Below are 55175 nucleotides of genomic sequence, written 5' to 3' on the forward strand. Positions count from 1 at the left end.
TACTTCAGGAGCCCTGGCGATGCAATGGTTAAGCACTAGGCTGTTATCCGAAAAGTTGGCGGTTAGAACCCACCCAGGGACTCTGTGAGAGAAAGACATGATCAGTTTCCATAAAGATGACTGCCTAGAAAACCCTGTGGGGCGGTTCTACTTTGTCACATAGGGTCGCTGTGGGTCCAAATCAACTTGGCACCCAGTAACAGGTTGATTTCAAGTCCAAGGATTATCATTACGTCCAGCAGATGGCGCTCCAGCGCACAGCAATCTGCAGGACTCCTAAAAAACCAAACCCGTTGCCGTGGAGTCAATTCCAACTCATAGCTACCCTGTCCGACAGCGTAGAACTGCCCCATAGGGTTTCCAAGGAGCGGCTGGTGGAGTGGAACTACTGAACTTTTGGTTAGCAGCCGAGCACTTAACCACTGCGCCACCAAGACGCCAGGACTTGTATAAGAGGGTCGAAACTACCATACCCACAATGCAGTGCGGGTATCAAGGTTCTGCCCTCCTCCTATTTAGCTGTCCGAAGCACTGCCTGTACACGACCGTCGAGAAATGTGTGTAGCGGAGCCACTGTGCGGACACCAAAACCAAACCAAACTCGTTACCATCGAGTCAATTCCTACTTATAGGAACTCAAAAAGCAGGGCAGAACTGCCCTACAGCGTTTCCAAGGCTGTAATCTTTAAGGAAGCCGACTGCCACATCTTCCTCCCGCAGGGGGTTCCCTATCTGCAGAAGATCAAGGCTTTTCCCTTCTTCTCACCCTCCTTGTCTTAATAGTTGGCATGGGGAAGGACTGAAACAACGCTGTTTGTCGGTCTGTACAGTGATGAGGACCCTATGAGGACCCTTGACCTCTGGCCCAAGATGGCGGCGCCCAGGGCGTCGGTCCTGCTTCTCCGGTGAGGTGGGCTGGAGACAGGATACCCGCATCATGTCGAAGCTAGGCCGGGCCACTCGGGCCTTCAGGAAGCCCGAAGCCGGCGGCGTGATCCGGATCATTGTGCGGGCGGGCCAGGCTATGTCCGGGCCCCCTCTGGGCCCCGTCCTGGGTCAGGTTCGACCGCGGCAGGACCCGGCATGGGGGGTTCGGGTGGGTAGGGGCAATTCACAGGTGGAGGATGCGCACTCTGGAGCCACGGAGACCTCGGTTCGAAGCTCATCTCTGCTTCACACGGTGTATGTCCTTGTGTTCGAGACATAACCTTTCCGAACCTGAGCTTCTTCAACGCTCCTTTTCGGGGGCTGTTTTGAGGATAGAGTGGGATGAGGTGTGCAAATCCCCTGACACCCAAAGTGGTAGTTGGATCTGGGCAGAAAAAAGAGTAAGGGGTCCAGTGGACTGACGACGGAGGAGGGAAGGGACACAGCCTCGTGGGTGGTAGGAAGCCGTCCCTGTCACCCACTCTTGTCCTGTGTGCTTCCCTTGCAGCAAGGCATTTCCATCAACCAGTTTTGCAAGGAGTTCAACGAGAAGACAAAGGACATCAAAGAAGGCATTCCTCTGCCTACCAAGATTTTTGTGAAGGTGCACAGTTGGTTGCTCTCTCATCCCACCCTATTCCTCCTTGGTCCTGGAGCTGGTCAGCTGAGGTTGCTACCCTGCTCTTGACTTGGGGCAAGTCTCTTCTGTTTCCGGCCCCACTTTCTCCATTTACACAGTGAAGACTAGACCATAGCTTTTCCCAGGCCACTCCCTGCCCTGTGTGTTAAAGTTCTCTGCTCCTCCATCTCACCGGGGCTTCTAGAGCAGAGTTGGGCCTGGAATAGAAGTGACAGGAATGTTTGCTGCGGATTTATGTTTTGTGGCTTTCTGGTCTGGTAGAGGGACACAATAGGAAGGTGAGGGGAGCTCTGTGGCAGAGCGGTTAAGAACTCGGCTGCTAACCAAAAGGTCAGCAGTTCGAATCCACCAGCTGCTCCTTGGAAACTCTGTGGGGGTGTTCTACTTTGTCCTATAGGGTAGCTATGAGTTGGAATCAACTTGAATGGCAACGGTTTTTGTTTTTTTTTTTCTTTTTTGAAACCCTGGTGGCCTAGTGGTTAAGAGCTGTAGCTGCTAACCAAAAGGTCGGCAGTTTGAATCCCCAGGAGCTCCTTGGAAACCCTATGGGGCAGTTCTACCCTGTCCTATAGGGTCGCTATGAGTTGAAATCAACTTGACAACAGTGGTTGGGTCTATAGGAAGGTGAGTTGAGGAAAGGCGGGACCAGAAGTTAGAAGTTTCTTGGGCCAGGGCAAGCAGGAAGAGATAGTCTCATATATCTTCTTTCTTTGAAGCCTGACAGGACATTTGAAATCAAGATAGGACAACCCACTGTTTCCTACTTCCTGAAGGCAGCTGCTGGGATTGAGAAGGGGGCCCGGCACACAGGTGAGGACCAGGGTGGGCACCTGGGATTCTGGGGGTCCCTGGAAGGAAGCAGTGACACTTGAAGGGCTACTTTTACTTTCCTCCCAGGGAAAGAGGTGGCAGGGCTGCTGACCTTGAAGCACGTGTATGAGATTGCCCGCGTCAAAGCTCAGGATGATGCCTTCGCCCTACAGGACGTACCTCTGTCTTCTGTTGTCCGCTCCATCATTGGCTCTGCCCGTTCCCTGGGCATCCAGGTGGTGAAGGAGTGAGTGTCCTGGGGAGGCAGGCTGTGAGGGGACGCCAAAGCTGACAGACCCATGACAGTGAGAGTCACCTTCTAAATCTCATTCATTCACTTGGATGTATTTGTTAAGTACTTGTTGTATGTTAGACATTGTCCTGGGCATTGACTACAGCCAGGAACAAGGCAGCCTTGCTTGGTCCTGCTCCTCAGGAGCTCACAGTTCACAGGAGGTGGCAGATGTGTAAATGGAGTGTTGGACTGCCGGATGGTCGGTGTTGAGTAAAGGGAGTGTGGGTATCATAGGAGCAGAGAAGAGGGCCCTGAGTTTGCCAAATATGCCACTGAGGGCCTTGTGGGAAAGGTATCTAAGCAGAGACTTGGAAAAGGAGGGAATTCAGCCAGGTCAAGGACTGCGGGAAAATGATCCAAGAAGCAGAAAGATCCCTGTGAAGGCTGGAAGGCAAGAGACTGAGGCAAGGGAGCTCAGTGTGATATGGGTGTATAGTGGGAGATGTGGACAAGGGAAGCCAGGCAAACAGACCTGTCAGGAAATCACATTGTCTCAAAGGGGCCTTCTCATGGGCGTCTGGTGGGCTGAGGCATTGTTTGCTTGAAGGAAGATGATAGGTGGCCCAAACAGCAGCAGGGCAGTACTGTCCCATGACACCCAGCACTGAGCAGCAGTAAAGGGTTGACTCTTCTGGCTTCTTGCTGCCTGTATCACACGCCAGGCCAGGGATGGAATTGTCTGTTTCCCAAGAGGAGTGGGGTTAAGCGTGGAGCAGGAATGGACGTGACTTTTCTCAAACCTTGACTTTATTGGGAATACAGAGATGAGTAATCTGACCCCTGTTCTGGGGGAGATACATGCACTGCCCAGTGACCTCATGGTACAAAGCTTTGGGGGCACAAAGGAGGGGCCAGTGAATCTGGACTAGGGTATAACCAAGGCCTTAAAGAATGAGTAGGGCTTGGTAAGGGGAAAGAAGGCAGGGGGTGATGGGTGGATGGCATTCCTAGTCAAGGGAACCAGTGAGCAAGGAAATGAGACTGAGAGGTAAAGGAAGGGAGAAGGGGCTGAGCAGGCTGGACTCTGAGACGGTGATGGACAGGCTGGACTGAGACAGTGGTGGGGTATGTGTGAACCCCACCCTCCCCAGCGACTGGTCATTCACCTACCATCTGTTTTTCTGCACCTGCAGCCTCAGTTCAGAGGAGCTGGCAGCTTTCCAGAAAGAGCGAGCCGTGTTCCTGGCTGCTCAGAAAGAGGCAGATTTGGCAGCCAAGGAAGAAGCTGCCAAGAAGTGACCCCTGTCCCCTGTCTCCGCGGGTTTGGAAGGGGGCCACTGGGCAGGGTGCCGACTGGGAAGGCTGTGCCAAAGGGCAGGAGAGAGGGAGGTCACGCCAAGCCTGACTGCTGTTTCCCTGACTTTATATATTTCTACACATATGGGAGGATCAAGGGATCCAGCCTGAATAAACGATCTTTGTCACCCATACTGGCCTCTGTCTTGGGACCCCAGGGGAAGGGACCGGTACAGATGGTAGTTGACATAGACCTGAGCTGCCCTGGGGAGTAGGGGTCTTCATGCTGCTTCTCCGATGCGTAAGCTGAGACCCAGCAAAGGTTCTGGGGTGGCTGCAGGGGTAAGAGAAGAAGCCGAGCCTTTTCTGATGCCAATCCTGTGTTGTCCCCTCCTCAGCAGTGAGAGAACAGGCGGGGGGCGAGGAGTGCGCCATGGATGCTGGGGCAGCAGATGTTGCTTGTTTTGTTTCTTCCATCAGAAATATTTCTTACTTCTAGATGACCTGCTGTCTGAACAGAAACAGGCCTCTTGGGGATTTAGCTTGCAGTCCCAGGCACGGTTACTAGACAGCACTCCAGGCTCCAAGGCCTGCTTCGGGCCCCTCTACTGAGCTCCTCACCCTGGCTCTGGGTCAGATGTTGGCTGGACATGAACTATTGTGGAGTTCAAGACTGCAGACCCCCAGGGGAAGCAACACTTGAGCAGGGACCCGACCAAGGCAGAAGAAATCCCGGGGAGGCCCCATTATTCAGAGCATTGGGATTCTTGTCCCCTCAGAATCTTCTCAGGGAGAAGAGGAGCGGGGGGAAGTGCAGGATTCACGCTCACTGAGCTTCTGTTACTCCCCGTCAACAGTAAACAGCTCAGAACACCATTAACAGGTTGCTACGTAGGCTTAGTAGGCAGCTTTGAAACTGGGCGGCGTCTCATTACTAAGTAAATCAGTGCTTCTGGTAAGATTTTCAGGGTGCTTATGTATCATTTCATTGGAAACTGAACAAAAAATTTTGATTGGTTGACAATTGTGTCAGAATACAAAACTGTTAAGAGAGATCAGTACATGCTGCAGCGTCAAAGCTTACAGAGGAACCTGACTGAGACAGTCACAAGGCCAGCGAGCTGTGGCTGTAAGACCTCTGGAGTCTTGGAAACGGGACACCTTCATTAATCTTCAGTTGTTTTCTGGAAGAATACGTTTCAAGTGTTTTAGTGAGCCTGGTCACCTAAACAAAAATTATGTGAAACAAGACTAGTTAACCTCTAAAGGTTAGTTTAGTTCAAGGCATAGCTATAGGCATTACAGTTATATATTTATGTGTTTATGATTATATAGCTCATAAGTTTCTAACATTTAATAAGATGACCTTTAGTGTCGTGGGTGAGAGAACACTCAGTCTTCCTAAGACAAAACTTAAATTTTTATTTCACAATCCTAAACCAAAAAAACAAATTGCTGTCGAGTTGATTCTGACTGATGACAACCCCTTGAGTGCAGAGTAGCACTGTACTGCATGGAGATGACAAGGCTATGACTTTTCAAAAGTAGATCGTCAGGACTGTCTTCTGAGGTGCCTCTGGGTGGGTTCAAATCGCCAGCCTTCGGGTTAGTCGTTGTGTGTTTAACCAGCTGCATCACCCAGAGACTCCTGTTATGTCCTAGGCTCTCCATTTTACACTGAGAAGATTTGGGAAGTACAGAAAAACACCTATAAGAAAATTAAAACCACATGTAATCCCACCACTCAGGTGAGGCTCCTGCTGATACTTTGGTGTATCTTTTCTGTACTTTTTGCTTTGTGTGTGTGAATTTATACATATAATACTTTAAAAAAAAAGACAAATTGGAGCAATGCTGCGTATACTGTCTTATTCCACTTTTAACTTGGCAATTGCTTAGAACATTTTTTCCATTATTATCTCTCTAAAACAAATTTTAATAACCACTCAGTGTCCTCTCTTATGGGTGGGCCATAATTTATCTCCCTGGTCCTCAACTGCTGGGTGTTTTGCAAACAACCCTGTGATGCATGTCATTTGAGAAAGTTCTTGAGTGACTGTTGTGAGGGACACTGAGCTCGGTGGCTGGTACTACTGAGGACGCAGTAGAAAACATGATGGACACAGGCCAGCCTTCAGTGCTTAACAGGGGAGATGGATATTTAACAAATAATTACACAAAAAATTAGTTACAGTTGTGACTGCTCTTACAAAAGCGATGTATGTCGGGCTGGGAGGGTACAATGCGGGGTGGAACCAAGCCTGGGAATTCAGTGAGGGCTTCCCAAGGGTGTTGTTTCAGTTTTCTGGAGCTGCCATAAAAAATTACTATACACTGGGCAGGTTATGACAACAGAAATTTATTCACTCACAGTCCAGGAGACCAGAAGTCCAAAATTGAGGTGTTGGCAGCGTTGGTTCCTTCTAGAAGTTCTGAGGGAGAATCTGTTCATGCCTCTCTCCTAGCCCTTGGTGGTTACTGGTAATCCTTGACTTGTAGATACATCACTCCAGTCTCTGCCTCCACGGTCATATGGCCTTCTTCCCTGTGTGTCTCTCTGTGCCATCTCAGTGAACCCTGTACCCAGAGCAGTCTTTGTATGAACAAGAAGCCAACATTGTTAGTTCAAGTCTGATACTTTGGGATGTCACTTCAGCAAAACAGCCTATCTTGATGGTTCAGGGAAGAGCTTGGTGAGTTGGGAAAATGGAATGGAGCCCAGCGTACCCCTCTGATTATTTCCTTCAGGATAAATTCTGAGAGGTGGAATGGCTGAGTTCCTCTCCATTTTTAATGTCAAGAATCATGTCATGTAGGTACAATTGCCCCCATTTTAGAGGTGAAAAAAGTGAGGCCTAAAAGTTAAATGACTTTCCCAGGGTCATACCTAGACCCATACTTCACTGAGGAAACAAAAGCCCCCTCAACTTTGATCGCATGTACAGACCTACCATCTTCCACTTCTTCCTGCTTGTGGCAGTGGACATCTTGTTCCATCAGAGACAAACCACTTCACCTCTGCCGAGGGTCCTGTCTCCTTTTGTTCTTATATCACTCTATCTTAAGCTGGGTTCTCTAGAGAAGCAAAACCAGTAAAGCATATAAATATGTATAGAGAGAGAGATTTACATCAAGGAAACAGCTCATGCAATTGTAGAGGCTGTAATGTCCCAAGCTGGTGGATCAGGATAGAGGTTTCTCCTGATTCACGCAGCCACTTGTTGTTGTTAGGTGCCATTGAGTCAGTTCCGACTCATAGTGACTCTGTGCACAAAAGAAAGAAACACTGCCCGGTCCTGTGCCATCCTTACAATCATGTTGTTATGCTCGAGCTCATTGTTGCAGCCACTGTGTCAGTCCATCTCGTTGAGGGTCTTCCTCTTTTCCGCTGACTCTGTACTTTACCAAGCATGATGTCCTTCTCCAGGGACTGATCCCTCCTGATAACATGTGCAAAGTGTGTAAGACACAGTCTCGCCATCCTTGCCTCTAAGGAGCATTCTGGTTCACTTCTTCCAAGACAGATTTGTTCGTTCTTTTGGCAGGCCATGGTATATTCAATATTCTTCGCCAACACCACAATTCAAAGGCGTCAATTTTTCGGTCTTCCTTATTCATTGTCCAGCTTTCACATGCGTATAATGTGATTCAAAATACCATGGCTTGGGTCAGGCACACCTTAGTCTTCAAGGTGACATCTTTGTTTTTCAACAGTTTAAAGAGGTCCTTTGCAGCAGATTTACTCAAAGCAATGCATCTTTTGATTTCTTGGCTGCAGCTTCCCTGGCTGTTGATTGTGGATCCAAGTAAAATGAGATGCTTGACAACTTCCATCTTTCCTCCATTTATCATGACGTTGCTTATTGGTCCAGTTGTGAGGATTTTTGTTTCCTTTATGTTGAGGTGCAGCCCATACTGAAGGCTGTGGTCTTTGGTCCTTTTCACTTCCAGCAAGCAAGGTTGTGTCAGCTACATAACGCAGGTTGTTAGTGAGTCTTCCTCCAGTCCTGATACCCTGTTCTTCTTCATATAGTCCAGCTTCTCGAATTATTTGCTCAGCATACAGATTGACATGCAGCCGCAGGGGATAGCAAACCCAAGATCGGCAGGTTGGAGAGCAGAACTCTCACTTACAGGCTGTGAAGTTCGACAAATCCCAAGATTGGCAGGCAAGACCACAAGGTTTTTCCTGATTCGTGTAGCTGCAGGGGCCGGTGAACCCAAGATCGGCAGGTCGGAGAGCAGGGCTCTTGCTCAGAGGCTGTGACAAATCCCAAGGTCAGCAGGTAAGCTGCTAGCTCAAGTCCCAAGAACCAGAGGTCAGACAAACAGGAGGCAGCTGCAGGATCCAGAGCAGGCAAAAGCCAGAACTTCAGCTTATATTCGGATGCAGTCCACACAGCCAAGGAAAGTCCCTTTCAACTGATTGGCTATTCACGGCAGATCCCACCATGGGGGTGGTCACATATCAACACTGAGAATCATGGCCCAGCCAAGATGACACGGAATCTTAAGCATCACACACTCCCACCCCCGTCCCCCATCACCAGTTTTTCCCAAATTCACTGAAGTGTTTTTGAACTTCATGTGAATGAAATACAGTATATAGTCTTTGGTTTCTGAGTTATTTTGCTAAATCATAATGTCCATGAGGCTTATCTACCACCTGGCTGTTGTTTTTTTTTCCCTATGTGTCCTATATTTTATGTGTCCTATATGTTCTTTATTCCTTCTTTCCTGCGTTCTCTTAGATTATGCCAGTATTTTTCGTTACCCCATTTCCTTGAATCACTTCTTAGCTACATTTTCTATTTTAGTGGTTACAGGAGATTTCAGTATGGAGCCTTGATTTACTAAAATCTCTCTTAAGTTGTACTTCTATCACTCCCTAAACAATGAAGGAAGCAACAGTTTAATTCCATCACCTGTCTCCTGCCTTGTTCTATGGTTATATAGTTTAATTCTCATGGGCTTTGGAACATACGTAGAAGTTGTGTGGCAAAGTAGTGCAGAAGGTGGGGAGAGGATAAATGGAGCCATTCTTGATTTAGGTAGTTCATGTTCTTTTGTATTTACCCACAAGTTTACCCTTTCTAGTGTTTTTCATTCCTCCCACAGTTCCACGTTTGCATCTGAGATTCTTTCCTTCATCCTGGAGGACTTCGGCCCCCAGAATCAGCAAACATCGCCAAGGAAGCAGATGTCTGGCCATCATTAGCTCACACATGCAGGGCTTTTCCTTCCCTGAGATGGTAGTTTGTCTAGCTCTTGGTGCTTCCACGGCTCTAACATCTTTAAGGAGCCTTGATGGCACAACGGTTGAGCACTCGCTTGCCAACCCAAATGTTGATGGTTCAAATCCACCATCAGCTCTGCAGGAGAAAAGATGACAGCCTAGGAAGCCTGATGGGGCAGTTCTGCTCTGTCATCTCGGGTTGCTATCACTCGACGATGCTCAACAACAGCATGATGTCATGAGCCAATATGAATTTTGCAATTTATTCGTTTTTTCTAGTCATCACAATGGAAACATTGTGTAATAAGTGATCACGATTAAGTAAATGCCACTGCTCATGAGGTGGAGATGGTCCAGAGGCAGGATATGTCAACAATTCCTCCTTCAAATACACACTTTTCATTCTTTGTTTTCATCCCTTCAAGTGTTGTTTTCTTTCATTCAAGAGGCTTAAGTAACTAAAATAGAAAATTGTATTTTGGATTGGGTATTTTCGTTAAAACTTGGCCTCTTGTAGATGAAACATGGAAAGATTCACATCACAGGTAGCCGGTCTTCAGAACAAGTGCAGACAGGCCCCTATGCACATCGTTTTACTGTCTTCAGCCAAAAACAAAAAAGAGACTTGCTATGGCTCAAAGGCTTGGTGGCTGTTCCAGTTTTCCAGTTGAGTTTTTAATTTCAGCTTTCGTATTTTTCATTTCTAGAGATGCTATTGGTTCTTTTTCTAGTCTGCTTTATCACTTTTATAGTTTCATGTTCCCTGCAAATATTCTTGAGTTTGTAATTTAGTTCCTTAAACATGAAAACATAGTTGTTTTAAGACCAGTGGCTGATAAATATGTGAAGTCTGTGCAGGTCTGTTTTTGCTAGTTCTTGCTCATGTTGCCTTGCTTCCTTGTGTGCCTGGTTATCTTTGATTATATGCTGCTCAATTACTTTGACAAATTATTTATGGAAGTTCCTTGAGCTCTAGAAATCCCTGAGTGGTGCAAGTGGTTAACATGCTCAGTTGCTAACCAAAAGGTTAGAGGCTTGACTCCACTCAAACGTACCTTGGAAGAAAGGCCTGGTGATTTACTTCTGAAAAATCATCCACTGAAAATTCTATGGAGTACAGTTCTACTCTGACACACGTGGGGTCACCATGAGTCAGCATCGATTCCACAGCAACTGGTTTTCTTGAGGTCTAAGATGAGATGGATTGACACAGTGGCTGCAACAATGGGCTCAAGCATAACAATGACTGTGAGGATGGCAGAGGACCTGGTAATATTTCATTCTGTTGTACATGGGGTCGCTATGTACCTAACAACAACAAGATGGATGTGCCCGCCTACAGAAAGGCTCGGAATTAGTCCTGCCAAGCATCAGAGGACACTACAAAATCTCTGATCTTCAACTCATCTTAGTAAACGGTAACTCTTCACCCAGTTACTAAAGTCAGAACAAAAGACATCCCGTTTCCTCACCCTCACTTTAAATCCTTTAGCAAATCTTATCAACTCTATGTCCAAAGTATTCCAAACCCAGTCACCTCCTTCCATCCACATGTTGCCACTCCAGTGAAGGCTGTCCTCCGCTCTTGCCTGGGCCACTGCAGAAGACTGACTGGTTTCTTGCTTCCACTCCTGCCTCCTTCAATTCATCCTACACCCAACTGTCAGAGGGATGGTTAAAAATGTGAATCATACCATGTCATTTCTCTGCTTAAATGCCTTCAATGGATTCCCATTGTGCATGAAATCAAATCTAAGTTCCTTATCATGGTCCAGAGGCCCTGTGTAGTCTTCCTCCTCTCCAATCACTCTCACTCTTGCTTGCCTTGATTCAGCCATGCTGATTTCCTTTCTGTTCCTTGGACAGGTCAAATTTTTTCTCCTTCAGCCTAGAATAGTCTTCCCATTAATTACCTTTTAGGTCCTAATGCAGCTCCTTAGAAAGAGCTTTCTAACACCTCACTCTAAATTAGCCCCGCCCCCGCCTCCCCAGTTACACGGGGTGTCACAACGCCCTGGTTCTTTCCTTTACCGCACGTGCTATACTGTCCAGTTAGTTATTAACCACAAGGCATTGGTGGTTTAGTGGTAGAATTCTCACCTTCCGTGCAGCAGACCCAGGTTTGGTCCCCGGCCAATACAGCTCACGTGCAGGCATGTCAGTGGAGGCTTGCGTGTTGCTATGATAATGAACAGGTTTCGGCAGAGCTTTCAGACTAAGATAGACTAGAAAGAAAGGCCTGGTGATCAATTTCTGGAAATCAGACGGTGAAAACCCTGTGGATCACAGCAGTCCTTCCTGCAACCAATCATGGGGGTGATGCAGGACTGGGCAGCGTTTTGTTGTGTTGTGCGTGGGGTCACCATGAATCCTGGGCTGAATCAACAACAAGGTGTTTCTCTCCAAAGCTAGAATGTCAGCTCTCTAAGCCCAGAGGCCTTGTTTGTATGTCTTGCTCTCTGCTGCAACCCCAGCACCCAGCACAGATCCTGGCATATGTAGGTGGTGTTGTAAGTATTTGTCACACGAAAAAATGAGGTGGCAGAGCCAGTACTTGAGCCCAGTCTTTCTGACCCCCAAATTTGAGCCCTTTCTGCTACATTCTGTCCCCAGGGCAGCAAACTGGTGTTTGTGGAAAGGGCATTGGCTGAGAGTCAGGACACCCGACTTCTACAATGAACTATAGGAGAGGATATTGACCAAGTCATTTCCTTTCCCTGGGCCTCAATTTACTCATCTCTTTTGAGCCACCGGGAGGAAGACAGGGAGAGCAACAGAAGCAGATATTTTCTGTCCAGCAGGTGGCGCCATTGGCCCTTTTTTTTTTTTTTTTTTTTTTGCTTTTCTTTTCTTTCCTCCACGCTGTACCAGGCAGCCGGGATCTCTGGTTCTGGAGGTCAGGGTACCTTCTCATCAAAACGCACACACATTTTAAGGTCTGTCTATACGGAATTAAATTGACAACAGCAACCCGGAAGGTCAGACAGGAACCTTAGGGGGCAGTGAGTTTATGTTAATGGAGGAGGGACAATTAGGGAAAGGAGGATAAGAGTGGTTGCACAGCTCGAAGAATGTAATCAGTGTCACTGGATTGTACATGTAGAAACTGTTGGATTGGTGTATGTACTGCTGTGTATGTTCTCAACAAAAACAACAAAAATAAATTATTAAAAACAAACGCACACACCATCAGTCACCACTACCACCCCTAAACACCAGTGAGGTGTTCCTTTCTTCTAATATATTTCTATTTATTTATTTTTACTTTTTTATTAAGCTTTTTGACTTGAAACCATGCGGTATCCCCTCGTTCTGTTCCAACGACAGCCTTCTGATCCGTGTACAGATACCTCATGAGCACAGTTAAGTGTTCTGGAATTCCCGTTCTCCACAATGTTAACCATAATTTGTTAGGATCCACACAGTCGAATGCCTTCGTATAGTCGATAAAACACAGGTAAACATCTTTGCCTGTGATTTTTGCATTAGCATGGTACGTGCGTTGCAATTAATGAATCAACACTGAGAAATTATTATTAACTGAAGTTCACGCTTTATTCAAGGAGCCGTGGTGGCACAACATTTAAGCACTTGGCTGCTAAGTGAAAGGTGGGAGGTTTGAACCCACCTAGAGGCTCCATGGAACAAAGGCCTGGAGATCTGTACACGTAAAGACCACAGCCTAGAAAACCCTAAGGGGCAGTTCTGCTCTGTCACATGGGGTCACTTTGGGTCAGAATCTACTCACTGGCACACAACAATAACAACAATATACTTTATCCAGGTTTCCTTAGGTTTGTTTTTTAAAAAAAACTAGTGTCCTTTTTCTGTCCCAGGAGCTCATCCAGGACACCACATTGTATTTTATCTCTTGTCTCCTTAGTTTCCTCCTGGCTGTAAGGGTTTATCACACTTTCCTGATTTAGATGACCACCAGGGAGATTTTTAGAGGGAACTCCACCTGTGTCTTGTCATCATTACTTTAGATTTTGTGCTGGAAGTTACAACCCTTTTCCCTCTGGGGAACTTAGGAAGAAATGTTTGCAGTAGAAATGGATGACTTTCTACTCAAATCCTTGGCTGATCCTAGGGGATGGTCATCTCAGTCGCATATTTATAGAATGCCTGCTGTGTGCCAGCCCCTGTACTTGGTGCCAGGGATGGAGCAGAGCTAAGACAGACAAGCGTCCTCTTGGGACTTAGAGTCCAGTTCTTTTGTTCAGGCTGGAAAACAGATGCACATGGAAGGCAGAGGGTAAGACTTCACCCTGCTGACCCATCCAAGGTGGAAAAGGGGGACAGGGCCTGGGACCTCTCAAGGGCATGTCTCAGAGCTGGAGGACTTGGCATGAGAGGCAGTTCAGGAGACTTCTCAGTGTTATACTTTCAGACCCTGGAATCCAGCTCCTGTATTTTGCTGGGGAAGATATGGGGCCTGGAGTGGAGGAGAAAACTTCCTCCAAGCCTCCGTGATCACCATTGGCTTCTAATTCAGTGTAATAATTATGTCTATTCTGTGCTTTTCCACTTCAAAGAGACCCCATCAAATCCTAACAGGATCTTTGGGAGATAGTGCCATTACGATCAGTTCCTGAGGCTCTGGTCACACTCAGCAAATAATTATTGAGGCCAACATTTGAATTTCTGATTGCTGTCTCTCTATGGATTCTTGCAGCCTATTAAATTTGTCATTATGGTCTTGAATGACCATCTTAATTTCCTCCACGGCTTTATCCGTGTGTTCTTTGGTTTGTTCTGTGTTTTGCCTGATCTCCTGAAGAGTTCTGTATATTAATCTTTTGTGTTCTACCTCTGGTAGTTCCAGGAAAATATCTTCATTTTGGAAGCTTGTTGGAGCGATCATGGTCTGCTTCTTTATGTGATTTGATATTGACTGTTTTCTCTGAGCCATCTATAAGTTATTGTATTAATTTATTTGATGTTTACTTACTGTGTTCTATCTTCTTGCTTTGTTTTGGTATGCCCACATAGGCTGCTTGAGTGAGCTAGCTTGATTATTTTTGCCTCTGAAGCTCCAATGTCCTGTCACCAGATGGCTACAGCTGTTACCAGGTATATGAGCTTAGGAGTCCATTCACTTGGGGCCAACATTTGAATTCAGGTCTTTCTGTCTTCTAATTTTCATCCTCCCCCATATCCTGCCCATACCCTTTTGGGCCCTCAAGCTTGGAGAAAAAGCACTATTTCTGGAAACTTTTTCTCTCGACCCACTAAGTTATATTCTGCTCAGAATTTTGGGACTTGCTGTAATTCAAAGACCTGGAGGGCGAAAAGGAGGGAGCTCCTTACCCCACACTGTGGGTGAGAGGCCTCTGCCCCAGCCCAAGCCTACCTTCTTGGGTAATCTTGGATGGGATCACTGAGATGCCTGGTTCATGGGATTTGGGGCAGAGGACACAGCCTAGGGCTTGGACAGAGTGTGTTGCCCAACTGTGCCTCCCACTAACTGTGGGGGCAAATCACTTTTCATTTGTATTCCTGTTTCCTCACCAGTGAAATGGGGCTACTCCACCTGCCTGAGAGGCTTTATTGCCGTGAATAAGGGATATAAGAGAGTTTGTCAGCTGAAGGCCCCTTAGCAGGGCTATTGGAGGTGGCTTAATTTCCAGGAAGAGGATCCAGGGCCCTAAAGGAAAGTTCCTTCCCTGCAGGACCAGGCTGAAGAAAAGCACTCATGTCCAGAAGCTTCAAATCCATCTCGAGGACCAATGCTGAGAAGAAGCCCCTTACCCCTCCCCAGACCCTTCTGCTCCCTCCCACGCTGTAAGCGCCGCACGCCTGGATCAGGGAGAGGGCCGCTCCAACATTCTCTAGTGGTGGACACTGAGCACCTAGAAGACATGAGGTGGCATCCAGCTCCCAACACCCCAGCATCTAGCACAGTGAGCCCACACTACATACTCAGATGTTGGGTGAACGAATGGATGGGTGAGTGAATGAAGAAGTCCCAGGGCTGTAGGTGGGTCTAACCCTGACATACTGACTCCAGGCTTCTGTCCGGGCCCCCCACCCTTCCCTGTTCACCACAGTGCATGACACCAGGGGTACCAAAAAGGCAAACTGGACTTTATTATAAAGTTGGCTACAAAGTCACCGCAGTACCACGAGGTGGCCATTTGGGCAGGCCCAGGCGGTCTGGCGGCTGGGTGAGTCCTGCACCAGGTACACGCACTCGTGCCAGCATGCGTGTGACGGCAGGTCTGCCTTCCTCCATCGGAAAGGAACGTAGCGTCTCTTCGCGCCCCCCACCCCAGGCGCGGGGCGCAAAAGTCACAGGAAGGGCCGCCAGGGCAGCCGAGTCCATCGGAATTGAAATCCCGTTACTGGTGTGTAGAGAATTCTACGTGGGTGTCAAGAGCCCCTCGGGGCACAGGCTGGCCCGGGTGGGCCGTGCCTTTCCCCCACCAAGGCCCAGGGGTGGCTTGGCCCCTAGGAGTGGAGAACTGGCCCGGGCCCATGGGGCAGCGCGGGGCGGGGGAAGTGAGACTCCCCCGTTCTCCGCTTGAAATCCCATTCAAGGAAACTCACTACGAGTGAATACGGATTGAAATGGAAACTGGGATCGCTCGAAGTCTCTGGATTTTAAAAAGAAGCTCCCCTCCCGTGCCCTCCCACCTCCCCCCCAAATCCTTCAGGGCCTGGGGAATCAGATACACCCCCCTCTGGCCCCCAGAGTCCCCCCAACAGTCTCGGGGTGGTGGAGAGCGGCTCCACGTCTTGATGACAATATGCCATACTTGACGACGTTAAGTCACAGACTTATTCAAAACGTTGGTTCCCCTCCACTTCCATCTGCAGAGAGAGACAGAGAAGACAGTCAGGGAGGCCTGTTAGTGTAGAGGGTCCATGGGTGAGGATGTGGTGCAGTGTTGGCCCAACAGCTGAATGATCACTGGAGGCTCAGCAGATAGGGGGACAATTTGGACAGATGGAGTGACACTATGGCTGTACTTCTAGAAAGTCTGGGCCATAAGCAGGGAGCCCACCATGGAGCCAGGGGTTAAGTCCCACTTTCTTTCTTTCCCCAACCCCTATAAACCCTTGCTCTGTATCCCCTTTAGGGGGCAAGAATACTGGGCTACAGCTCTAATCCTCTTCTATCAATTTGCTATGTGACCTTAGTCAAGTTTCTTTAACTCTGGGACCTAGATTGCCTTCATCTGCAAAATAGGATGGGGACAACTGATCTAGTTCCCTCATAGGGTTAAGAAGCACAAACCACTACCTATTGAGTCTGTAGCATTCTATTCTACCTTCCCAAGCCCTGTCCCCATGCCTACTTGTCCAGAACCTTCATCTTAAGTTTTTCATTTGCACTTTTCCTCACTGCTACCCTGGGCAGCAAGTGATGTCATCCCATTAATAAAATTGAGGTACAGAAAGGGGAACTGACCCAACTAATGGCAGCTAGCATCTTATTGGTAGAACAGGGAGTAGAGTTCTTGAGTATTTTGGCTGCACTCACCTTCATGGAAGCTGTCTTGAACTTGGCTCTGGAGTTGATGCAACTCATCAGTAAACCCATCATAGGGGAATGCTGAGACACCTGTCTCAAAGGCGGTTTCGTATGTGGCCAGGTCCTCCAGGAAGCTGTGGTCTTCTGGGGACAGGTTGTTGCAAGGTGACAGGGCCCCTCCTGGGCCCGCTGCCTCAGGACCCTCTGAACCCCACTCCCCATTGGGGGCTGAGGTGGAAAGATCCATGAAGATGTCTTCCACAGGCGTCTCTTCCAGGAATATGTCATCAGGGTCAGCCAGGAAGTCCGGCTCCTGGCATCTCCAGGGTTTTAAGTCCAGGCTGAGGACAGGGGGGCCAGCCCCTGGCAGAGAAAGGTTGGAATCCAGGGGCTCCAGCCCTCCAAGTGGCTCCAGCCCGCCAGTGCCTGCCTCAGCTGAGAAGGGCCTGTCCATGCCCTGAGCCAACTGACTGATCTGCTGGATGAGACGGTCGATCTCATTTTGCTCCTTCTCAGAATAGTGGAAGAAACTCTGCTTGACAGGAGAGGCCTCAGGTGTGAGCAGGCCTTCGGGCATCAGGGGGACATCCACAGAAAGGGGACCCCGGAGCTGAGCCAGGGCCAGGAGAGTGCAGTCCCCATTACCAGGGCTGCTAGGACTTGGGGGCAACTTCTCATAGAGAAAACTGCATCCCTCCTGGGCGAAGTAAGTCTTGGTGGAGTTGGGGCTCAGCTGTTCTGGGAAAGTTTGGCTGGGGCTGCTCAGGTGTGCCTGGAATGCCGTGCTGGGAGGAGTCAGCTGCTCCTGGGAAGGGCTGCTGAGAGGCTCTGGGAAGGTGGCAGTGCTGGGCAGCAGCTGGTCTGGGAAGGTGGAGGTGCAGGGAGTCAACTGGTCTTCATAGCTTCTGGCCGAGGCTTCGGTCAACTGGCCCCGTAGCGGGCTAGTTAGTGGGTCTGGAAAGGTTGCACTGCTGGGTGTCAACTGATCTGAGAAGGTTGCAGTGCTCGGAGTCAGCTGTTCTTGGAGAGAGCTGGATGGGGTGGGCAGATGGGTCTGGAAGGGCTCATGGAGGCTGAAGAGGAAGGCACAGCCTCCTGGCTGGCGAGGTGTGTAGGGTGGGGTGCACACAAAATCCTTGCTCAGGTCAGCTTGGAGAGAAGGCTCAGGCCCAGCAGGAAATGTCAGGTAACTGAAGTCCAGCTCTTTGGGGGGCCGGGAAAGCTCTTCGGATGCTGAAGCAACACCTAGTTCAGGAGCGCCAGGGAAAGTGGTGCTTCTGGGAGTCCCCAAGCGAGGGGTGAAGACTGGGTTGGGGTTGGAGCACTGCTCCTGGGATAGGATGCTCTCAGGGAATGGCGGCAGCATGGTGGGGGTGCCCAGGACATAGCTTGTCTGGGTGTCTTCAGAGTTCAGCTGCTGGCGGAGGCTCCAGGCTTCCGAGTCACTGGAGAGGAGAGATGAGGCAGCCGGTAAGGATATGGTGTCCGTTCTCAGAGCAGTCCCTGCTTTGTATCTCCTTCATGCCGACCTCAGCTGCCCCCCAGGCCCCTGCCTTGCAGCTCACCTGATTGGGTAGTTATTGGCAGTAATAGGGCCTTCCAGACATTCTGAATACAACAGGCAGTAAATCCATGCCCAGCCTCCAGCTTTAGCCTGCAGTCTCACCACCATTTCTGCCTGAATATCTCCATTCTCAGCCACTGGGGAGGAAGAAGAGATGCAGAGTTAGGATGCCCATTGGGCAACATCACCTAAGCTCTTCCCTTGTTCACCTCTTCACTGAATTGAGGTCGCCCTGGCATCCTCTTCTCTGACTGCCCTAACCTGCCACACTCAGCTCCCCACCTTGACCTCACCACTCACAGTCCCCCAGTTCCAATTGTATTCTCACCTTGACTCCTCGCCCTAATGCTCACTCTATAGAATCCAAAACTGCTGGCTTCTGGTCTTTTCCCAACGTCAGCTTTGACCCCAGCCCATTCCTAGCCTTCTCTTCCATGCCCGTGCCAAGTCCCTGTCTTGCACCCTTCCCCCGGCCTCTCTGGACACTCACACAGGCGGTAGTGTTGTGCAGAAGCATGGGCCAGGTCCTCAGGGTGCAGCAGTCCATACCATGATTTACAGAGCAGTTCATTTCTCTCAAAGCCCAGGTAGATTAGGACACTGGGAAGATGGAAAGGGTGGGGTCAGCTTTCTGTTTACTCTGATTAATACCCAAACATCTCACTCCCTCCCAGGCTCTCTGCCCCCTTAGACACCAACATCCCTACCCCTGATACTCCAGAATCTGGGGGTCCCATCCTCTCTGGCCTGCCTTCCTCCTAGGGTCTGGGGACTCTGAGCTTACCTCTCAGAGATGTCCAGTAGAGTCAGGTCCTTGGCATGACGACTTTGGAACATGGCCAAGAAGAGTGAGGCAGGGCCAGGGCCAGGGCCGGGCCCAGGGCCAGGGCGGGGTCTAGGTTCCAGAGGGGCACAGAAAGCTGTGAATACAGGATTTCCTGCCCAGTAGGCCCCAGGAGGGTGAGGGTGGAATCGGCCTCGAATGAGCACCAGCTTGTTGCCTGCACTCTGGCGCCTGAGGGATTTGGAGGTGTTGAAGCGACAGCGGAAGAGGCGATCTAGGTGGGTGAAGAGAACAATTGGTAAGAGGATGGGTGGCTGAGAGATAGCAGATGGGGAGGAGCTGGGTATCAGGAGGGAGACTAGACTGAGAAAGGGAGAAGGGGGTCCTCACCAGTGTCCAGGGCAGAGGGCAGGGTGAGTTGCTGGCGCACAGTGAGGTGGTCAGCTGGGTCAATGATGTCGTAGATACTGTCACCCTGAGCAACCAGATCCACCTGGAGGGAGGAAGGGAAGAGATGACCATTAGTGAGGGCAACAAGAGCCAATGCTTGGCCCTCAGGCTCTTGCAGGGATAATCCCTCCCTCCTCAGTAATTTTCAGATCCAGAGAGGTAGGAATCTCATTGCCCCCTATCTGACCCCAGCCTGAACTGAGAGGACCCTAAGCACTCACCATGGAGTGGCCCAGATGCTCGCTCACGCTGTCGGACAGGTACAACAGCTTTCCCTCAGCCGTGAACACAAGCAAGAAGCCAGGCAGTGCTGCCACAATATCTTCAAGCTCTTGAGCTGAGAGAAGCCCTGTGGGGCCCGCCAGAGGAGTGCCTGCAGGGCAAGAAGATAGGTGAGTCAGGAGGTAAGAGCAGGGGGCAAAACAGAGGTGAAGAAGACATGGACTGAGTTCCATAGAATCCAGAGGAATTTCTCATAGACCTGCCTCTGCACACACCTGTTGACCCTCTGCCCGCAGCTCTTGGCCCCGGGAACCTGTTGCTGGGATCGCCCCAGCCAGCGAACCCATTCATTTCTAAACCACTGCTAGCCCCTCGGCAGCCCTGAATTTCAGGACCGCGGATAGCACCCTAAGGCACGTAAACACTCAGCACCTCGGACAGCTTCCCGAACCACGCGGGCGTTCAGCACCACGGACAGTACTTCAGCACCGGTGGAAAAAGCCCTTCCTGCACCGCGCGCCGCGGCTGCGCTTCCCCAGGCTTTAGCAGCTCCATTCCAAGAACTTCCCGGGCTTCCTTTCCCGGGCTCCTGGAGCACCTCTGCGCTCTTGGGAACTGGAGCCATTCAGTGCTGTCTCCTCTCCTCCCAGAAGTCTGGCACCAGGGAGAGCATCCCGGCTCTCTAACCCTCATCCAGAACCAAGGTGAGCTCTATAGAGCTCAGGAGGAAAATAAGAAAGTCCTGAGTTCCAAATTCTTCTCTCCTCAGCTTGGCAACACGCTGCCCTAGACATGCAGCAGTCCCAGAGTGTTCCCTCAGCCCCACTGTCCCTGGTACCCGCCAGCTCGGGTCTCCAGCAGCCCCAGATGCTCACCTCCAGCGAAGAAGACGCCTTTGCGAGTGTAGATGCAGGCAAGACTCATGATGTGCAGGTAGGACAGCCGGACCTTGTCCGCCTCGGCCAGCGGCAGCAGCTCCTTGAGGTTCCGGATCTCAGCGTTGATCTGGTCGCGGCGCGCCTTGGAGGCGCCCTTGGTGGAGCGATACATGACTGCCGGCTGCAGAGCTCCAGCTCAGGCGCCCCGAACACCTGCGTTCCTGTCCCAAAGCGCCGGTGGCTTCCTCCTCCTTGCTTTCCCGTCTCTCGCTCAGGCTCTCTCTCCTCTCCTGGGCTCCGCTCGGCTGAGCTGCCCCCCTTGCCTGCCTCGTTCCGCCTTTTATAGCTCCTGCCGGGCGTGGGGGGTTCGCTTTAGAGCCGGGGGGGGGGCGGGAAAACGGGAGGCTGGGCTAAACAAGCTGCAGCGGGAGCCACTGGCTGGGGAGGGGGGGCGCTCCTCCTCCCTCCCCAGCCTCCGACGTCATCTCGTGACGTAGAACGGGAGCGGGAGGGGGACCAGGAGGAGGGGGAGAAAGGAGGCTGCGGAGGGGGCCGCTGCTGGCTTGAGCTGAGCAGAACAGGAGCTGCTTTGGGAAGGCCTGAAAGGGGGTAGGGGACCCAGGCGTCCAAATGTGTCCAACTGAAGGAAGCAACAGGGCAAGGCCTGAAGTCCCTGGCAGCAGAGTCTGTAAGGGCAGGGAGGGGCTGGTTCTGACGTGGATTTTTCTGAGATAAGGATGGTCCACAAATCGCCTCTGGATATTGACCGAACAAAGGTCATGTCGGCATGAGGGGAAGAAGGCTCTTCCTTAGCCTCTATGGAACAGGTCACAGCTAAGATTTCTCTCTGGGTACTACTCAATCCGGGATTCCCTTGGCCACTTAACAAAGATCAAATCCTCTTTTCCCCTTCTCAAACCCAGGTCTTAGCGATTTAGCGCGGGGAGTTACCTGGGGGCCTACGTCCTAGGATGGGATGGAAAGGGGGTCCTGGGGGAGAGGGACTAGCTGAATTTGGCCTTGGTCCTATTTTCCACAGTCCAGAATAGGAACACCAACGCTAAAGTCTGCACTGATTCTTCGTTTCCCTGTCAATTAATGAACCTCGGCCACTGACCGAGGAAACTGAGGCAGGAACGAGGGCACGGTGAGGATCTGGGTCGGCACAGAGGCATCCCTTCCCCCGCTGCCAGCCCCCGAAGCGAGCGGTTCCCCCCACCGGCTTGCCAGCCTGCGTCTCCGCGCCGGCCAGGGGGCGGGGGCGGGGCCGGGGGAATCCCAGCTCCATATTAGGACAGGAATCCTCCCTGGCTGCCGCGGAGGCGGCGGCGGGCGGAGCCTGGCTGCTTCGGCACCGCTCCGGAGGGCTCCCCCCACCACTGCCTCGGCGGGGAGGATGGGGAAGCAGCAGAGAAGTGGGGGACCGTCCTGGGCCCTCCGCGACCCCTGCACCTACCAAGGACCCCTGAACTCTGCCAGGCTGTCATCCGCGCCCCGTTTCACACCCCCGCCCATCAGCGGCGCTGCAACTCCTCGCTCGCTAGGTCTTTCAGCCTTCAACTCTCCACATCGCACCCCCCCAACTGGTTTCTTTATTTCATTGCCCGCTTTGTGGTCTCAACTCTATTCACACCCGCCCCCAATTCTGCTCTACCGTGACTCCCTTCCTTTCTTTTCTTTAGTTTTGACTCCGTATCTCGCCACCTTTACCCTGCTTCCCTTTCTCCTTCACCACAGACAGTGACTTTCCCGGCATGGGAGGTGCCTTTCTTTCCCCCCGGGACCCCCTAAAGGGAGTAAGAGGTGGTGTGGGGGACACTTTATCAGAAATCTCTTTTGATGGTGGGGGCGGGGGTGAAATCACTTGAAGGGCTGGGGTTGAGGCCATTTAAAAATTGGGGGAGGGGACTGACCTATAAAGTCACATAAGAAGGGTAGAGATGAACTTGGACATCGAGAAAAAAATGAGGCCAAGAAACACCCAACTCTTCATGGAAAAGGTTGGTAGGCAGAGAGGCAGGGTAGGAGGTGAAAGTGCAGCAAGGAGATTGTCTGAGAAGAGGGGTCCACACCTGTGGAGGCCACGTCTTGTGCCATTTTGTCTGAGGCTGAGCCATCCACTTCCACCATCCTGTGTTCAGTGTACAACTGAGGTGGAGGGAAGGGGAGGGGGCCTGTGTGCCACTGTCTGTAACCCTATTAACTTAGATCACAGAGAGATGGTTCCTTCGGGAAGGGCATCTCTGCTACCACTTTCATCTCTATCTGAATCCCTGAAGTACCCACCCACACCTTCCTCAGGCTTCTGTTTGGACAACCCTTGGTCTTAGGACCCGAACCCCTTCCTAAATGAAAATCCAGGGCAGTTTTCCTCATCCACTGCTGCTTTAGGCCCTGGCTGGGAGACATTTCTTAGCATCCCTCTCCACGCTAAGAGGTGTAGCGCTGGGCCTGGTAGGTCTGCAGCAAGCTGAGCAGACCGACGGTGAAAGACTGGGGCACTGGCCTCTGTCCATGGTTCTGAAAGACTCACCAGGGAAATCAGATTAGCCATGGTCTGCCTAGGACGTCAAAGCAAGGCTTGGGTCCACATAAGTCTCTGGTGAGACCCCCTTTGGGTCTTGCCTTCTCCTCTTGGGCTGAATATGGGGAGGGGGTTGTATGAAGACATAGATTCCTTGGCTTAGGAGTAAAGTAAGCGTGGGGGTGAACTGGGCTCAGGGGAAGAGCCCTTGGATTTTTCCAGGAGATTGCGACTGGGGGGAAGGCACTCTGGAAGGGAAGAAAGGGCCTAGAAAGGGAAAAGGGGGGCAGAGAAGGGCTCATCCTAGTTTTCCCACTCTGATTCAAGTTGAGAAGCTCATTATGCCCCAAAGTCTCCTCTCCCTGGGCCAGCTCCCACCCTCCCTTACCTCCCACCTCCGTGAAGCTATTTTTAACTGCACAGAACCAAAAATAGCTTGGCAGCAGCTTCAGGCTGTGGGAGAGGAGCTATTTATATCACCAGTGACGGTTCCGAAATAGCAAGCAGGAGGAGGGGGGCGGCTGGCACGCTAGAGAGCTCCTGGCCGCTGCTAAAAATACTGGCAGTGTGAGTCATCCTGGCCCGGCTGAGTCACCCTGCCCCCCCCCCCCCAGTGGCAGCACCAGCAGCAGAACAGGTTAAGGAACTGGAAGCCTGAGGTGGGGGGGGCATCAGAGTTCATGGGCTATGGGAAAATGGGCAAGGGAATGAATTGGGAGAGGGGCTTTGGGGTGACTGTGCAGATGGAATTGGGTGGGGGAGCAAGAGCCACCCAGGCAAACCCACTGGGTGAGCCTGCAGCATTCTCATCTATGCACCACTGCTAAGAGATGCTTGGGCAATCGAAGGGAGGGAGCCAGACTGTGAGGGTGTTCATGTCTGTCTGTCTACCTGTCCATCTGTCTGTCTACCTGTCCATTTGACTGTGACTGTGTGTGTCTCTGTACCTGAGCTTGTGTCTGTCTGAACACGTGCCTGTGTTTGTGTGCCTGTATCTGTGAATTTTTCTGCATGTGTCCTTGTGGCTGTGTGTTTTTATCTCTGTATCGCTATGTATTTCCCTATGCTTGCATCTATGTCTGTCTTTTTAAAAATGCCTACAACTCCCTATGGAGTGTGCAGTTCTATGTCTGTGTCTGTATGTGTTTATATGTCTGCAACTTTCTGTGTGCCTGTGTGTATGTTCATATCTGAGTCTGGTTCTGTGGCTTTGTCTCTCAGCATCCGACTGTGTGTATGGCTTTGCAAGTATCCCTGTCCTCGATGCACCTTTTGTTACCCTCTCTGATGTTACTTTTTGAGTTCTTGCATCGTCTGTCTCTTGCTCACCTCTCTTCAGCCAGCATCTTCCCTCTTTTGAGCCCTTGGCCCCCCCAAAATTTGGGAAGGTCTCTTTTGTCCCATGCAATTGCTAGATAAAGGGATGGAGGAAGGACACCCCGTCTGACCTCTCCCCAGTCCCTTGAACTACCCTGAATCTTCTCTGGCCTACAGCAGTAAGTGAGTTTCTATCACTCCATATTTGGGGAGCTGAGAGAAGAGAAGGGCTTTCTTTAATTCTAAAAAAATTCCTGGTGTGGGCACAGGCGTGTGCAGCACACACAGACACACACAAAAAACTGAGAAAGAGAATGAGAGAGAGAGAGAAAAAAAAAATCAAGGTCCCTTCTTTACGGAGACGAGTGCTTGCATCTGTTGCCATGGCAACCCGCCCACTCCTTCCCTGAGAAATCACCAAGAAGAGGTGATGGCATAGAAAGGGATTGGCTGATTTCATTCTTTATTATTTTTCCCAAAAAGGGTTTTTTTATAGCAAGAACAAGCTATGAGATCCCTTGCCCCTGTCTTGCATAGCTTTATTGGAGACCTACAGGGACACCACCTCTCAACCTCTGGAGAAGAGGAGGTGGATTTTTTGCAGAGATTTTGGGGAGGATGATCTCCTGGGAGGGAGCTGGGGGGTGAGTAGGGAGTCTGGTTCTCAAGAATAACATGGAGTCTCCTGGTTAGAGCTGCTTATATGGAAATGTGGGGCAAGGATCTTGACAGAGACATGTCAAGATTTTGTGTTGCTCTGGATAAATGTGTATATGAGAAAGAGGGAGAGAAAGAAAGTAGAGAGAAGAGACAGAGACAGAGAGAAGCCTTGATGGTCTTCAGAGAAGATAATTAGATGACAAGATGCCAAAGGATCCAAGCAAGCTCTCAGGGTAGTCAGACCAGCCAGATGGACAAGACAGCTCAAGAAAGATCCATTGATGCAATTGGTGGAGGAAGTCACCCCTGGACTTCAGCTGTAGCTACTTGGCCCAGGTTCCAATGGAGCACTGGCCATAGGTGAGTGTTCTACGGGAGCATTGAAGCTCACCTTTCCTAACTCTAGTCCCAGTCTGAGTCTCAAAGGCCTCCTTCAAAGCCTGGCCACCAGCCACTGCAGTCACATCGCTTTCTCGAGTGAATTGTAGCCTCCTGCCAAATGACTGGACAGTGGAAAGAAAGGAATTCCTCATTTCCTCTGGTGCTCGGCTTGCTTCTGAAATGGGGTCACTTGGGGCTGGAGGTAATAAAGCCAGAGCAAGAATCAATGGGCTGCCACCTGTAGAAGACTTTCTGAGCAAGGACCTGACCTGGTGGGAGTGGGGTGTGGGTGTCGGCAGCTCTACTCAACTGATGGGGCAGAGGGATGAAAAGGCCTCAGATTTGCTCTGACCTATTATATATATTCTCATGACAAATCTGGCTGAGACATTATACCCATTTGATAGATGGTGAAACTGAGACTCAGAGATGGACATTGAATTGTTCAAAGTCACACAGTAAGTCAGTGATAATGCTGGGCCTTAAGCCAGCTCCTGTCTCCCAGCCCAGGCTCGTGCTCTTGCACCATGGGATAGAGCAAACTATGAACTGCCTGGCAAATCTGGCCCATCACTTCTTTTTGTAAATAAAGTTTTATTGGAACACAGTCACATCTATTTATTTACAGATTGTCTTGGTATTTTCGTGCTACAGTGTTGAGTAGCCACAACAGAGATATGGTCTGCAAAGCCTAAAATATTTACCAGCTGACCTTTTACAGAAAAAGTTTGATGACCGTTAGAGTAGAGGATGAGTTCATACTAAGAACATCTCCACTTGTTTCTCTCTTTCTCACCGTAAGGCTCTCTGGGCCCAGGGAAGGCCAAGCTATCCTTTCATCTCCCTTTACTCTTCCAAATGCCATGGGTCAGTAGCATCCCCACACAACTTAAGGAAGGCAAGATTGGGAAACCCAACAGACCAGCCTCCTTGCTGGCTTCTAGCCCCTCTGTAGTTGTGTAGATGTAGCCTTCCCATGCAGAGTGATGCTCCACATCTTGTTACCATGGCAACATGAGCTGGATTTGGCAAAGAAGAGGCAGGGTACCCCATCTCATCCCTAACCAACCCCAATCTTCAGGACTGCATTTCAGGAAGGGGGGAGGGTGTCCCAAGGTTGGTTATTAAAGTATTGCTAGGAAGACAATATTTTCTGGTGGGAGGAAAATGAGGATATTGTGGGGTCTCAGTCCTCATGAAGCCTCCAATCTAACCCACTGGAAGAATCTATACATTCAGAGAGGTTGAGTTACTTGCCTAGGGTCACACAGCTGGAATGAGTTCAAGCCAGAATTAGAGGCTGGTTTCCTGACTTCTACTTCTTTCTAATTTTTACTAGATTATTCTTTTGGATTGATGGCTTGGAACCACATAAAGGTTTTCTAACAGATTCCCAAGAACCTCCCTGGCCCTGTGTCTATGGTTCCCCAGTCTGCACAGTGAAGATCTAATTCTCACACAGAACTGGTTCACGCAATGGCATGCTACTTTCAGCTGCATCCTAGCAGGCTGTTTTCTTCCTCCTCAGGCCTTTTCATTATGTTATCACTCCCCCAACTCTCCTTGCACAGGGCGGCATCCAGAACATTTTATCTATTTATGGTATGAAATCAACAAATCTCATGTGAAGAGGGTACACGCTGGCACCCACGCATCAAGAGGGTTGGGGGGGTGAGTGGGCTGCACAGAGAAGGTGAGGGACATGGGCCCATGGAGGGTGTGGGCAGAGGACAGTGCACCCAGGTTGGGGAGATGGAGCTTCTCCGGGCAGAGGCCTGGAAGCAGGACTGAAAGAAGAAGAGACAAATAACGCGACCAGCAGCGTGTTAGACTACCAGAGCCCAAGAAGGGAAGGAAATCAAGAAACCAACCAGAAGACACTGTTTGAGTGCAGGGCAGGGACCCAACACTCTTCTAAATGCCGAGGAGGCCGGAGTGCAGGGCATGAGCCTCGCCCAGCTTCAGGGTCTCCTCCCCTTGCTGGGGAGGTCCTCCTTGCCCTTTTGGTCTCCAGATGGCCCAGCAGCCCTCCTCAGTGTCCCTCCAGCCTCTAGGCTTCCCCTCCAATGCATTTCTCATGCAGCATCCATCCTGGCTGCTTGTTGACATCTGTCTCCCCAGCAGCATCTGAAAGCCTCAAGGTAGTACCGACGTCTGCTCTCCATACTCCAGTGTCTAGCACAGGGCCTGGCACAGAGCAGGGACTCAGGTGGGTCGCTCATTCATGCAGCAAATGTCTGAGGGCTGAGTTTGTGCCAAACTCTGTGCTGGGCACTGGTGGTGCCTGTGACCTCAAGGAGGTCATCCAGGCTGGGGAGAAAGTTAGAGCTCAATCAAGTCATCCAAAGGGGGATAACTGAGAATGGGGACAACTGTTGTGAAGGAGGAGTCCCAGGGTGGTGCCAACAGTTAATGTGCTCAGCTGCTAACCAAAAGGTTAGAGGTTTGAGTCCACCCAGATGTGCCTCAGAAGAAAGGCCTGGCAATCTACTTTTGAAAAGCCAGCCACTGAAAACCCTGTGGAGTACAGTTCTACTTTTACACACGTATGGGGCCTACAGAAGTCAGAATTGACTTGGCAGCAACTCTTTTTGTAGTGCAGGAGGCACAGGGGTTGTTCAGGGAGAGCAAAAGGAGGGGATGACCTGGTCTGGGAGTCAGGGACGGCCCCCCTGAGGAGGCGTGTGTGAACTGAGCTGCTGCGTTGTCTGGGCTGGGCCAGGCTGGGCTAGGGTAGGGAGGATAGAGAGAGGCTGGACTGGGGTAGGAGTGGGGGAAAGACAGAGAAAGGAGTGTGGCATCACAAACAGGACCCTACACAGTGACAGGGGACCGCAAAAGAGCCTCCTTCAGCCTGAGCTGGGTGAAGGTGGAGTGAGGCAGGCACTGAGCCCCTGTCTCAGCCAGGAGGTTGGGCTCTGAGAGCTGGATCATAGTCAGAACTGAGAAGCAGCCCCGCCTTGAGCAGAAGGGTCTGGTGGGAACAGGGACTGTGAGGACTGACCCAGCTCCTGCTACCTCACCAGCCCTCTCTTACTCATGTGTCCCTTGTGCTCTCTATTCCAGCTACGTTGGCCTCTCCCACCCATGCCCAGCCCCTGCACACCACAGGGCCTTTGCACAGGCCGTTCCCTCTGCCAGGAGTGCATTCTCCTCTCCTCTTTCCCTAGTTCAGATCTCAGCTCACCACCAACTCCTCAGGAAAGCCAGGAAGGCCTTCTTGAAGAGGTCGAGTCCCAAGCCATGGGCTCCCAGGGGCCCTGAGCCTCAATCAGCATCTGCCACAGTAGCAATGTTGCATTTTGTTCTGGTGATTAATTGATGGGCATCTCTCTCCTCCACTAGACTGAAGCCACTGTGGCAGGGACTGTCTGCCCGCTCACGATGGCCCTTCAGCATGTGGTCAGGCACGCCAGACATGCTTGAAGACACTTTCAAAAGCTAGAAGGAATGAAGATATTCCACTGGGGGAAGGGAAGGCTCAATGCAGTCACTTAGGGTCTGCAGGCATTTGAAGAGCCGTCATGAGGAGGAGGATTGGTGTGCCCTGCATAGGAGAAGCCTGAGGCTCAGAGGGGCAAGAAAAGGTGGAAGGGAGTAGGCTCTGGGGGGGACAATGTGGGCAATGCTGAGCCTGGCTCCCTTGCTAACTGACTGTGACACTGGGTAACTTAATTATCTTGTTGTGCCTCAATTTCCACATCTGTTAAATGGGGATGTGAGGTGGATGATAGCACCAACACCAAATGATTGCTGAGTTGAGCTGTTAAAGCACTTAGGACAAGGCTAGAGTGCAAGAGGAGCACAATGAATGTTGAACCGCTGAGTGTTAGTCTTCATTGTCTGAAATTTATGGAAAATATAATCTTGAGCAGACATGAGGCCTGGACCTCTAGGGGGCATCAAGAGATGCAGAGTCCCCCTGAGCGTCTGGCTGGGGATGCTGTGGGCTCCTTCCCAGAACCACACCGCTCTGATCTGCTCACCAAGTCCCGACCCAACGCTCCCTTCAGTGCTCAGTAACTGTGTGTGTTCCCCTGCCATTTTTTTCTAGAAGCAAACCTGATCACTCTCTTACCCTCCATGGCTCCCCATTACCCCCATCACCAAACACTTCTCCTGGCTCCTGCCTCCTCTCTTACCCTTCTACCCCCTGTGCCTAAGCTCCCAGGTGCCAGCTTCAAGGGTTTCCTCGTTATCACATGAACACACCTTGCAACATAAGAGTTCACAGATGCAGCACCGTGTGTATATTAGCTTATGAAACCCTCAGGGCAATCCTATGATGTGCGGGCTACTGTTTTCTCCACAGGCCATGGGGCCAGTGGACAGAGAGTCTGCAGGGATGATCCATGGGATCCCAGCAGAGACTGATGGGGTTAAAGGCTAGGAAAATCAGGAGCAAGCAGTAGGCCTGGGACTGGGCCAGTGACAGAGGCAAGCCCTAAAAGCAGCCAAGAGAGAGAATGATGACTCCCACCCTTGGGGATGCTGGGACCTCAGGGGGTTGGTTGAATCACGGCGAGGGGGGAAGAGGCTGTTATGGCGAAGTGTCTAGGGCAGCCTCTGGCAAGGGTTTGAAGGTCCAGGAAGAGGAGGAAGTGGGTCTAGTATAGATGTCAGTGGATTGTGTTTGGTGTGGGGGAGAGAGTCCTGGACAGGAGGACCAGCAGATATCGATTCTGGCTCTAACTGCCAACAACTACTAGGGCTATTATGCAAGCCCCTTCCTCTCTTCGGGCTCAGTTTCCCTGTTTGGAAAATGGCAATGGCAGTGGGTCAGGCCACTTGCCCTCAAAGGATCCTCCCATCTCTGGCACTCAGACCTGCTCCGGGCCCACCTGATCCACTGCCTCCCAGCTTTGGAGGTTGGTTGCTGCAGCCCCAAGACCTGCTTTCAGGTGGGGATGAGCTCATGCGCCCAGTGCTAGGGTCTGAGGGGACCTGAAGTTTCCTGGAGGACCAAGTCCTTGGCCTGGCTGAGCAGAATCACTGTGGCCTCTGGAGTGGAGACCCAGCGCGTGTGGACATGGGGGAAGTGGTCACTGGCGCTCACCCCATTGGTTTCCTTTCTCAAACCCGTCCATTAGGGGCCTTTCTAACAGTGCCTCAGGGGGCTCACTGCTAGTGGAATCCAGTGGGTTCCAAAGTATGCAAAACAGGCCCCCAGGACATCCCCAGAGTGGCCTGACACAGCCCGTGGCTGAGGAGCTACTATTCCAGCATCCCAGGGCTTCAGTCTGGAAAGACCTCGCAGCGTTCCACAGACAGCCAGAGGAGCCCACAGCCTGGACAAAATGCCTGATCTCAGAGACTGCTAGACTCACCTTGGGTGACTGAGGCCCAGCACAGAGAGCAGAGTGGCCCAAGAGAAACGGCCAGCACTTGGGGGAGCTGGACCCCGACCAGGTCCTGGCTCATAGCACTGGGCTCCTCGCACGCCTCTCAAAGGCTGATTTCCGGGCTCAAGGTGCAGAGAAAGAGCCCTCCCTGGGCAGGGAGACGGGGTCCAGGTCCTAGTCTCAGCCACACACTGACTTGCTATGTGGTCTTGGAAAATCACATCCCATGGAGGGCTGCCCCAGTTTCCCCTTCTGTACTTTGAAGGCTTGGCCCTGGCATATGTCCCCCCGGAAGGCCCATTCAAGGCTCCAGGGCTAACTGCTTCTGTCTCCTTTGCTAGCCTTGGAGCTCCCAGGGACTGGGCTGGGACTGATCCAGCTCTGAGTGCCCAGTCTTAGTCCAAAATAGGGGCCCAGCAATGTCGGGAACCTATACAGCTCCTGGGCATGGTCAAGCACTTCACAGCTGTCCTCACTCCCGTGGGTCCAGCAGGGAGGGTGCAGGCTGGACCAAAGAGCTGGGTCCACAAGGCTCTGGGGAGCCCAGCAAGCTACACCTCCATCTGGAACAGGCACTTGTAGGCAGCCTAGGAAAGGGTTGGGCCCAGAAAGTTCCAGAAAATCTTCGATGGACACAGACATTTGCAAACAGCAACCTGGTTGGTGGGTTGGTGGAGTCCCTGGGGTCCAGAAGCTGGTCCAGAAGCTTGTCCAGGGTGAGCACCGATCCAGAAAGCCCACTGAGTCTGTAGTGTGCTCAAAAGGAGGTGGTGCAATCCAGATCTGGGCAGCCGGCAGCTGCGTACGGGCAGACCAGGGCCTGGGGCACTCGGCCAGTCGTGCCCAAAGTCGAGGAACAGGGAAGCCTCCCCTAGCCAAGAAGTCAGCATCGCTGGGCTCTGGCCCATGCTCTTCCAGGAACTTGCCAGGTGACCCTGGTCAAGTCAATACGCTTCCCTGAGCCTCAGTTTCCCTTCCAGTTTAATGAGGGGGTTGGAGCAACTGGTAAGGGGCTTCCAGCTGGTATCCCAACTTGGCTCCAGTCTGAGCCCAAGGAGAAAAGGGCTAAGGCAGGGAGCCGGAGGGGCTGTGGGTCTCCTGAAACCCTGGTGGCCCCGCGGGCAGTGAGTCCTCACCTGATGTTTTCACTCTGTGGCCTTGTGCAGAGAGGGTCCCAAACGCGCTAGGCCTGGCATCCTGTGTCCTTCCAAGGCACGTCTAGAAGAAGTGGATTCCTCCCCACCCCACCCCCACGTTAGGGGGAGGGGGAGACAAGGGTCGAGGGGTTAGGGCAGGACCTCCTTTCTCCACGGGGAATTTTCTCCATAGGAGTGGAGGGCGCTAAAGTGGAGGGGCATGTGGCCCAGGGGTTTCCCGGGCCCCAGCCCGGGTTGGGGCTCGCGGCTGGGGGCGGGGGCAGCTCCCGGGCTCTGGAGGAGCCGCCACTCCGCCGGTTGCCTTTAAAAGGCGCCAGAGCGCGCGCATCAGCAGAAGGGCTGCGGCTCTCTTCCAAAATAGGCAAGAACTGGGAAGCCGCGGGAGACAAGCTGTGAGGAGCGCAGACGTCACCCGGGGCCTCCCTCCCGCCCGCCTGCATCACGTCTCCATGGCAACGGCGTACCGCGGCGGCAGATGAATGAGCCACAGAGAGGAGAGGAAGAGCACAGAGCTGCGCGCTCTGTCTTCCAGACGTCCCGCTACAAGGCTTCCTTGCGGAGAGGGATGCCGGTCCGGCGCTAGGAGGAAGGGGGCGCCCACTTTCAGAAAGGGACCCACGACTCATTCATTTCCAACTGATCCTATCATGTCCCCGGAACCCGGGAGCTATCGGTCCAAGACTCCTTGATCTTTTGATGCAGGGCGCCTCGGCTCCCAGGGGGTCCCCTTGTCCCCATCTCTGGTCTCACTCCATCTGCTGCCTTGCTTCCCAAAGTCGGCGAAAAACCAGAGTATGTGGCTTAGCGCCACCTTGTGGCTGACTGTGGCGCTGCGTCAGGCGTGCTTGTGTCTGAAGCTCCGCCGTCTGTGTCGCCCTCTGGCGTTTGCGAGAGGGAAGGGCAGAAAAGGACTCAGTCTTCACAACAGGATTCTCAAAACAACGGCGTCATACTAACGGAAACCCTGGTGGTGTAGTGGTTAAGTGCTACGGCTGCTAACCTAAGAGTTCGGTAGTTTGACTCCGCCAGGCGCTCCTTGGAGACTCTATGGGGCGGTTCTGCTCCGTCCTGTAGGGTCGGTATGAGTGGGAATTGACTTGATGGTAGTGGGTATTATAATAACATCAGCAGCTAACGTTTAGTGAGCGATCCTGATGCCAGGCACTGTGCTAAGCGCTTTTCCCATATCATTTAATTTCATTGTTACATTAGCTCTGTAATGCAGAGTATTACTGTTATTATCATTTTACAGGTGAGAAGAACTGAGGTTCAGAGGGTTGTGACTTGTTAACATGCCACAGCAGATAAGGGGCAGAACTGCCACCAGAACTCACGACTAACCCGTTCAATTCCGACTCATGGCGACTGTATAGGACAGAGTAGAACTGCCGCATAGGGTTTCCAAGGAGCAGCAGGTGGATTCGAACTGCTGACGTTTTGGTTAGCAGTCAAGCTCTTAGCCACTATGCCATGACTGTGCGGCCCCAAAGCCGGTGCTCTTGACCCCCCTCCCTTCCACACCCATGATCTCTTTTGCTCCGCCCCACAGAGATAAGCAGGACAGGGCTCATTGTAATTATTCCCATTCGTAGATAAGGAGAATGCGACTCAGAAAAGTGAAGTGATTGGCTCGAGGTTCCAGACAGCCATGGATGGAGCCAGGTCTCTCTAGGCTCCTTATCTGGGGGGGTGGTTAGAATGAGTCAGGTGGATAAAGGAGAGTCCAGCACAGCCGGTGAGGCCTTTCCACTTAGTCTGGGAGGATGCAGGGCTCATCCTGGACTAGTTCTCCATTAGGGAGCACCCAAGGTCCAGAGAGGGGCAGGGATTCTCCCTGTCGGCCAGGAATTTGAGAGTTCATAGGGGCTAGTTGCTCCAGATGCACCAGTCTCTTCAGACACCTAACTGTAGTTAGGTGTAGATGTATGTGCAGGTGGAGACATATAACAGATGTGGCTGTAGACACAGATACATAATGGATGTAGACAATGATAGCCCTAGTAGTGCAATGGTTAAGCACTTGGCTTCTAACCAAAAGGTTGGGAGTTCACACCCACCCAGCAGCTCTGCAGGAGGAAGACCTGGTGGTCTGCTCCTGTAAAGATTACAGCCAAGCAAGTCTTAAGGGGCAGCTCTATTCTGTCACATGAGGCCATTACGAGTCACAATCGACTCAACAACACCCAACAGCTATGTATATGTACGTATGTACGTATATACTGTGCACCATATTTTAGAGTTGTTGTCTTAGGATGCAGTCTTCTTGCCTATGGTGGGTCCTTTGCACTTATTTGCTATTGGGATAAGAAAACATCTCCAAGTTTCAGCTTGCTCTTCTTTAATTGACCTGCCATGTTTTCCAGGAAATAACTGCTTTTTTCCACTTTTTTCCCTGCAGAGACGCTGACATCATGTGAGTCTTCGGGGACTACTGATGGTTTGTTCTTACCGGCTTGTATTTGGGTGTTCGTGGATATATCTTGTCACCTAGCTTTGTGGTAATCCGCATCCGTGTGTTTTGGGTTTTATCGTTTAGCCGCTCAGCCTGTTTTTTAAGTGGAGACTTAGAAATTGCCTCTGCTGCTGTCTTCCCCATGAATCTTAGCCAGTGTCCTTGGGAAGGCCAAGGGTTCTAGTGTAAACCATTAAAGGGACCCAAGGGGTTGGTGGTCGGTTTCTAAAGCTCCAGTTATAAGCAGTGACTACCAGCTGCAAAGGCAGGTTGGGCCCTTTGTGGGTTGTGCAAACTCCACTTATCAGGGCCTGGACTTCTGAGGTTGTCACTGGCTATCTTGTCCCATTAAAGGGGACGCCATTTCAGTCTTCATCGTGGATGGCTCGGCTGTTTTCCCATGAGCCCTTTCACAGCATTTGTTGCCATGTTAATAATCCTGAAACCAAAACCAAACCCGTTGCCGTCGAGTCGATTCCAACTCATATTGATCCTATAGGACAGAGTAGAACTACTCCATCGGGTTTCCAAGGCTGTAATTTTTACGGGAGCAGACTGCCACATCTTTCTCCCGTGGAGCTGCTGGTGGGTTCAAACTCTCAACCTTTCAGTTTGCAGCCAAGCACTTTAACCACTGCACCACCAGGGCTCCTTAGTAATCCTGAAAGGGCTGGAGAAGTCCACCCTGACGTGACCTTTCTCTAGACTTGCCCAGATGTGACCCAAGCATCCTCTCTGAAATGCTTTCTTACTGTTTCCTCAGCTGCTGGCTGATACTGGGGTGCCCCCTGTTTCTGACCGCAGAGTTTCTGCTGTAAGGGTTGTGCTTACAGTAAGCTGCCCATATAGATCCTCTCTGCCTCCTGACATCAGTGTTCTCGAACAGCCAGTGGCTCCAGGAAGTTTACAAGGACACTACAGCTTGGGACCAGTAGGTAAACTCCCATCCCACCAGTGGGTTATAATAGTCTACGTGGACTCCCCTTCTCCATGTCTGTCCCCAGTGGATCCCAGGGGTCTCATGCTCAAGGGTTTAGCGTCACAGCAGTGGGGGTGGGGATGGGTCAGGACTGTTTAGGTCTGGTTTCTACCAAGCACAGCTGAGACTTCTCTCATGAGCATTTCCATTGGAGCCATATATAATACATTCTTATAAGCCAACCACAGCCTCCAGCGGGGGATGAGCGCCACAGTCAGAGGGCCCATCTATATGGCATTGTGCCTGTTCAGATTTGTTAACCCCTGAGATCCTGTACCAGTTAGCTATTGCTTTATAACAAACGTATGAGACTGAAAAACAAAAACAGGCACAATACAGCTTTCATTGCTATTGAAATTAAACAAGAAATAGTCCAGACCTATGAAGTAAAACTTTACTAGACGTCTTAAAAGAAAACATGCCTGGGAGTTCTTTTGTGTGTGTGTATGTTTTATTTATTGTGCTTTAGGTGGAAGTTTCCAGCTCAAGTTAATTTCTCATACAAAAATTTATACACATATTTTTATAGGACCCTAGTTGTCATCCCTGTAATGTGACAGCACACTCCCCCTTTCCACCCCAGGTTTCCCACGTCCATTCAACCAGCTTCTATCCCTTTCTGCCTTCTTATCCTGCCTCCGAACAGGAGCTGCCCATTTGGTCTAGTTTATCCACTTGAAAAAAAAAAAAATTTTTTTTTTAATCCACTTGAACTGAGAAGCACACTCTTCACAAGTGTTATTTTATGTTTTGTTGTCCAGTCTAATCTTTGTCTAAAAAGTTGGCTTCGGGCATGATTTTAGTTCTGGTTTAACAGAGAGTCTGGGGGCCATATCTTCCAGAGTTCCTCTGGTCTCAGTCAGACCATTAAGTCTGGTCTTTTTATGTGAATTTTGAGTTCTGTACTACACTTATCTCCTGCTCCATCAGGGAGTCCCTCTTGTGTTCCCTGTCAGGGTGGTCATTGGTGGTAGCCGGGCACCATCTAGTTCTTCTGGGCTCAGGCTGATGGAGTCTCTGGTTTATGTGGCCATTTTGTCTCTTGGGCTAATATTTTCCTTGTGTCTTTGGTGTTCTTCATTCTCTTTGCTCCAGGTGGGTTGGGACCAATTGACACATCTTACATGGCCGCATGCTAGTTTTTAAGACCCTAGATGCCACTCACCAAAATGGAATGCGGAACATTCTCTGAATAAATTTTGTTATGCCAATCGAACTAGATGTCCCCCTAAACCATGGCTCCCAGAACCCCACCCCTGCTACTCTGTCCTTCGAAGTGTTTGGTTGCATTCGGGAAACTTCTCAGGTTTTGGTTTAGTCCAGTGGAGCTGACTTAATCCTGTGTTGTGTGTTGTCCTTCCCTTCAACTAAGATAATTCTTGTCTATTATCTAGTTAGTGAATTCCCCTCTCCCTCCCTCCCCACCCTTGTAACCATCAAAGAATGTTTTCTTCTGTGTTTGAACTTTTCACTGAGTTCTTATAATAGTGGTATCATACAATATTTATCCTTTTGCAACTGACTACTTTCATGGATGGGAATTCTTGCCTCATAAGGGAATTATTTCAGATTCCCTGGGTGGTGCAAAGAGTATGTCTCAGCTATTAACTGAAAGGTTGGGAGTTTGAATCCACCCAGCAGCGCTGTGGAAGAAAGTCCTGCTGATCTACCTCCGTAAGATAACAGCTCCTACGGAGCACGGTTCCACTCTGACACACATGGGTTTGCATGAGTTGGAATCAGTTCCACGGTGTCCTAATTATCTAGTGTCGCCATAACAGAAATACCACAAGCAGATGGCTTTAACAAACAGAAATTTATTTTCTCACAGTTTGGGGGGCTAGAAATTCAAACTAAGGGTGCCAGCTCTAAGGGAATACTTTCTCTCTCTGTCGGCTCTGGAGGAAAGTCCTTGTATCTTTTGAGCTTCTATTGGTTGACTCTTTGGTGATCTTCATGTGGCCTGGCATCTGTCTTCTCTCATCTCGGCTTACTTGCTGCTTGTTTGGTCTGCTCTTTTATGTCTCAAAAGAGATAGGCTTAAGACACAACTTACAGAAATGTTGCCTCATTAACATAACAAAGAAAACCTTATTGCCAAAGGGATTATAATGACAGCTATAGTAGTATATAGAGCATGACCACTCCTCCGCCAGTTTGTTGTACTGCAGTGGCTTACATGTTTCCGTGACACTGGCAGCTATGCCACCGGTATTTCGAATACCAGCAGGGTCACCCATGGTGGACAGGTTTCAGTGGATCTTCCAGACTAAGACAACCTAGGAAGAAGGGCCTGACGATCTACTTCTGAAAAAAACTGGCTTGTGAAAACCAGTGAACTGAATAGCAATGGAACATTATCAGATATAGTGCCAGAAGACGAGCCCCTCAGGTTGGAAGGCACTCAAAATAAGACTGGAGAAGAGCTGCCTCCTCAAAGTAGAGTCAACCCCAACAATGTGGATGGAGTCAAGCCTCCAGGACCTTGATTTACTGATGTGGCATGACTCAAAGTAAGAAGAAACATCTGCAAACATCCATTAATAATCGGAACATAGAATGTACGAAGTATGAATGTAGGGAAATTGTACGTTGTCAAAAATGAAATGGAATGCATAAAGATCAATATCCTCGGCTTTAGCCAGCTGAAATGGACTGGTGTTGGCTCCTGGGAAATCATATGGTCTACTATGCCAAGAGTGACAAAATGAAGAGGAATGGCTTCGCATTCATTATCAAAAAGAACATTTCAAGATCTAGCCTGAAGTACAACGCTGTCAATGATAGGATAATATCCATACATCTACAAGGAAGACCAGTTAGTACGACTATTATTCAAATTTATGCACCAACCACTAAGGCCAAAGATGAAGAAATTGAAAATTTTTACCAATAGGACAAGGGAATACTGCGTGGTTTAAAATCAGGAAAGGTGTGCATAAGGGTTGTATACTTTCACCATACTTATGCAGTCTGTATGCCAAGCAAATAATCGGAGAAGCTGGACTATATGAAGAAGAATGCAGCATCAGGATTAGAGGAAGACTCACTTAACAATCTGCTTTATGCGGATGACACAATTTTGCTTGCTAAAAGTGAAGAGGACTGGAAGCACTTACTGATGAAGATCAAAAACTACAGCTTTCAGTATGGATTACACCTCAACATAAAGAAAGAGAAATCCTCACAACTGGACCAATAAGCAACATCATGATAAACAGAGAAAAGACTGAAGTTGTTAAGAATTTCATTTTATTTGAATCTACAATCAACACCCATGGAAGCAACAGTCAAGAAATCAAATGAAGTATTGCATTGGGCAAATCTGCTGCAAAAGACTTGTTTAAAGTTTTCAAAAGTAAAGATGTCACTTTGAGGACTAAGGAGTGCCTGATCCAAGCCATGGTATTTTCAGTTGCCTCATGTATTTGTGAAAGCTGGACGATGGTTAAGGAAGACTGAAGAAGAACTGTTGCCTCTGAATTACGGCGTTGGTGAAGAATATTGGGGAACAGATCATGGACTGCCAGAAGAACAAACAAGTCTGTCTTGGAAGAAGTACAGCCAGTGTGTTCCTTGGAAGCTAGGATGGCAAGACTTCATCTCACATACTTTGGGCATGTTATCAGGAGGTACCAGTCCCTTCTGGTAAGGTGGAACGTCAGCAGAAAAGAGAAAGACCCTTAACAAGATGGATTGACATAGTGGCTGCAACAATGGGCTGGAATATAGCAACGATTGTGAGGATGGTGCAGGACGGGGCAGTGTTTTGTTCTGCCGTACATAGGGTCACTATGAGTCAGAGCTGACTCGACGGCAAACTAACAACACAGTATGGTTTACAACTCATATTTATGGGGGACGCAATTCTATTTACAACACATGGCAATGGTGCTTTTTTTTTTTTTTGGCTAAGGAGATTACTCCAAATTAATCTATTAATGAATTGAATATGATCCCAATCAAAATAACGACAGGCTTTTTTCTTGAGAGGTCAGCAAGTTGATTTTAAAACCAAGTTGGCCAACTAAAAATCAGAGAGCATAACAGAATATTTTGAGATGGAACAATAATGGGATCTTGTCCTATCATACCAAAATCTATTTCAGCGCCAGACATTTATGCGTAAGACTGGCACAAAATTAAGCATCTAGATTTTTGTTGTTGCTGTTTGGTTTCATCTTTTTTTTTTTTTTTAATTTTTCTTGTGCTTTAAGTGAAAGTTTACAAATCAAGTTAGTCTCTCATACAAAAACTTACATACACCTTGCTATGTACTCCTAGTTGCTCTCCCTCTAATGAGACAGCACACTCCTTCTCTCCACCCTCTATTTTCATGTTCATTTGGCCAGCTTCTGACTCCCTCTGCCTTCTCATCTCCCCTCCATAAAAGAGCTGCCCACATAGTCTCATGTGTCTACTTGATCCAAGAAGCTCACTCTTCACCAGTATCATTTTCTATCCCATAGTCCAGTCCAAACCCTGTCTGAAGAGTTGGCTTTGAAATGGTTCCTAGCTTGGGCTAACGGAAGATCTGGGGACCATGACCTCCGGGGCCCTTCCGTTGTCAGTCAGACCATTAAGTTTGGTGTTTTTACGAGAATTTGAGGTCTGCATGCCATTGCTCTCCTGCTTCTTCAGGGGTTCTCTGTTGTGTTCCCTGTCAGGGCAGTCATCGGTTGTAGCCGGGCACCATCTAGTTCTTCTGGTCTCAGGATGAAGTAGTCTCTGGCTTATGTGGCCCTTTCTGTCTCTTTGGCTCATAATTACCTTGTGTCCTTGGTGTTCATTCTCCTTTACTCCAGGTGGGTTAAGACCAATTGATGTATCTTAGATGGCCTCTTGCTAGTGTTTAAGACCCAGATGCCACACTCCAAAGTGGGATGCAGAATGTTTTCTTAATAGATTTTATTATGCCAATTGACTTAGATGTCCCCTGAAACCATGGTCCCCAGACCCCTGCCCCTGCTATACTGGCCTTTGAAGCATTCAGTTTATTCAGGAAACTTCTTTGCTTTTGGTTTAGTCCAGTTGTGCTGACCTCTCCTGTGTTGTGTATTGTCTTGCCCATCACCTAAAATAGTTCTTATCTACTATTTAATTTAGTGAAAACCCCTCTCCCTCCCTCCCTCCTCACTCTCGTAACCATCAAAGAGTATTTTCTTCTCTGTTTAAACTATTTTTCGAGTTCCTATAATAGTGGTCTCATACAATATTTGTCCTTTTGCAACTGACTAATTTCACTCAGCATAATGCCAGCATCTAGATCTTTTTCTTTTCTTCCCCATTGCTGTAATGTCAGTTGCGACTCATGGAGACCCCGTGTATGACAGAGTAGAACTGCGCCATCCAGTTTTCCTGGCTGTAATCTTAGTGCAAGCAGGTTGCCAGGCCTTTCTTCAGTGGCACCACTGGATGGGTTCAAGCTTCAAACCTTTAGGTTAGTAGATGACTGCAAACCATTCCCACCACCGAGAGACCTGGTATCTAGATCAGGGGAGAAGAACGTCCTGACATAGGTCCGTGAACGACCTACAAGGAGAGGGATGAGTTCACTCACTCCTGGCCTGCTGCTGCACCTTTCAAATCATGAAGTACCTGCCATGGCTCTTTTGATTATAAGTGATAGAAAATCCAACTCAAAATGCCCTAATAAAAAAGAAATTGTATATTAAAAAAAAAGTCAAGAACTGGTAAAACAGGCATTCAAAGTACAAAAGAGACCAATGGATTTTTTAAAAATAATTTTTATTGTGCTTTAAGTGAAAGTTTACAAATCAAGTCAGTCTCTCACACAAAAACCCATATACACCTTGCTACACACTCCCAATTACTCTCCCCCTAATAAGACAGCCCGCTCTCTCCCTCCCCTCTCTCTTTTCATGTCCATTTCACCAGCTTCTAACCCCCTCCACCCTCTCATCTCCCCTCCAGGCAGGAGATGCCAACATAGTCTCAAGTGTCCACCTGATCCAAGAAGCTCACTCCTCACCAGCATCCCTCTCCAACCCACTGTCCAGTCCAATCCATGTCTGACGGGTTGGCTTCGGAAATGGTTCCTGTCCTGGGTCAACAGAAGGTCTGGGTGCCATGACCACCAGAGTCCTTCTAGTCTCAGTCAGACCATTAAGTCTGGTCTTATGAGAATTTGGGGTCTGCATCCCACTGCTCGCCTGTTCCCTCAGGGGTTCTATGTTGTGTTCCCTGTCAGGGCAGTCATTGGTTGTAGCCAGGCACCATCTAGCTCTTCTGGTCTCAGGATGATGTAGTCTCTGGTTCATGTGGTCCTTTCTGTCTCTTGGGCTCGTAATCACCTTGTGTCCTTGGTGTTCTTCATTCTCTATTGATCCAGGTGGGTTGAAACCAATTGATGCATCTTAGATGGCTGCTTGCTAGCGTTTAAGACCCCAGACACCACTCTTCAAAATGGGATGCAGAATGTTTTCTTAATAGATTTTATTATGCCAATTGACTTAGATGTCCCCTGAAACCATGGTCCCCAGACCCCTGCCCCTGCTACGCTGGCCTTCGAAACATTCAGTTTATTCAGGAAACTGCTTTTGGTTTAGTCCAATTATGCTGACCTCCCCTGTATTGTGTGCTGTCTTTCCCTTCACCTAAAGTAGTTCTTATCTACTATCTAGTTAGTGAATACCCCTCTCCCACCCTCCCTCCCTCCCCCCTCTCATAACCACAAAAGAATGTTTTCTTCTCAGTTTAAACTATTTCTCAAGTTCTTTTAATAGTGATCTTATACAATGTTTGTCCTTTTGCAACTGACTAATTTCACTCAGCATAATGCCTTCCAGGTTCCTCCATGTTATGAAATGTTTCACAGATTCCTCACTGTTCTTTATAGATGCACAGTATTCCATTGTGTGAATATACCGTAATTTATTTATCCATTCATCCATTGATGGGGACCTTGGTTGCTTCCATCTTTTTGCTATTGTAAACAGTGCTGCAATAAACATGGGTGTGCATATTATCTGTTCGTGTAAAGGCTCATATTTCTCTAGGATATATTCCAAGGAGTGGGATTGCTGGATTGTATGGTAGTTCTATTTGTAGCTTTTTAAGGAAGCGCCAAATCAATTTCCAAAGTGGTTGTACCATTTGACATTCCCATCAGCAGTGTATAAGCGTTCCAATCTCTCCACAGCCTCTCCAACATTTATTACTTTGCGTTTGTAGTTTTGATCTGCATTTCCCTAATGGCTAATGATCATGAACATTTCCTCATATATCTGTTAGCTACCTGAATGTCTTCTTTAGTGAAGTGTCTGTTCATATGCCCATTTTTTAATTGGGTTATTTCAGACCAATGGATTTTAGTGTAATATAAGATGGCAAGACTTCATCTCACATACTTTGGACATGTTATCAGGAGGGATCAGTCCCTGGAGAAGGACATCCTGCTTGGTAAAGTAGAGGGTCAATGAAAAAAAAGAAGACCCTCAACGAGATAGATTGACACAGTGGCAGCAACAATGGGCTCAAGGATAGGAACAATTACGAGGGTGGTGCAGGACTAGGGACTGTTTCATTCTGTTGTGCGTAGAGTCACTATGAGTCAGAACCAACTCGACGGCACCTGACGACAACAACAACTAACTAAAAGATCGGTGGTTTGAACCCATCTAGCGGTGCTAAAAAAGAAAGGCCTGGTGAACTACTTCCGTGAAGACTACCTTATGGAGCAGTTCTATTCTGTCACACATGGGATGATCATGAGTTGAAATCTACTCCAAGGTAATGAGCTTATTTGGTTTGTTTGTTTTAACCCTTTCATGATCCATGGTACGTATGGTATACAACAAAAAAAAAGACCACTACTATTGAGTCACTTCTGACTCATAGCAACTCCATAGGGCTTCAAGGCTGTAAATCTCTAGGGAAGCAGACTACCACATCTTTCTCCCTCAGGATTGCTGGTGGTTTCATACCACTGACCTTTCAATTAACAGTCAACCGATTTAACCACTGCTCCACCAAACCAAACCCAGTGCCATCGAGTCGATTCTGACTCATAGCGACCCTATAGCGCAGGGTTCCCTATATATGGCATAAAAAATATATGGCATACCACCCATTTTTTCCAGCTCTCAGGTTCTTTGGGAGTATACTTTTACCACTGAAAATATTTGCTGCCCTGCAGTAGGGACTTGCCTAATGGCAAAAAGTGAAAGAAACATTACTTGAAACAAAATAGCTGGGGTATCAGGCTTGCAAGTGAGGTTGTACAACCAGGAAGTGTGACTGGGTAAAAATTTTGTCTTTTTTGGGTTTTATACCCCTAGATAATCCTTGTAAGCATATGTGTGTTTTCCTGCGTGATAGTTAGGGAGCCTTGGTGGGTTTGTGTGTGTGTGTGTGAGTGTGTGTGTGTATGTTTGTGTGTGCGATATTTGAAAAACCAGAGGTTCCCCATGTAACCTAATGAAAGGCACCATGAAAAACATCAGCAACTGTGGTCTGGAGGTACAGTTGGGCACCCACTAATTATGGAGTTCAAGAACCTTACAAGTTCTGTGGTAACCATGTAGTACCAAATATTTCTCAAAATCCGTATTACCAACCAAAAAATTAAACACACTCCATGACTCAGCATGCTTCGTCCATTAATGAAAATGCGTGCATCAAAACAAAAATTCAAAGCAGAAAATAATTGGGTCTTGAATTAATCACATGCTTAGAAGACATCCTGGCACATAGCAAGCCCCAGAGAGGATGGCTATTATTTTTATGAATAGTATCAAGATTTCTTTTGGATTCTCCTGGAAGCTGACTCTGAGACATAGTTGAGAGTGCAGAGTGTTTATTAGGGAGTGCCTTTGGGATCCACCCCTGGGGAAGAGAGGGGAAGAGAGGGGAAGGAGGCAGGACTGGACAGGTGGAAAATTCTAGCTGTGTGGCCAGCCCAAACTCACCATTAGCTGACCCCTTCACACTGGGGGTCGTGGATGGAGGGAGGCAACCTCCCACTCCTCAGTTTCCCCAACCACCTGGTAGAGTAAGTAGAATCCCAGAAAGTTCCTATGGTATCCACAGAATTAATAACTGCCCTGATTCCTATTACCATAGATTAATTTTGCATGGGAAAGAGAAACACATTTTAAAAGCATCAGAAGGAAGAAATCAGATAAATCTAGAAGGTGAGAAACTCTACCAGGGCAAATGCCCTGGCATCTATGAAAATAAACGTCATGAAGGACTGGAGGCTGTTCTAGGGTAAAAGAAACCTAAGCATCTCACCAAAATTCAATGAATTGTATCCTGGTTTGAACAAACCTATTATGAAAGACATTTTGAGTATAACAGTGAAATTGAATTTGGATTAGACATTAGCTGATGATACGGAATTCTTATTGATTTTGAGGTGTGATGATAGTAAGAAAATGTATGCCACTGAAGTATTTAAAGGTGCGATGATGTCTATAATTAACTTAAAAATATTCAGCAAAGAACAAAATAAGTGACGAAAACACTGCAAAATGTTAATAATTGTTAATGTGGGTGAAACAAACCAAAAACCAAACCCATTATGGTCCGGTCGATTTGAACTCCTAATGACTCTATAGGACAGAGTAGAACTTGGGCCTCTTGAGCTGGCATGGCCTCTGCCCTGCTTAAAAAAGGCAAGTGTTATTCAGCTCTTTAGCCCCACTGATAAGTGCTCACAGGCAGCCCACTGCACCAGTAAGCCTCTGCCCCTAAGGCACTCGGCCGTCTCACTCAGTGGGTCGGCAAGCCTAGCTCCACCAACCATGCCCAGAGGCAGTGGCGTTACCACGGGGGTGTAGGGGGTGCAGGCCGTACGCCCTGACACCGTCAGAGGTGGTGATACCAAAAAGACCCCAGGCTCTGCGATAGTGGAGGTGGGCAAGTTGGCATCACGGGGGGGTGGGGGTGGGCACCAAGGCAGTGGCATCACTATGTTTGGTGTTCCCCTTCACCCAGCACAGTAACTTGCCACCAACCTAGCAGGAGAGCTAAGGCACCTGCCACTGAGCAGAGAGGAGGGTCTCCTTCTTGGCTAATGGAACAGAGAAGAGCTATGGGGACCCTCAGAACTTGGAGCTGGGAAGGGCAGGGCTGTGCTGCATGGTGTTCGGCCCTACAAGGAGCAGAGTGGGGCCAGGCCACTCCACCCACTGGGGGGGTTCACCGCTGGCCCTGACTGCAGGGAGGTGCCACCATGAGTTACCGCACCGGGTGACACCAGCACTAGAGATGCCACTGCCTAGAGGCACTCCACTCCACCAGGAAGCCTCTTGAGTGGGAGCTCTCAGCTCTCCCTCCAGGCCATTTCTGTTCCGCTGCTTCTCACTGTCTTTCCATCTCCGGTGTTACAGCCCTCTCTCTCTGTCTTCTGTCTAGGCGGTTCTCAGCCCAGGGAACTTGAGTCTAAAGGATGAGCTCTGCTCCTGTCTCTTCTTGGTGGTAGTGAGGGTCCCCCTTTCCACCTCTGAGATGGCTCATTTTAAGCCTAGTGAGATGGCCAAACTGACCAATCCTCTCATTAGGGTTCCATATGCCTTATTTGCATAGTCCCACCCCCACAACCACCACTCTTCTGTCAGTTTGTAGTACTGTGGTGGCCAGCATATTGCTGTGATGCTGGAAGCTGTGTCACCTGTATTTCAAATACCAGCAGGGTCACCCATGGTGGACAGATTTCAGTGGAGCTTCCTGATTAAGACAGACTAGGAAGAAGGACCTGGTGATCTACTTCTGAAAAAATTGGCAAGTGAAAACCTTATGAATAGCAGCAAAACATTGTCTGACATAGTGCTGGAAGATAAGCCCCTCAGGTTGGAAGGCACTCAAAACACGACTGAAGAAGAGCCGCCTCCTCAAAGTAGAGCTGACCATAATGACATGGATGGAGTGAAGCTTTCGGGATCTTCATTTGCTGATGCAGTGTGACTCAAAATAAGAAGAAACAGTTACAAACATCCCTTAATAATCAGAACGTAGAATGTATGAAGTATGAATCCAGGAAAATTGAAAGTTGTCAAAAATGAAATGGATTAGTGAGCTGAAATGGACTGGTATTGGCTGTTTTGAAGCGGACAACCAGATGGTCTACTATGCTGGGAACGACAACGCGAAGAGGAACGGCATCGCATTCATCATCAAAAAGAACATTTCAAGATCTGTCCTGAAGTACAACGCTATCCATGATAGGATAATATCCAAATACCTACAAGGAAGACCAGTTAATACAACTATTATGCAAATTTTCACTTCAACCACTAAGGCCGCTCTGAATTTTGTTCTTGAATGTAGGGTAGCTAAAATGAAAGGAAGAAATGATGAAATGGGGCAGGAAGAGAAACGCTGAAGTTCCGCTTCTCCTGGGAAGATGGCCCTCCACCTGGGAGCTGGCTGCACCTGTGTTCTTGGCTGCAGCAGTCTGGAGTGGAGTTTCCATCTCACTGAGGTGGGGGGGAGCGGTAGGGAGCCGTCTTGGTTCAAATACGACAGGTTCTGTTCTCACCGAATTTTGGTCAGTTTTCTTGTATAGACGTTTCTTTGTTTCCTGTATGTCCTTGAGGCCATTTCCAAAGACTTTATTTAAATGGATGAGTTTTTTAATAATTTTCACTAGTTTGACTGGGGCGTGGTTGTTCAGAGCGCTTCACGCTGTCATGCCTGAGTTGATGCTCTCCTTTCATATTCTATAATTATCTACCGAGGCTGTTACCCCTACCCTATACCCTCCTCATCTTTGAACTTGTTTTAAAATGGCACTGAAACTTATTCAACTGTTTTTCCCAAACCCCTTAGTACAGTACCCTACTGCCTTGGGGTCAAAAGTCTGCCGAGCTGAATGAATGAATCAATAAAAATGCTCTTCATTTTCTGTAACCCTCAACGATCTCTTCTCTTTCCCTAAAGCTAGTCTCACCATATTAATAAAATGATGATGAATCAGTGCAATAATTGTCACCCACATAAGTAAACCCCAGTGCCATCGAGTCGATTCTGACTCATAGCGACCCTATAGGACAGAGTAGAACTGCCCCATAAAGTTTCCAAGGCGCACCTGGAGGATTCGAACTGCTGACCCTTTGGTTAGCAGCCGTAGCACTTAACCACTACACCACCAGGGTTCCCACGTAAGTAGTCCTGATTTAAACAATTACACTGTGGATGTGTATCTTTTCTTAATTTAAAATTGTCACATAAACCCCACTTGCTCAAGGAGTGTTTTTCTTTTAAAAACTGTTGTTGTTGTTGTTGTTGTATGCCATTGACTCCATTCTGACGCATAGCAACCCAATAGGAGACAGTAGAACTGTCCCACGGGGTCTCCTAGGCTGCAATCTTTATGGGAGCAGATCACCTGGTCTTCCGTGGAGCCACTGGTAGGTTCGCACCATCAACCTTTCGGTTAGCAGCCGAGTGCTGAACCATTGTGCCACTAGGGTTCTTTTGAATAACATTAGTAGATGCCATTTACTAACTTGTAACTTGTTCTGTATTTCTGTTATTCTTAGGTGCCATTGAGTTGGTTCTGAATCAAAGCAACCCTATGTACAACAGAATAAAACACTGCCTGGTCCTGAGTCATCCTCACGATCTTTGCTATGTTTGAGCCCATCGTTGCAGCCACTGTCAGTCCATCTCCTTGAGGGTCTTCCTCTCTTTCACTGACCCTCTACTTTACCCAGCATGATGTCCTTCTCCAGGGACTGGTCCCTCCTGATAACATGTCCAAAGTACGGGAGATGAAGTCTCACCATCTTCTAAGGAGCATTCTGGCTGTACCTCTTCCAAGTCAGATTCGTTCATTCTTCTGGCAGTCTAGGGTTTATTCAATATTTTATACTTTAAAAAAAAAAAACAAACTTGTTGCCGTCGAGTATATTCCGATTCATAGCGACCTATAGGGTAGAGGGGGCTGGTGGATTCAAACCACTGACTTTTTGGTCAGCAGCTGAGATCTTAACTGCTGCACCACCAGGGCTTCATATTACACCTGGGTGTTGTCACGGATTGAATTGTGTCCCCCAGAAATATGTGTATCAATTCGGCTGGGGTGTGATTCCCCGTATTGCATCATTGTCCACCATTTTGTCCTCTGCTGTAATTTCCCTTTGTGTCGTAAATCCTACCTCTATGGTGAGGTGGGATAGGCGGTGGTTACGTTAACAAGGCAAGACTCAATGTACAAGACTGGATTGTGTCTTGAACAAACCTCTTTTGAGATGTAAAAGAGGGAAGCGAGCAGAGAGTCAGGGGCACATCATATGGCCAAGGAAGCAGCACCGGAAGCGGAGCGCATCCTTCCAAATCACGGTATATTCACACAACGGAATACTATGCAGCGATAAAAAACAATGATGAATCTGTGAAACATCTCACAACATAGAGAAATCTGGAAGTCATTATGCTGAGTGAAATTAGTCGCAAAGGAAAAAAATATTGATGCCATTATTATAAGAACTTAAAAGGTTTAAACACAGAAGAAAACATTCTTTGGTGGTTATGAAGGTGGGGAGGGAAGGAAAGGGGTATTCACTAATTAGATAGTAGACAAGGATTATTTTAGGCGAAGGGAAGGACGATACACAATACAAGCAAAGTCAGCACAGCTGGATTAAGCCAAAAGTTAAAAAGTTTCCAGAATACAACCAAACACTTCAAGGGACAGAGTAGCAGGGGTGGGGTCTGGGGACCATGGTTTCAAGGGACATCTAGGTCAACTGGCATAACAAAGTGTATTAAGAAACGTTCTGCAACCCACTTTGGTGAGCAGCGTCTGGGATCTTAAAAAAAAGCTTGCAAGCGGCCATCTAAGATGCTTCAGTTGGTCTCAACCACCTGGAGCAAAGGATAATGAAGAACACCAGTGACACAATGAAGATATGAGCCCAAGAGACAGAAAGGTCCACATAAACCAGAGACTCCACTAGCCTGAGACAGGAAGAACTAGATGGTGCCCCGCTACCACCAATGACTGCCCTGACAGGGAACACAACAGAGAATCCCTGATGGAGCAGGAGAAATGTGGGATGCAAACCTCAAATTCCAGTAAAAACACCAGACTGAATGGTCTGACTGAGACTGGAGGGACCTCAGAGGTCATGGCCCCTAGACTCTCTGTTAGCCCAAAACTAAAACCGTTCCCGAAGCCAACTCTTCAGACAAAGATTAGACTGGACTATAAGACATAAAATGATACTGGTGAGAAGTGAGCTTCTTAGCTCAAGTAGACACATGAGCCTATGTGGGCAGCTCCTGTCCGGAGGCGAGATGAGAAGGCAGAGGGGGACAGGAGCTGGATGAATGGACACGGGAAATACAGGGTGGAGAGGGAGGAGTATGCTGTCACATTATAGGGAGAGCAAATAGGGTCATGTAACAATGTGTGTATAAGTTTTTGCATGGGAAACTGACTTGAATTGTAAACTTTCACTTAAAGCACAATAAAAACAAATAAGTAAATAAAATAAAACAAAATGAGGTGAAATATAACACAGTCCAAAAAAAAGATTCACCAATAAGAAAATGAAGTGTGGCAGTGGCATATTACACATCAGTGAATAGTGGGTGGACAGAGCAGCATCTCTCTTTGTAAAAGAAGCTCAAAAGCCTGCTGGATTTTTAAAAGCTCGTGTATTTATATGAAGCTCGAAAACAAGCAAAAAACCAAAATCATCTTAGGATGGATGTCTATGTAGTAAAACTCACAGCAGCCATGTTGTTGTTCTCTGACGCCTAGCAACCTGCACACAAAGGAACAAAGGCTGCTGGTCCTGCATTGTCCTCATGACTGTTAGGATCCGTAGGGTTTCCATTGGCTGAGTTTCAGGAGCAGCTTGCCAGGCCTTTCATTCTCGTCTTAGTCTGGAAGAGCCACTGAAACCTGTTCAACATCATAGCAACATAAGGCTCCACTGACTGATGGGTGGCGGCTGTGCGTGAGATGCCTTGGCCAGGAATCATAGTGACCTTTAAACAGCTAATTTGACCACCTTTTACCCCATCTTCTGTATCGGTGGGAGAAAAAAAAAATGTTTCTCAAAACACCAGTATTACCCCCAAGGGAAATACTGCATTCGAGGATTTTTTTTATAGTCACAGTGATGGGAGGAGAGGGTGAGAGTGGCAATTAGTGGGCAGGGGCAGGGATAATATTGCTATTGTTGCTTGTCGCTGTTAAGTTGGTTTCAACTCATGGTGACTCCATAATAGTTGCTCCCAAATGGACTCACAAGGAAACACTGTCCTGAACCCTACAGAATTTTTAACTGACTTCCTGGGCAATCCTGTAGATGAAAAACACCTTTCCCGAAAATTAACTCAAGATGGATCTTAGACCTAAAGTAAAATGCAAAACTATAAAACTTCTAGAAGATAACACAGGAGAAAATCTTGGTGACCTTTGATTTGGAGGTGAGTATTTAGATACAATACCAAAAGCATGATTCTTGCAAAAAAAAAAAAGATTAAGTTGAACTTCATTAAAATTAAAAAACAAAAAACTTGTGCTCTGTGAAAGACACTGTTAAGAAAATGAAGAGATGAGCCATAAATTCGGAGAAAATATTTGCAAAACACATATCTGATACAGGACATGTATCCAAAATACACAAAGAACTCTCAAAACTCAGTAATAAGAAAACAAACAACACATTTTAAAAATTGAGCAAAAGAGTTGAACAGACACCCGACCAAAAAAGATACGTAGATGTCAAGCAAGCCAATGAAAAATGCTCATCGTCATATGTCATTAATCAGATGCCAGTAAGTCTGTTCTGATTCATCATCACCAAAAACTGGAAGCAACTAAGATGTCCTTCCATAGGTAAATGCAGAAACAAGCTGGTACATCCATACAATGGAATATTATTTACCAATTTTAAAAAATGAGCTATCAAGCCGTGAAAAGACATAGCAAAAACCAAAACCAAACCCAATGCCGCTGAGTCGATTCCAACTCATAGTGACCCTAAATTAGTATTGCCAAGTGGAAGAAGCCAATTTAGAAAGGCTACGCATTGTATAAGTCCAACTTTTAAGAATGTTTTGGAAAAGGTGAAACTACAGAGACAGTAAAAAAAAAAAAAAATTATAAGGGGCTGTCAGATCAGGGGGAGGGAGATAGGGACCAATAAGTGAAGCACAGGAGAATTTTAGGACAGTGAGACTATTCTTTATGATACTGTAAGGTGTACACATGTCATCTTGCATTTGTCAAAACCCCCAGAATTGTACAACACAAAAAGTGAACCGTAATGTAAACTATGGACTGTAAAAAACCAGAAAACCAAACCCATCGCCGTCAAGTTAGTTCTGGCTCATAGCAACAGAGTAGAACTACCCCATGGAGTTTCCAAGGAGCAGCTGGTGGATTTGAACCACCAACCTTTTGGTTAGCAGGCAAGCTCCTAACCACTACACCACCAGGGCTCTTCTGTGGACTCCAGTCAATAATAACATGTCAGTGTTGGTTCGACAATTATAACAAATGTACCACATTATTGCAAGACGTTAGGTTACCCAGGCTGGTGCGAGCAGTTAAGTGCTCAACTACTAGCCAAAAATTGGGTGATTCGAACCTAGCCAGAGGCTCCTTGGAAGACATGCCTGGCAACCTGATTCTGGAAGCCACAGCCTTGAAAACCCTATGGAGCAGTTCTACCCTGCACACGTGGAGTGGCGGTGAGTCAGAATTAACTTGACAGCAGCTAGCAACAGCAACAGCAGTGCGAGAGATTAATAATAAGGAAAACAGTGTGTCTGTGTGGGGGGCGTAGGGAATTCCATGTTTTATCTGCTCAATTCTGTAAATTTAAAATGATACTAAAAAAAATCTATTAACGATTTTAAAAGATGTTGATAATTTTCTGAGCCTAGAAATGCACTCCATTTTACATTTGGACACCAGTATTGTTTGCAGAGTTTGCCTATACATATTTTCCAGTGCATACAACAACTGTCTAAGTCTGTGGACAGCTGCACTCTGTTTGGGACTTTGCCAACAATTCCACTTCAGAAAATCCCATTACCATCTGTGCGGTCAGTTTCCCCATCGGCTGTATCGTCTTTGCGTTTGCAGCCTTTGTATTCATTGTGGTCTCATGTGAGGGGGCAGCATCCAAGAACTCCATCGTGCTTGAGCACTAGCATATTGTAATTACATATTATTTATTATGACAGACTTTTATTTGTTTGGAGCCCTGGTGGTGCAATGGTTAGGCGTTCAGCTGCTAACAAAAATGTCGGCAGTTTGAATCCAGCAGCCGCTTCCTTGGAAACCCTATAGGGCAGTTCCACTCTGTCCTATAGGGCTATTATGAGTCAGAATCAGCGTGAGGGCAAAGGATTTTTCTTATATTAGAATATTATAATGACATTTAAAACATTTCTGGATAGGTGGGTTTTATCATGCATGAATTTCATCTCAGGAGAGTAAAAAAATATTTGTTATTAAAAGAGGGACTGGGTCTGATCCAGTTGAGAACCACTGATTTAAAATGAGATCAAACCTCCTCTCCCAGCTCTCAGGCCTGTCATGCCCGGCTGCTGCAGGGCCTGCCCCCTCCTCCCACGGCACCAGCCAAGGGGATCTATTTGTCTGTCCCCAAACTGCGGGCTCTCTGGCCTCTCTGGTCTTGGTGCAGGCTGTTCTCTCCCTGAAGTGTCGTCTTTCTCTTCGCTCACGGCCAGGGCAAACTGAGTGCTTCCTCCACCACAGGTCTTCACAATCTGTGCCGTCACTGTGACCCACCTCTGGTCTCATTTTATTTTCTCTAAATGGCTCATTTTTCATAAACCAAAACCAAACCAAACCCAGTGCCGTTAAGTTGATTTCGACTCATGATGACCCTATAGGACAGAGTAGAACTGCCCCATAGAGTTTGCAAGGAGCCTGGCAGATTCAAACTGCCAACCCTTTGGTTAGCAGCTGTAGAACTTAACCACTACGCCACCAGGGCTTCCATACACAAGTTTATTTTTCAAAGAAAAGTTGACATCACTATCAGAAATAGGAAACCAGTATCAGTAGCCCTAAAAGTAAACTATAAAAATACACTCCTATTTAGATGACGTTGTCAGCAGAAGTCCTGAACCCAACTCTTTGCTTGAGAGACTGAGAGAGACACACACATACTGAGAGAGAGAGGGAGGTTGATTAACAGGTCTTAGAAAGGCTTTAGAACATGTTAGCACTAATTAGAGACTTTTGCCTTGATATATTCTAAAGGATTGAAAGAAAATTGAAAAGTGATAACTTTCTGTTTCAATGGAATTTCCTGCTGTCCCTGTTCCCCTAAAACCAGGGAGGATCTCAGCACCATCCATCCATCTATTCCCACACGTTTATCAAGTACCTGCTGTGGACCTGCCAGTGGTGCCAGGATACCGGCTCTACAGCAGTGAAAGAGACAAGTAGAGCCTTTACCCCACAGCCTCCAGTCTCCTGGAGAAAAAACCTGGAAAGGACCACACAATTTGATGGTGGGGTATGCACCCAAAGACAGCTCCTGCCCCACCCTCGGCAGGGCGGGCTCCCCAAAGGAGCCACGCCTCTCCACCTGAGCCCAGCCCCCTTTGCCTGGTGGACTTGCTCTACTTGGAGGTTTCCCCTGGGGACCCGTCGGATGCACCCTCCACGCCCCAGCCAGGGAGGACTGTAGACGGTGCAAATCTGAGCCCGCACCACCCCACCTCCTTCACGGGATAAAAGCCGGATGCCTTAGCAACTGGGTGGCCATAAAATGTCATTACTTATGAAAATAATTCGTGTTTAGAGCGTCTCACTTCTCCAAGACCCGACATAAGCACGGTGATTCAACAAAACCATGCCTACTCGTAAAATTATGAATTAGTCCAAGCAAATTCATTTCAAACGCGCAATGGTTATAATCTTTTCACAGATTTTCACAGAAAAAAATGTATAAAAAGTGGGAGGTGGGTGCATCTTGATATGTCTGATGGGATGTGGGGCAGGACTGCAGTCACACATGGGCGGGGAGGGTTCCTCTGTCCGTCCGCTTCCCAGATCCACTTGGGGGCTTCGCCAGCGTGGGCATCTGGTCTTCTCCGCCTCCTTGGGGACCCAGTTCGGCTCGGCCCGCCAGGACCGCAGGAGACAGGTGGTCCCTCCTGTCCCCCCCCCCCACCTTGGGCGCTGGGCCCTCTTGGGTAGCGCACTCTGCGGTGGCTCCGCAGGGACGCGAGCGCGGCGCCCTCTGTGCTGGAGCGGGGACAGCGGCTCCGGGCGCTCCCGGCTGGGGTGGGGACCCCTCCGTCACCTCGCGGGAGGGGCGGGAACCCTAGTACGCTGATGTGTGTGTATCGGGGCTGCGGGGAGGGGAGACGGTGGCGCCACCTTCCCGGGTCCGTCGCCTCTAGACTGCCCGGAGGAGGCGCCGGGAGCCCAGAGTCCCAGTAGGGTGGGGGGACCCTCTGTCCCCGCCCCGGGGGCGGAGCCGAGGCCGCAGCCTGCGGAAACTGAGACTCCCGAGTCCTTCCCCGGCTCCCTGCAGGCTCCCCCAGGTTCGGGGAGCCCGGATCCCCCATCCCCGGCCCGCCGCCGGCAGGACGCAGCCTCCCGGTCTCCGACCCTCGGCCCCGGCGCAGGTGCAGGTGCGGCTTTCCCCCTCCCGCTGCAGCAGCCATGGCGCGGGGAGACGCCCCGCAGGACAGGTGAGTGGGGAGCGGGGTGGGGTGCCTGCGGGCGCCCGGGGGCTGGCACACCGTCTCCCTTGGCGCGCTCCAAGGCGCCCAGAAGACCGGGAGGAACTACAGTTCCCATCAGCCGTCGTCCTGGGCCTGCCGAGCCGGCGTGATGGGGGTTGTAGTCCGCTCTCCGGAGGGGGCGC

The 55175-nt window shown here is 48.9% G+C and overlaps 3 protein-coding genes across 4 annotated transcripts; 1 reads left to right on the top strand and 2 right to left on the bottom strand.

Annotated features, from left to right (window-relative positions):
* Nucleotides 1-911: 911 nt before the first annotated feature.
* MRPL11 (mitochondrial ribosomal protein L11) lies at nt 912-4100 on the top strand. 2 transcript variants are annotated; one of them, XM_003419564.4, is made up of 5 exons: nt 912-1060; nt 1436-1531; nt 2284-2377; nt 2465-2624; nt 3806-4100. In XM_003419564.4, the coding sequence occupies exons 1-5, from the start codon at nt 938-940 to the stop codon at nt 3909-3911; spliced, it is 579 nt and encodes a 192-aa protein (XP_003419612.1). In that variant the 5' UTR covers nt 912-937; the 3' UTR covers nt 3912-4100. The 2 variants fall into 2 exon arrangements, with proteins under 2 accessions (XP_003419612.1, XP_064143816.1); XM_064287746.1 differs by lacking the exon at nt 912-1060 and adding an exon at nt 1110-1274.
* An 11110-nt stretch (nt 4101-15210) lies between these two features.
* Nucleotides 15211-32159, bottom strand: NPAS4 (neuronal PAS domain protein 4). The gene is made up of 9 exons (XM_003419566.3): nt 30729-32159; nt 20517-20868; nt 19641-19792; nt 19360-19462; nt 18970-19243; nt 18676-18785; nt 18187-18322; nt 16631-18066; nt 15211-15957 (listed from the first exon to the last, which is right to left on the bottom strand). Exons 2-9 carry the CDS (start codon nt 20689-20691, stop codon nt 15929-15931), a joined length of 2415 nt encoding a protein of 804 aa, XP_003419614.1. The 5' UTR covers nt 20692-20868; nt 30729-32159; the 3' UTR covers nt 15211-15928.
* On the bottom strand, nt 31999-54972 carry LOC104846805 (skin secretory protein xP2-like). The gene is made up of 3 exons (XM_010599157.1): nt 54474-54972; nt 32712-32778; nt 31999-32479 (listed from the first exon to the last, which is right to left on the bottom strand). Exons 1-3 carry the CDS (start codon nt 54970-54972, stop codon nt 31999-32001), a joined length of 1047 nt encoding a protein of 348 aa, XP_010597459.1.
* Nucleotides 54973-55175: the final 203 nt, after the last annotated feature.

This window comes from Loxodonta africana, chromosome 7, assembly GCF_030014295.1.
Source record: "Loxodonta africana isolate mLoxAfr1 chromosome 7, mLoxAfr1.hap2, whole genome shotgun sequence".
NCBI classification, from domain to species: Eukaryota; Metazoa; Chordata; class Mammalia; order Proboscidea; family Elephantidae; genus Loxodonta; species Loxodonta africana.

Excerpts from the sequence above, each read along its gene's own strand:
- MRPL11 (XM_064287746.1), top strand. The coding sequence starts at position 1,125 with ATGCGCACTCTGGAGCCACGGAGACCTCGGTTCGAAGCTCATCTCTGC. Across the intron at positions 1,532-2,283 it reads CTACCAAGATTTTTGTGAAG|CCTGACAGGACATTTGAAAT; the intron begins GTGCACAGTTGG and ends CTTTCTTTGAAG. Across the intron at positions 2,625-3,805 it reads GGCATCCAGGTGGTGAAGGA|CCTCAGTTCAGAGGAGCTGG; the intron begins GTGAGTGTCCTG and ends CTGCACCTGCAG.
- LOC104846805 (XM_010599157.1), bottom strand. The coding sequence starts at position 54,972 with ATGGCTGCTGCAGCGGGAGGGGGAAAGCCGCACCTGCACCTGCGCCGG. Across the intron at positions 32,779-54,473 it reads AAGAGGGCCCAGCGCCCAAG|AGGGCGACACAGACGGCGGA; the intron begins GTGGGGGGGGGG and ends CGCAAACGCCAG. Across the intron at positions 32,480-32,711 it reads GCGCCACAGTCAGCCACAAG|CGCCGGACCGGCATCCCTCT; the intron begins GTGGCGCTAAGC and ends CCTTCCTCCTAG.
- NPAS4 (XM_003419566.3), bottom strand. The coding sequence starts at position 20,691 with ATGTATCGCTCCACCAAGGGCGCCTCCAAGGCGCGCCGCGACCAGATC. Across the intron at positions 19,244-19,359 it reads GCCCTCTGCCCTGGACACTG|ATCGCCTCTTCCGCTGTCGC; the intron begins GTGAGGACCCCC and ends TCACCCACCTAG. Across the intron at positions 18,067-18,186 it reads GCCAATAACTACCCAATCAG|TGACTCGGAAGCCTGGAGCC; the intron begins GTGAGCTGCAAG and ends TCTCCTCTCCAG.